General features: G+C 50.2%; 2 protein-coding genes across 4 annotated transcripts; both read left to right on the forward strand.

Moving 5' to 3' along the window:
* The first annotated feature begins 4,378 nt into the window (after positions 1-4,378).
* On the forward strand, positions 4,379-30,991 carry BAHD1 (bromo adjacent homology domain containing 1). 3 transcript variants are annotated; one of them, XM_079767629.1, is made up of 7 exons: positions 4,379-4,511; positions 20,595-22,031; positions 23,804-24,186; positions 25,362-25,521; positions 25,932-26,008; positions 26,911-27,011; positions 27,476-30,991. In XM_079767629.1, exons 2-7 carry the CDS (start codon positions 20,609-20,611, stop codon positions 27,663-27,665), a joined length of 2,334 nt encoding a protein of 777 aa, XP_079623755.1. In that variant the 5' UTR covers positions 4,379-4,511; positions 20,595-20,608; the 3' UTR covers positions 27,666-30,991. The 3 variants fall into 3 exon arrangements, with proteins under 3 accessions (XP_079623755.1, XP_079623757.1, XP_079623756.1); XM_079767631.1 differs by having other exon boundaries at positions 26,920-27,011; XM_079767630.1 differs by having other exon boundaries at positions 23,807-24,186.
* A 1,597-nt stretch (positions 30,992-32,588) lies between these two features.
* On the forward strand, positions 32,589-34,711 carry CHST14 (carbohydrate sulfotransferase 14). The gene has a single exon (XM_079769286.1). It carries the CDS (start codon positions 32,837-32,839, stop codon positions 33,965-33,967), a length of 1,131 nt encoding a protein of 376 aa, XP_079625412.1. The 5' UTR covers positions 32,589-32,836; the 3' UTR covers positions 33,968-34,711.
* The last annotated feature ends 35,815 nt before the right edge of the window (positions 34,712-70,526 follow it).

Raw genomic sequence — 70,526 nt, forward strand, 5'->3', positions numbered from 1 at the left:
CAGCCTCACGGGCCGGGTGGGACTAGGAGCCCAGTAAACCGGAGGGAGAGGATGCAGCTCAGTGGGGCAACGGGGAGCCAGGGTGTGCCCATCCCCCACCCCCTTGGCTGGGAGGGGGGGAGGGCGCAGGGTGGTGAGACAGACCTCAGGGACACGGCCCACTGAGGCCTAAAAGGGCGCGAAATGGGGTGTAGTCTGTAGTTGTTAGGGCTGTGGTGGAGGCAACCTGGATAAGGGGGGAGAGGGCACCCCTAGGGTCCCAAAGAGGGTAAGAGTCAGGAGTTGGGAGAGAAGGAGAATGCAGAAATAGCTTCTTGGGGAGCAGCATTCTGGAGGCTAGCAATGGACACATGGGGGTTTTGGACACAGCGCACTGGACATGTGTTCCCCAAAGTCTGAGTGCATGTAACACCCCCCTCCCTTGTTCCTTCTTATGAAGGTTGAAGGGCCTGGGCCCACACAGGCCCCGGCTTCCCTTTGACACCTGCCCACCTCCAAGGGCTTTGGCAGTGAGTGCCATTAGAGGAGGAAGAGGTCCTGTTCCTTGCTGAGATTTAACAGCTGGCTCCTTGGCAGGGCCTTGCCCCTCCAGTTCAGAGTCACAGAAAGAATACTTCTGCCTCCCCATCCCCTAGGCTAGGGGCCCCAGCAGGTGAAGACCCAGCAGGCGGCTGGCTGCACTTGCTTTTGCCTAGGGGCAAGTAATTTCTGGAGATCCTTTAAGGAGGAGGTTCCCCATCCCTTTAAGAGGGAGTGGGTCAGATACAAGGACAATAAAAACCCACCTTTCATTATTGGGGAGAGAGGGAGGGTTCCTGTGATGGAGGGGGCAGGCACTGCAGCCGAATTTAACTGGTGCCCTGGTATCTTTCTCTCAAGGAGCTATGCCCTTCAGTTTGTCCAGTGGGACTGAGACCAAGTGGCTCAGTCAGTATTCCTGGGACCTAGAGTTCAGCTGCCCCGCACCCTGGAAAGCTGTGACCAGTACATGGAATGGAGGAAGGGGAGGGTGGTTACTGCCACCACTATAAGGACTGTGTTGCCCCGCTGGGGTGTCCTGCCTGGTGCCAGGTGGCTGGAACCTCGGGCAAGCGGTCTGCAGGGACTGCGCGGGCAGTGGGGAGGTGCCTGGAGGCTGGACTGGAGATGACAGAGCAGCCAGTCTGTCCTGGCTGTCAGTCTGGCCGTAGGTGGTGGGGGAGGGGTGTGTTGTGTGTTTTCTGGAAGCCCTGTTTTTTTCCTCTCTGCATCTCCCTCTCTCGGCTCTGCTCTCCTGCTCTGAGGCAGTTAATCCTTCCTGATGGGTCTGGAAGCGCCTGGGTAGAGAAGAGTCCCTGTCTGGAGGCAGGAAGGGGGTGGCCCTGGAGACCTGATGGATCCATTCCTCTCTCCAGACCCAGCCGCAAACCCTTTTCAGTGGGGGACCTCTGGGCTGCTGGGTGTGCCACGGTGCCTTGGAATGGGGTGGGGGCAGCACTCATTCAGGAGAGGTTAGGGGAGATGAAGGGAGGAGGAAGCGGGGGAGTCCGTTCCAGGTGTAGAAGGGCTCTGGATTGGGAAGGAAGGAGGCCCAGTCACAGAGGTCCCTGGAAGTGAGGTGAAGGAGTACTGACCGAAAGGTCCCTTGGGGGATAGGCAGGGTGTGCTGCCCAGGGCCTCTTCTTCCCTGGCTTGTTGACCAGTTTTAACAAAGGGGGAGAGAAAAGGGGCAAATCAGTGCACTGGCACAGGAGGAACCACAAATGCTTTTAGCCAGCCTGTCTCTGAACCTAGCCCACTCAGTCAGAGCCTCCTGGGGTATGGAGCCACATGGGGGAGGCTCTGAAGGTAGAATTCCTCCAGCTGCCAGGCGGGACAAGCGGGGCAGGCTTGAATGGGTTCTCACGACCACTCTGCCTCCTTTCCAGTCAGTGATCCCTTTTTTCCCACCCAAGAGGGACCCATATAAAGACAACTCTCTCCCCTACCCCTTAACCCAGGGCCACTGCATCTTCACTCCTGGATGCCGAGGAAACGCCCAGACCTCCGACCTTATCCTACACCCACTTCCTAGCAGGGGCTTTCTGCTACTTGGGTCTCCTTCCCGGAGACAAGGACATTTCTCTTCTGACCCTTTTAGCCTCAATCCCTCTCCACCCATTCGTGGGCATGAAGCCAAGGTCAGCCCAGGTTGAGCTGCTGACAGGAGCCCTGTCCCCTCTTTTGTCTTGGCTCCAGGCTGCCAATGGGGGCATCAGCCCATGGGAGACTGGGGCAGGGAGAGGGTGCATTTTCTGAGGTGGGGATAGAGCTGGCCTGGTGATGGTGGGGGTACTGGTAGGAATCTTTGTCCTGGGAAGCTCAGGGAGGGGAGAATCATTAGCGTCCTACTTTTATAGCTTGGATGACTTAGCTTTCCCAAAGGGTGGGAGGTGGGAGAAGTAGAGGCAGTTGTCCTAGGAAAACTTGATTGAGTTTCCCTGACGCAGTTTTAGCTTCCATCCACACACTTCCCTTGCTGGGGGGCCCCCCTCCTTTAAACATCTCCCCCAACATACCCAGAACTGTCTGGGCCTCACGGACAGCTCTAGAGGCAGATGGGGAACCATCCCTTCAGGGTTCTGTTTTCCAGCCATGGAGGCAAATAGCCCTGATTGTCTTCAAGGCTGCCTGCCGGTGAGTGCTTAAGTTTCAAGGTCTAGGAAAGGCTAGGGAGTGTGTGAGGCGCCGGAAGAGCCCCCCAGTCACACTCCAAGGCTGGGTTTCTCCTCCAGCCTAGGCAGCCCCAGCATTTGTGGGTGCTTCTCTCAGCTGGAGGAGGTACCTCCCTGGGCTGTTCCCAGCCCTCTGATGACTTGACATTACCCTTTTTGTTGCTGCTCCTTTTAACTCCCAAAGCTCCCCTCCCCCTCCTGAATGGGGAATGAGGCTTTGTTCTGGGGTGGACTCAGTATGTCTCAAGAACCTACTATGTGCACATTCAATCTTGGTTGAGGTGAAGCCCTATGCCGGCTTTGGCGATCCTAGGTGCCCAAGACAGCCCCTTCCCGCACCTCAAAGGGACCTCCCACACCTCCATGTGACCTCAGCCTGCTGTGCCCACCCACCCCGCTGACCCCGCGAGCATGCTCGGGCTTGGAAAGGCACGTCTGTGGGTGTGAGACGGAGCCACAGCATTCGGTGAGTAGGGGGAAGCCAGGTAAGTGTCCATGCTGGGTCCTATCCTGGCTTGGGGACCAAAGGGAGGAAGTGCAGTGTGGGCTGTCAGGCTGCCGCTCCCCGCCCCACCCCCACCCCCCCAGCCCTCCACCGACCCGCTCCCGCGGAAAGCTCTGATGTTCCCCGCGATGGTGGGAGAGGGTATGTGGGTGTCAAGGACTCACAGACCAGACTCTGCTGTCGGCTGGAAATGGATGAGGGTTCCACACTCTGCTTCTGAGAAGGGTGAATCAGGAGGTGGAGTGGGGGGCGGTAGGTAAAGGGGAGAAAAGAGGAAAAAGAGATGCGGGTGAGGGGTTACGGAGCCAGGACCGACCTTGCTTGAAAGGAAAGGAGACGTGGCAGGCAGGGAAGTCGGAAAGATGAGGCAAGGGCGGGAGGGGCTTCTCAGCGGTCGGGGCCCTTTCGCTGGAGTCTGGGGCCCTTTCTGCAGGAAAGGGGGGGTTGTCCTCGATTGATTTTTGTCTGGTCTTCCCGAAGCTTTGCCCAGGGGGCAGCAGCCGCTGGCGAGGGTGGGGGTGTTCCTTGGCCCGCAGTTTTCTCCAGTGGGTGCTAGGGAGGAGAAGGGGGAAGAGGGATGCAGAGGGGTTACGGCCAGGGCGGGGACAAGATTTCTCGGGTGGGGGTAGCAGCTGGGGGATTGGGACTTCAGGGTCGGGTCACCATGGGATGCGGGCTCAGGCTATGCAGACGAAGAAAAAAATACAAGAAGCCCGGAAAGAAAACCACCACCCGCCACCACCCTTGGCACCGTACCCCTCCCCCCAGGCCCCACCACTCCCCGCACCGCCTCCCCCAGCCGCCTCGTGCTGCCCCCTGCGTTGGGACGACCGACCCACGGTTCTGATTGGCCGGAGACTGGGAGGGGGAGCCGAGGGCCGGATTGGCTGGCGGGGCCAGCGCAGGGCGGGGCGGCTGATTGGCGGAGCTGGCCGAGGGGCGCTCCGCTGATTGGCTGGGGACGAGGAAGCAGGAAGGAGGGTGGCGGAGGCTCCGCTCTTGGGGAGTTTGTGGAGGAGCCGCGAGCGGCGTAACGGATCCCGGAGCCCGGCCCCCGCCGCCCGCCCGTCCGGCTGCCTGCCCCGCCCGTCCGGCCCTCACCGTCCGCCCGCCTCGGCGCGCCCGCCCCCCCGACGGCCCCGCCCGGCCTCGGCCCCCGCTCCGCCCGCCCGGCCCCGGCCCCCAGGAGGAGGCGCTGACGCAGCAGCGTGGAGCCCGGGAATTGAGCGCCCCCGGGGGGTTCCAGCCGCCGGATTCCAGCCCGGCTGGGGCCTGCGGGCGCCCAGAGCCGCGCCGTCCGCGCCACCGTCCCGGTGAGCTAAGGGCTGGGGTCGAGTAGGGGGGAAGGGGCGAGTGGGCAGGAGAGAACGAGCAAGGGAGGCGGACGAGTGAAGGGGAGATGACCGGCCGCCCGTCAGCGCGCCCCACCGAGAGCGCCGCGCCGCCGCCCCCGCCAGCCCGGGAAGGGACGGACGGACGGACGACGCGAAGCAGGTGCGGCCGCCCGCTCACTCGCGCCGCCTCCCTCCCCGGGGTCCGGCGCCACAGTCCCGCCATCGGGGAGCGCGGCACGCTTCGAGGTGACAGCCCCGGGGGCCTCTCGCTTCGATGGTCGGGGGCGGAGTGGGTGGCGGCCGCAGGGTGGCAGCTCGGCCGTGCGGCGGCGGCGCGGGCGTCCCGGGCCGCGGAGGGCGGGAGGACGCCGGTTGTTTCCTCGCCGCTGCGTAGCCGGCTCGCCTCCGAGTGCGCGGGCGGCGAGGCCCCGGCCCCCCCGCGCCGCGCCCCCTTCCCCCGCCGCACCCCCTCCCCCATCGCGGTCCCCGAGGCTAGGGGCCGAGGCCGGGGGCGGCGCCGCGGGATTGCCCGCTCTGGGTGGGGGGCGCTCTCCCGCGCTGGGAGCTGACCGGTTATTGCTGGATGGGGGGCAGGGGATGGGGGCCGCGCCGGGGCGGGCGTTAGTATAGACCCGACCGGATCGGACTGAGAGGAAGGGAGGCGCCGAAGACGGAAGGGAACCGGTTCGAGAAGCGAGTGTGGGCCGCGGGAGGCCCGGCGGGGACCGTGCAGAGCGGCGGCCGAGTCCGAGGTGGGGCGGAGGGATCGAAGTTGTCAGACCGCCTCTAAGTGACAGCAGGACCCCGTGCTCGCGGCCCGGCCTGGTCCTGCCCTGCCCGCCTCGCCGCCGCTCCTCTGGGGCCGGGTCAGGTCGGGCCCAAGGGGCCCGCTCGGCGTTGAAGCGCCGGACAAAGGCGGCGCCGGAGCGGGCGCAGGTGGTGGCGTCGGGGAGGGGAGCGGGTCCGAACGACCCACCCCGAGGGGCGGGCGGCAGGCCCGTACTCTGCCCCGAGGACTGCGGGGGGCCGGGGTGCCCGCCGGGAGGAGCTGTGGCACTGGTTCACCGCCCAAGCCGCGGATCGCCTTGAGGTTCTAGAAAGAGTGGGGGTCGACCCGGTCAGGGTGGAGGGGCACCGGAGCAGAGGTGAGGGAGCGAATCCGGGGTGGGGGCCTGGCAGGTAATGACGAGGTTGCTGAACTCACCTAGGCAACAGTCCTGTGAACCACTCCAGCCTGCCAGGAATGAGGCTCTCAGCAAGCGGTCTGCCCCTGGGCAGAGGTTTAATCCCACCTGGGACATCTCCCAGTCACCCACTGTCGACAGTTTTAAGAGGACAGACATCAGTTGCATTGAGGACTAGGAGACACCCTCCAGATGTACTCCAGCAATCCATCTACAACTGCTTTCAGCACTTTTTTTTTTTTTTTTGCCGAAGAAGGTACCCACATAGGGAAATGAAAAGCTGTTTATAAATCTAGGCAGAAATTTAATGATTAAATAAAAAAGGCTTCCAATCCCTTTTCTTTGTGCCACCTGAGGGACTTTACTTCCTACTTTTCTCCATCTCTTGTCTTCTCCAAAAGGGCCCCAGAGGGACAACATGTCCTGGAGGGACAGCCCTGTACTTGGCCAGCTGGAGGACACTTCGGAACCAGTGGCTTAAGCTATGAGTTCCTCTGACCCCACCAGTGACCATCTCTAAACTAGATGCTGTTTTCCCATTTGTAAAAACCCACTCAGAGCTCCCCTCACGTGATCCCAAAATGGAAGAGTTGGGAACGCAAAGACAGAGACTCGGGGTGTTTAGAATGCAGACTTTTGCTGAGAATCCGGGTTTGAGTCCCACCTCAGATAGGTGTTGGTTAAGAGCTGCTCCCAGCTGTGGTTGGCTGTAATCTCACTCTGGGAAAGCTGCCTGTCAGCCTTGCTTAGTATGGGCATGGAGTCAATTTATGCCCACTCTCCATCTTCCCCAGGAGGGTCTACACCCCAGCCTGAGTGAAGTTGAGGCTTGTGGGATGAGATGCGTCACCTCATGTGAGAGATTAAAGTTTGTTCTGAGATAATTTAATTGTATGTCTAAGATTCAGAAATGATGAAGGCCCTCGTGCCTGGTCTGGAGCTATACAGTATGTGATTTCTTCTGGTGGCAGTAAGAAGAGGGTAACCTGGTCTGGCCACTGGATGTAAAGGGTAATTAATTGCCACAACAGTGGTTTTCCTCTTTGGCAGCCTCTTACCTGACAGGAGTCTCTTGTCAGTCAGCTCAAGTGTTTAGGAGGGTTTACTCTGGAGAGGTTAGCCAGTGAAGAGTTTCTGTCTTTTATATCTCCCTCCTTTTCTTCCTTTCTGTTGTCCTGCTGTTCCCATGTCAGACCTGTGTTGTCATGGCCTCCCCTTTCCTCTGGCTTCCTCTGGTCCATCTGACCCAGTCTCTCCACAGCTGCTAGGTCATTCTTCCTAACGCACTTCTTCCCCCGTCACTCCCCTGTCCAAGGACTTGCAATGGCTCCCATTTCCCTGCAGCCTGATCCCTGACAGTTCCCCTGTGACTCTCCTCTAGCCATGTCACCCACATTGATCTTCCTTTGCTCCTGCTGCTTTCCACAGTTGTCCCCAGTGAAGAGCCCTTTGCCTTCCTCTCCGCCAGCCTAAACCCTACGCCTCCATCCTCTCCCTGTCCCTCAGACCACTCCAGGCCAATCTTGAGTGTTAAACGTGTGTGTGTGTGTGTGTGTGTGTGTGTGTGTGTGTGTGTTTTGTGCCCCCGTAGAGTGCTATTGCTTTTATTGAATGAGTAAAAGCAGTTGACTGCTTAGTTGGGTGGGAACAGACGGAAGCCTTCCCTTCTGCTTTCCCAGCCATGCTCAGTGTGGAGCCCTTCGTGTGGTTTCCAACCTTTTCTGTCAAAGGTTTATAGAGGGGCATCTTCGGATGCTTCAGCATGGGGAACAAATGAAATTTAGCTGTTTCTGATATTCTGGCTGGTGAAGAATCTGTCATGGATTGCTCACATGACACCATATAGCTATGAATTAGAAAAAGACTATAATCCTGTTTTTCTCCTACCTCACCAGGCCATTCCCTTCACCCGGCTTTGCTGCTCTTATGCAATCTTCCTGTTGTCCATGCTAAATGAATCCATATGTTTTATCTCTTCTCAATCCTGGGTGTAAATAGGGAGAAAACAGGGTTCTGACAACAAAAAAGAAAAGGATTCCTGGGTTTGACCCATGGATGGGACTTTGGGCACTGGTGTTGGAAGAGGTGTTTATAGGGGCATTGCTGACATGGGAGGTAGTGTTAGCCCCATACTGGACCCCTCAGAAAGGAGAGCTATGATCCCAGCTGTCTCAGAACTTCAGTTTTTGTTTACCGTCAACCCTGGACCATGGGGGAAATGGGAATGAGGACTGGTGACTGGTTTGAGTCTAGACATTGAAAAAATAAATTCTGCATCCATCCCCTTTCCCCAAAACCTCCCTTTTGTGCCCCAGTTTGATGATTAATGGACCAGCATTTCCCTTCCAAGCTGGAAGGCTACCCCTCACAGTTGCCATGGCAATGTAGACCGCTCCCCGTCAATTAAAAAAAAAAAAATTCCTACTTCTCTCCTTGCTTCTATAGCAGGAGACAAGCTACCTCAGAATGTAGTTCCTGGGCTCTCGCCTCAGCTACTCAGGCTGTTTTTGCTGTGTGTTCTAGAACATAGCCCTTCCTCTATTTCTGGGGTTTTCCTTAGTTTCTTCACCCTGGGCAAATTGTGCCCCTCTTAGATCCAACAAACCCTGAAATAATTCTATGAAGAAGCAGAGAAAATTAATATTTTTTTATTCATCTGCCATGCAAATGAAAAAACCAGAAAGAGCCCTCTTCTAACTTTTTCTTTGGGGTTAAAAAAAAACCCTCCACACCTTCTCTGGTGTATAGGGGCATAAGTTGGGGAACATTTTGACATCCATAAAGGAAGTTTCAGTAAACCTGAAAGGAATTCAGCTTCCCAATATACTTACTTTACATTGGCATTCCTTAGGGATTTTTCAATTTATGTATTTTCATTCATCTCTACCTCTCTGTCCCAATATTCAGGAGGACTTGTGTGTTTTTATTTTATCTGTTCTTATTCCTCTTGGCCTTGCTTGGGCAACATCTGGCCTCAGTGCCCTGTTGCAAGGTGAGTCATTAAAGAGAAAAAAATCTTAAGGGAAAAATGTCTCTGGAATTGAGAAGTAGCCTGTGTTGAACTAAGGCTGCCAGCCGAAGCTGCCAGGTTTATAGAGCATTATACAGACAGCCCCAACATTAAAGGGCCTCCTTTTTATGAATGGGTTGGGAAGAATGTAAATAAAGCAGCATCTCTCAATGGGGAAGCATTTTACATAAGCAGCACTACCCCAGTCTAAGTATTTATGGGCATTGCTAGCACAATCTGGCAGGACTCACTTGTTTTGTGAACTTGCTGATGTGCTTTGGAGGGACCAGGAGAGTATGCTTTGATACTCAGGGCAGACCCAGCACTCCTGCTCTGCAGGTCCCTGGCCTTGACTTGATGGGCCAGCTCAAGGCTAGAAGTGCCTGCTCACTCTGAGAAGATGGGAAATACAGAGTTTAATCAAAAGTTCATGATGAATGAAAGCACTGGCTCTGATGCCTGGGTTCCTGAGATTCTGCAGTTCCTGACGCTTTGTGCTGCTTCAGTCTCCCCCGAACAGGGGACAGAGAGGACCTGGATGATGAAATGTGGGCTGGTTTTATGGGAGGCACCTAACTGGAGTAAAATGGACTGGTTTGAATTTCAGTTTCTTTATGTTTCCCCTGCCCACCTCCTGGTACTGCCACTAATGAGCAGTAAACTGGCTAACAGGGAGGAAGAGGAGTGGCAGCTGGCCTACTCAAGACCAGATGAAGAGCTGCTGAGCACCAGCGGGGCCCTGGGGTTTCACTGAGGGGAATTGGTACCCTGCCTTAGGCAACTTGGTCTAGAAACTTGGGGATGGGAGAACTGTAGGTTTGGTGAGCAGGCCTCAGGGCAGTCCTGTCCGGGACTTCGTGTTGTGTCCTGTGAAGGATTTTCATCCAGATTCCATCTTTCCCAGTGTGATACACCTACAAGGGTGGTTGGTTATTCACCTGATTCAGTGTCCCCCCCCCCCCCCCAAAAAAAAAGATAAAAAAATAACTGTCCTTGAGGTCCTCTGCAAGCCTGATCCACCAGGAATAAAAGAATGGGTTTGTCTCTTAGCCTCTCTGAGATGTAAAATGGGAACTTTTTTCCACGGCACCATGACCAAGTTATCTGAATGAAAAAAATGACGAGTGACCTTTCTTAATTAACAGGATGGATGCAGGCTGGAACTTGGGTTCTACATCTTCTTTCTCACATCAGTTTTTCTAAGGGATTTGGGAGGAGGTGCTTCCTTGTCATCAGTTAAGGCAAAGTGACCTGTTGCATTTCTGCTGTTTGTGACCTGGAGTGGTGTTGACAGCTCCTACTTCCAGACCATCTCCACATATATAGTTTAAATATATATTTAAACTATAAACAAGTGGGCCCTCCACCCTCCCTCGATGCAGCTTTCAGTTTCCTGCCTGCAGAGAAGGGTGGACCACACTTAGGCCCTTCTCCAACTGCAGCTGAAATGTTTGGGGGGATTTCAGTTTATTAATCATATTCTTATTTGGACAAGTAGGGTAAAGGTGAATTATCCGTTTTTAGAGGACCTTTACAGAAATCATGCGAAAGGTGTTAGGGTGCTGCTTGATCCAGGATATCCTGACAAGTATGCCAGAAGGGAAGATTCATATTTCTATTATAGACCCTCCTCAGAAGTGACGGGTGTCCCCTGTTGTGTGCCTGGAGGGGTTCACACAGTTTGGACATAATGTAAAAAATAATTATAAAATTGATGAAATGACTGTTAGACATGATCTTCAGAGAAAATTGAAAGGACTTGGATTTATTCAGTCCCAAGGGAGGTGGCCAAGGGGCAGTTACTATGTCTTCTCACATTAAGGTGGCTGTTGGGAGCATGACCAAATGTCAGTCTTCATTGCAGTTCACACTGGAGGAAGGATATCGTACCTGATTAAAGGTGTCGTTAGATGTGGGAGGGAACCCTGTAGATTTTTTTGGATTTACCATAAAATCAAGACAAGATGCTTTTGAAGCCTTTGCAAAACCCTTTCTAGGATATGAAATGGCTTTGTTTTCAAAAAGTGCGTGTAAGCCCTAGCTGATTTGGCTCAGTGGATAGAGCATCGGTCTGTGGACTGAAGGGTCCCAGGTTTGAGTCCAGTCAAGGGCACATGCCTGGGTTGTGGGCTCATTCCCCAGTGTGGTGTGTGCAGGAAGCAGCCGAGATCAATGATTCTCTCTCCTCATTGATGTTTCTATCTCTCCCTCTCCCTTCCTCTCTGAAATCAATAAAAAATATATATTTAAAAAAAGGGGGCATGTAAGAATTTATTGGAATCTTTGAGCAGACTTTTCTGTAGAAAGTTTGTAAAATTAAGTTTATGTTTGTAGCTCCCCGATGCAATTTAATTGGAATACACCTTCAATTCTTTTATGATGAAAAATTAGGAAAAAACTATTAATGTGTTGATGCCAATAATTAAAACAGCACAGAAAAACAAAATTGAATTTGCAAGTTGAACTTGAATGTTGGTCTGTGACCCAGCAGCTGTCCTCTGTTGCAGGGGTGGTGTACAGAAGGTAAAAGAATTTGCCTCTTTGTACCACTGTTTTCTCCTTTTTCAGATGGGGTAATAACTATCCTGTGAGGACAAATGAGACTGAATGTAATGTGCTTAGCTGGCGGCAGGCGCATAGTGAGTGCTTGACAAACATGAGCCATCCTGTTATACCTGAAGCCTCTGGTGGATCAAGAATTCCCTACCTTGCACACTTAGGGGATTCAGGGACTGAGAATGCTAACTCTGGTTCTTTGCTACTGAGTTCACCTTAATATTCATGACATTCTTTGTCTTGATAGAATTGTGCCTCTAGCACCAACCTTGCTCTTTTAATGGTTTGGGGTAAGAAGTGAATGAGGTCCCTGGCCTTGACTCGATGGGACAGCTCATGGCTAGAAGTGCCTGTTAACCCTGAAAAGATAGCTGGGCAGGTTGGGAGAGAGAAGAAAGAGGATGGTAGTGAAAGAGGGTTGTGCAGTGTAAATATAAGAGATTTCCTGAAGTAGTCCTATTGAACATTGGCTTACACTGAAGAGGCTCCCGGGGACGGGGGAAAGTTTGAGGGTCAGAGTTTCATGTCCTGGGCTCCAAGTGATGCCATTAGTCTAGAGTAGAAATATTATATGGGACTAGAGGCCCAGTGCACGAAATTCGTGTGCGGGTATAGTCCCTAGGCCTGGCCTATGATCAGGGCCATCTTCCCAGCTGCCCACAGCCGGCCCTGCCCCCTGCCAAAACCCCGGTTCCCCTTTTGCCATAGGGTGATCAGGGCCTGATGGCCGGGGGAAGGGACTGAGAGGTCAGCTGTTACTGCCCGCTCGCCAGCCCTGCCCCCGCTGCAGGTTGCCCTCTGTGTGTGGGGCTACCGGAGCCTGCCTGATCACCCTAACTGCTCTCCCCTGCCAGCCTGATCACCCCTAACTGCCTCTGCCTCGACCCCACCACCATGGCTTTGTCCGGAAGGACGTCTGGAAGATGTCTGATCTAATTAGCATATTATCCTTTTATTAGTATAGATGGGACACGTGGGCAGCCAGATCTTCATTCATTAAGTTCTTATTAAGTCCTGTGGATGGGATTTAGTGGTAAGGAAAACAGAGCCTGCCTGTCCCCATAGAGCTTACATCCTAATGGTGGTGGCACTAATAACTTAGTTAATTAGTTAGGTGTAAGATACTCAGTTGGGTGTCCATAACTCTGGTAGGTTCTGCTTTGTGGTTCTGCTGGTGCTGGTGGAGCATTGGGAAGGCCTGTCTTGGGTCTTGTGCCTCATGGCTGGTTGATTCAGGAGGTTAGCACACCTGCTGGAGATGCTGAGGGCAGAGCTCCCATCTCTGCCTGGCTGGACAGTTTCTTCTGTCCAGGACAAGGGAGCACTTCCAGTCTTGGCAAGCCTTCTTAGAAATCTAAATTGTTAGTTCTTGGAGTCTCCTGGTGGTTAAACCAACACATATCCTTTGCCACTCCTGGGTATGGGCCTGGAGCAGGCTGGTGAGCTATTGTGTTTTTTGAAGAATGGTGCATTAGTAACATGAGGTTTCCACCTGATTCTGCTGAGAACTGTTGCTGAGCTTTGGGGAACCCAGCCCTATTTCTGTTTTATTTATCCCACATTGTTAACTGCCCAGAACAAATGGGTCTTGCTTCAGGAGGAGATTTGCTTCTGGCTCAGCCTGGGCACTGCTGGGTCTGGGTGGGAGGGGCTGAGGAAGCTTAGCCTGGGCCCCGTGTCCCCCTCCTGAAATGTCTCATGGAACCAGTAGGACAGACAGAGTCTGAGGAAAGGGGCATTTGTCTCCTGCCTCAAAAAGACTTCAGCTTTTGTCTGTTGCCCCTTCCTGCATCCAAATGTTTGTGAAGCCAATTTCTCAGTGCTGCCCACTCCCTACTGGGCTTTTGTTCCGCCAGTACACCTGGCATGAAGGAGGCCCTCTTGTCTGAATGAAGTTCTGGCTCAAGTGTGCCCTCCGTGAAGCTGCAGTGGAACGAGAGCTCTCTCCACTGAGTTCCAAGCACTTCATCACAGTCCCTGTCACACTCTCTTGCCCTCTGTCTTCCTACCAGCCCAAAGTTCCCAATTCCTTAGGCTTTTTTTTTTTTTTTTGCATGTTTCTTTCAGCACTTAACCTAATACTTGAAATATAGGGAGAAAGAATGAGCTTGTATTGAGCACCTTTTGTATACCAGGCACTCTGCTAGGCACTTGACACATTCTTATTTAACTTGATCCTCATAACAACCTCGTTGTGTAGACAAGGAAACCAAGGCTCAGAGAAGTTCAGTTCATTGGCCAAGCCCACTAGGATTAGCAGCAGCACCAAGAGGATTCCAGCAACATGTGAGCTTTGCCTCCACTGTGTTGAGCCATGGCAAGTGGTCAGCGAATGTTGGCTGACTGAGCAAGGGTCACAGGTGCCATGGGCCTGGGAATGAGCCGCGGTGCTCTGGCTTAGTTGGACCCACACCTGCAGGTATAGGTTTACCTCGCCATATAGGAGCTGTGCACTGGGAAGAAGCTAGGGGAAGGCAGATTGCTTCAAGTAGGGGTATGCACCTTTAGAGAAAGCCATAAAGGCTAGCTTTGTACTGTCCCTGATTACTTTCTAATTTGTCAGGTTAGAGTTTCTTAAAGCAGAGCACTGTTGTATGACTAAAATACAATGCTCTCTGCCCACTGTCCTAGCTCAGGGGTCTGTGTGTATACATCAACTTCTAGATCTGAGGGTACACTGTCTCTCTCTCAGCCCACTATGTGTAGGAAGGACCTTGCCCTACGAGTAGGGCACTGGCAGTTTCCAGTGAGGAGGAGATTCCACCAACTCTACTGTTAATATACAGGGGTGGGCAAAAGTAGGTTTATAGTTGTTCATATGGAAAATACAAAAAATAATAAATAAGATTAAACTGTTTTGAATACTCACAACTGTAAACCTAATTTTGCCCACCCCTATAGGTTTATACTTAATTACTATTCTAACATAAAATGGGGGAGTCCCACTTTATTATAATCTGAGTTAAGACTCCCTTCCTTCCCCATTAAGATTTGTGTTCCTTTACAGCAGGGGTGGGGAACATCTGCCCTGTGGGCTGTATAAGGCCCGAGAAATCATTTGGTCTGGCCCTGCCATGGCATTAGAGGTGAGTTAATTAAATGTTTGACCAGCCCATAGAACATCGGCCTGTGGACCGAAGGGTCCTGGGTTCGATTCCGGTCAAGGGCACATACCTTGGTTGCCGGCTCCTCCCTGGCCCAGGCCCTGGTTGGGGCTCATGCAGGAGGCAATCAATTGATGTAGTTTCTCAATGTCGATGTTTCTCTCTGTCTTTTTCTCTTCCACTATCCCTAAAAATCAATGGAAGAATATCCTCGGGTGAGGATTAACAAAACAAACAAAAATATTTGACCAAATATAGCAGGCTAATTTTTAAATTGATAATTTGTATGGCCTGCAAATGATGTTATAAATATCCAAATGGCCCTTGGCAGAAAAAAGGTTCCCCACCCCTGCTTTAAGTTACAAGAAATGGGATGTCTGGTTTTGCATTTGGAGCCAGAATTAGTGGAGGTTCTGAATACTTGGGTGCAGTTCTGGGCCTGTGTGTCTGGGCTGTCCTACTGGGATGGCCAGAGTGGACACAGGAGTAGGCAAAGACAGGGCCAGCTGCACCCCAGACCCCACGTGGTGTGGGTATGGATCTTCCAAACCAGGCTGCTCCTGTGTCACTGTGCTCCAGGGAGCCCCCAGTGTGAAGGGTGAGGAGCAGGTGGTCTGACAGCCTGTAGATAGGCTTGGTGCCTCTAGGAGACAGGCTCAGCTCTTCAAATGGCTGCCAGACCTAAGGGCATCTATAACACAAGCTGAGTCCAGGGGGTTCAGGCCAGTTCTCTTTGGGTGGGAGCCCCTTGCTTCCTGCCCAGGTGTTTGTAGGATCCTAACCTGATTTCATGGTGAATTGAGACCCTGAAGTGGTGAGTAAGGCAGAATGGGCACGAGGGAGCTGGGGCCCTGGGGCAGGCAGATGGCGGGAACCGGCAGGATGCAAGCCCTCTGACCCCATTCCTGGGCCTTTAGCATCTGAGGAGCTCCTCTTTCACTGTAGTTGTTTCCCAGTGTGGAGCTGTAGTTCAGGGTCTCTTGGGATACAGTTTTTGCCCCTGTGCTCTTGCTGTATTATAAACCGAACCTCCCCACAATTCACCCCACAGTGGATCCCGCATGGGAAAGAAGCAGTGTCTCCATCAACCTCTAAGGTTGACACTTGGGTGTTTTTAGTGGACTAGTAGCAAAGCAGAGTTGAGGTGCAGCCTGGGTTTTCAGATTTCCCACAGAGGAAGCTTGATTCCTGTGGGGAACCACTGAGGCCCAGGGCAGGCCTACCTCTGTCTGTGGGTTTGGAAGCGGGGAAGGATGTTGGTTCCTACCCTTGTAGGTTTGTGCACAGTGACTCTATCATCCTTACCATCACTCTTAAGTAAGGTTCATTTTGGTGTATCCTTTTTAGATGAGGAATGTGGAATTCAGAGAAGAAAGTTGCTCTGAGGGCCAGAGCTGGCCTTTAAATCCAGGTCTGCCTGACTAAAAGGTTTGGTTCTTTTTACTCTACCCGCTCTTGGGGATACCAGCCACATCTCTGTTCCTCACATGATCATAAGAATTTCAGCAGCTTCACCTCTCTGTTTTTTCATGAAATAGCATCAACTAAATTAAAATGAACAGGAACCTGCCTTTGTGCTCTTGCTCTTCTCTGATAGAAGATTGAAGAAACTCGGTGCTCATGAGAAAGTGTTATTCCTTCAGTAGGGGCGGGGGGGGGGGGTGATTCCAAGAGAGATTGCAGAGGAAGGCAATAGTTAACTCAGTGCCAGCTCTGTGGCTTTAGGTATAATTGGGAGGTGGCTTGAGTCAGGGCTCTTCTTAGACCTTTCTCTGGTGACCAAGTGGGTCCTTATCTAACACCCTCTTGAATACACCCCTCCCATTAAAAATAAATAAAAAAGCCTGAAGGGCAAAATTTTTAAAAATTGAATTGAGAAAGAGGGAGAGAAAGACACATCAATTTGTTATTCCTCTTATGCATTCATCGGTTGATTCTTGTATGTGTCCTGACCAGGGATTGAACCCACACCTTGGCATGTCAGGATGACCCTCTAACCAACTGAGCTACTTGGCCTGGGCCTGAAAAGCAAAATGTAAAATGCAGTGGATAAGAAAGGTTTCAGAAAGTGCAGTAGGGCAGAGCCCCAAGTCTGGGGGTGGGAGGTGTGGCCTAGAGCTGGGTAAGTAAAGAGAGAACCTTGGCCAAGGCTCAGGACCTTTTCCTGCTATAGACCAACCTCTGTTCTCTGGACCTGCCTATTCAGGTTTTCCCCTCAGTCGTGTCCTACAGGCCACACTTCTCCAAGCCTCTGGCCCTCCTTTGCTCACACCTTGGGTGTGCTCCACCTGGCTGGTGAGGAGTGGGTGCACAGTGCTGCTGAGGCTTGAGGGCAAAAGACCAGTCCTCCTCCCCTTTCTATTTCTGTGGAGATGACTTCCCCTAGCAGACCCTTCTTTGACACTCCAGCTGGGCCTGATCTCCCCCTTGATTTCGAGACCTGAAGTGCCTGGGGCTGAGATGGCTCCTTGGCTATCTGTAGAGAACACTTGTGATTTTGCCCCTGGCTGGGGTGGCTCAGTTGGTTGGGCATCTTCTCATGCAATGAAAGGTTGCTGGTTCAATTCTTGATCAGGGCACATACTTGGGTTGTGGGCTCCATCCTCAGTAGGGGTCATGCAAAAGCCAGCTGATTGATGTTTCACTCTCACATCAATATTTCTCTTTCTCTCTCTCTAAAAATCAATGAAGTAATTGACCAAAGACCTTGTATGCATATATGTATAACCCATGGACACAGACAATAGGATGTTGAAGACCTGGGGGGGGGGGGGCAGTGTCAGAGGGGGCTGGAGAGGGTCAATGGGGGAAAAGGGGGAACATATGTAATACTTTGAGCAATAAAGAATAATGTTTTAAAAATCAATGAAAATATTTTTAAAAAATAGAGTACACTTGGGATTTTGGACTGAACATGTGGCTTGCTGGCCATCCTTCATGGTAGTTAGCTATTTGCTCTTCAGAGCTGGGAACAGTCAGACTGGTTTTCTTCAGTGAGAGCTTGCTTGACATGATCTAAGTGAGTAGTAATATGCTCTGGGAAATCCCTCCTAGGAACCTTCCCCCAAGGGGACCTGGACTGCCTGTGCCTGGGAGGACAGGGCTTCCCAGAGAGGAAGAGGGTAATGCTGAGAGAACCCAGGCACCCTGTCTCTTGCAGTTATAGAAGTTCCTGGTTGAGCTGGTGTATAAGTGGGAGGGGCAGGAGAGCAGAAGGATTGGCAGAGCTGGAATGAGAACCAAGCCTACTGCTTTCCAGGGTCGTCTTTCTCCAAGGAGTTGGGTTACCCCCTGCAGGCCAGGAGCCCCCTCCACCCAGTTCCACCTGGGAAAGGGGGAAGCTGTAGCCCCAGCTTCAAAGCATGACTCACACTTGCTCTCCTCAGTTTGGAGTGCAATGAAGCAGGCAGCAGAGACCCCAGCCTCTTCTCAGGGTGATGAGTGACATTGCAGCCTTAGGCACCACATGAAAGTTAAGAGTTGTTTTGCAATGTGCCTTTGATGGCCTGGGGTGTTTTTAGTGGATGACAGGATTTGGCAGAATCAAGGGAGGCTAGCAAGAGGCTCTTATGCTTGATTTGGAAATGTGACATGTCCTCTATGATTTAGAGGCTTCCCTGGATAGTCAGCCAGAGAATCAGGGCATCAGTATGGAGGGATTGGAGACAGGAGTGGGGCAGGGGGTGTCCCTGAGGGACTGGAGGTAAAGAGAGGGATACTCTACAGGGCAGGGGAAAAGCAGGGACAGACCAGTCACCCTCAGTTAAGAGCTCTTTTGCTCTTCCATTTTCCAGGCTTGAAAGCACCTCCCTGTGCTCCCTCTCCTTCCCATCTACCCCCTCCTTGCTCTGTATTTGTCCGTGTCCTTAAAGGCCACGAGCCCAGGTGACCTCAGCCTTGGCTCCCTGCCATTGTCAGGCCTGACTCCTCTGGTAACTTGGGGCCTGTTTAGGGGCTTTGGCCCCTGCTCCGCTGTCCTCCATCTCCAGGCCCTCTGGGGGTGGGAGAGGGCTGGGTCTAGGCTTTCCTAGGAAATACAGATGTGTTTCTCCTTGTTGCTGCTCCTCCACCTCTGGCACAGGGGTATCCTGCATTTGAGAAAAGGGCTCATGAGTTATAAGTAACTAGGGTGCTTTTAAGCATGAAAGGATACATTGCTAATCAGCATGCTGAGCAAACAGGGATGAGTGGTCACCATGATTAGAAGCAGGAGTCTAAAGGAGCCTAGCAGATGCCTGGGATGTTTTAGGACCTCTCCTGTCTGTGCTTCAGGAATGAATGGATTTACCTTCTGTGACTCTGAGTCACGCCTGGGGTCTGGTCTCTGGGCAGTGGCAGGTTCCCCGCATTGTGGCCAGAGCAACCCTGGGCATGCTGCTTCTCTTTTCCAGTTTCCACGTTCTTTCTCAGGCATGAGGGACACCCATGCTGCCCTGGTTTTCTGAGCATTCTGTCTCAACTAGTACAGTATGTCTCAGGAGAGTAGGTACTCGGTGACCCCAGCCATTGACCCAAGGACACTGGAGCTAGCTGGGAAGGGCTCTGGAATCCCCGGGAGCCCTCAGGCCTGGGACTTTCAGGGTTAAATCTTGGCCCAGCAGTTCTCCCAGCTCCTGAGTTAGAGTGAGTGTGAATAACAATTACAGTGGGAAAATAAAGCTGGAAAGCCTAGGTCTACTGGATGGGGAGGGGGTTGCAGGGTGCCAGGGCGGGCAGAGCCTAATTTGGCACCTTACTTGGCAGCACCTTGCTTTGGGTTGGGGAGTAGGTGAGGAGTAAGCCACTCAGTAGTCTATGACCACCGACAACTCCCCTCCCCACTACTCTATTGCCTTGGCCATAACAGCTTCTAGCACACACCTAGCTCTGGCCTCCCTCATTCAGAATGGGGTCCAGGCTGCCCCAGGTATGGTGGGGATGGGGGGAAGTGTTTGACAAGCAAAGTTAGGGGATGGTGCCTGAGCATGGGCATTTTTTTTTGTTAGGGGCTCTGGGCTTCCTGGTACTCGCGCCATCCTGCCTCTTGCCTGGAGTCTTGCCTATCAGGTAGAAGACCTGCAGGATAGGGCAGGATTAACAAGACGATTCCATCAGCCTCCTGAGTTAGTTCTTCTCCATGATACTTTCTTTTCCCAGCTCTTAGTGGCTGTTGGGGGAGTCTTTAAAGATGTACCACACTAGTGTGTGGTCTCTGTGTTTTCCCCCAAAAAATGCTGGCCGTGGCTTTACTGACATTCCTTCCCTAGGCACTGGCACTATTTAGGCTGCCCTTCCCTGGAATCCCCTGAGTCAAGGTGGGTCTGGCTCCTAGGGCTGACTGAGACCTCCCCTGACCACCGACTCCTCAAAGCCAAACCTTCACCCTTCCTTGACTTTTTCAGCAAGACCGGATTATAGCTGTCAGTCCTACGTGCTCAGCAGGGCGTCCTCACAAGCTGACTCTGCCTCCTCCATGGCCCAGCAGGCAGCTTCCTCATCTCAACTCCTCACGGTCCATCTCCTTATCATCCTGTGGCCAATCTCAAAAGCCCCATCAAGGGGGAGGGGGTTGGTAATATTTTTGAAGAAATAGATGGACTCCCACCACCCAAGCCCCCATCCTTGGCTCAGTGTCTTCAGAGCCTCTTCCTGGCTAGAGAAGAGTAGCTAGCCGGAGAAAAACAGTCAGAATTAAGAGCTTTGCCCCTAGTTGCTCCTGTCTTCTGACCCTGGGGCCTGCATTGCTCTGTAGGCTCTTAGTTCAAAGAAGGGCCTTAGGCTAAAAGAAGAATGGGACAGCCCTAGCTGGTTTGGCTCAGTGGATAGAGCGTCGGCCTGCGGACTGAAGGGTCCCAGGTTCGATTATGGTCAAGGGCACATGCCCAGGTTGTGGGCTCAATCCCCAGTAGGAGGGTGTGCAGGAGGCAGCCAATCAATGATTCTCATCATTGATGTTTCTATCTCTTCCTCTCCCTTTCTCTCTGAAATCAATAAAAATATATTTTAAAAATAATAAAAAATAAAAGAACGGGGCAGCCATTCCTTGCACAGCTTCTAGTACCCTGACCTCGTTGAACTTTTGCACTCTGGAAGAGGATCCCATGAAAATCCAGGCTGGAGATGGCGTGAGGGTAGGCCAGAGTTACTGTAGGTGGGGCTGGATAGGCTGCAGTGGGGGGAAAAGCAGGGCAGGGCAGGCTTTTCTCATTGCCTTCCTTCTGTCCTGCAGATTGGAGGTACTTCATGACACACACTCGGAGGAAGTCCCTTCCCATGCTGAGTTCGGGCCCCATTGGCCGCCGGGAGCCCCTGCAAATGGAAGGCAGCAATATGGAGCAGGGGGCAGAGGGAATGGACCCAGGCATGCCTGAGAGCCCAGGGCACCCCACAGGGCGCCGCAAGAACTACCCACTGCGTAAGCGTCCCTTGGTTCCTGAGAAGCCCAAGGCCTGCAAAGTGCTGCTGACCCGCCTGGAAAATGTGGCCGATCCACGGAGTGCAGATGAGGCTGATGAGCTGCCCCCTGACCTTCCCAAGCCCCCCAGCCCGGATCCATCCAGTGAAGACACTGGCCTCACCCAGCCCCGCAAGCGGCGCCTGGCCTCCCTCAATGCCGAGGCCCTGAATAACCTGCTGCTGGAGCGAGAGGACACCAGCAGCTTGGCGGGCAGCCGCCGCAGTCGAGGGGGAGACCACCACCACAGTCGGGACCGTGACAGGGCCACTGGAGGCTGGTCTTCCAAGAAGCGGCCACGGCTGGAGGACCGCGGAGGAGAAAGTCGGGATCTGTCCCCAGAGCCAGCGCCGGATGAAGGTGCCCGCCGAGATGGTGACCTAGCTCCCAAGAGACTGGCCAGCCTGAATGCAGCTGCCTTCCTAAAGCTGAGCCAGGAACGGGAGCTACCCCTGCGGCCACCTCGTGCCCACCCAGAAGCAGACAGGCGCTCCACTGAGCCACCAGCACTGAAGGTTCTGAGGCCAAAGTGGGCCAAAGTCAATGGCAAGAACTATCCCAAGGCCCAGCAGGGGGTTGGCTCTGGGGAGGCTGCAAGCCCACCCAGCTGGCAAGGGTGCCCTGAGGAGCCATGGTTATCTGCAACCCCTCATGGACCATCCAGCCAGCTACCTTGCCAGCCCCTGAGCAAGGCTCTGGAGAGCCCCTTAGGGCTGCGCCCCCACTTGCCCCTGCTGATGGGTGGACAGGCAGCCCTGAAGCCAGAGCCTGGGCGCCCAGGAGAGGAGTCACCTGCCCCCAAGCAAGAACTGCACCAGCCCTCTTTTCCTACACCCCAGCTGTCCCTCCTGCCTATGCCTGGCAACCCCGCCGACTACAGTGGGCTGTGTGGTCGGCCTGAGCTCACTGCGCTAGGCAGCTTCTACCTGTACTGCAGCCAAGATGGGCTGCAGTGTGGGGGCTACTCCCCATGCCCCATGCTTCCCGAGGGCAAGCTGTCCCCAGTGGCTGCACCTACCGAGGGGCCCCTTGTGGCCCCGAGCTCAGTGCCTGCAGGCACCCCTTTCCTGCACCCTCCCTGGGGCTCTCACTACTGTTCCAGCGAGGATGCTGAAGTGAATGGCTATAGCATCTGTGAAATGTTGCCCCCTTCTCTTACCCACATTGGCACTACCTGTGGCGGCTGTTCCTACAAAATGCCTTTTGCAGCAGGTAAGCCTTCCTGAGGATGGGATGTACCAGAGTCTCTGAGACACAGTGTCCCAGGAGCGTGGGCTGTGGGCTCCTTGAGGTATTACTGCATGGGAGGCAGGGGACTTTGAAAGGGGAGGGCTTCCCTCGTTTTGTGCCCCAAGCCTAGGAGCAGTTCCAGGAAAGGGGCCAGTGTTTAGCTTTTAGCAGCCCTGCTCTGTGCCCACTGTCTATGGAGAGATTTCTTGGCCTGACAGCATTGGCTGCCATAGGTAGCATTGTCATGGTGGAGGGGACAGGAGGGCCTCTTCCCTCCCCATTGGGATTGCCAATCTTAGACTCTGAGTAGCAAGTTATTAAAATTAGTGCTTTTGCCAAATTGTTTCCATGTCCCTTCTGTCCTCCTTGAAGAAAGCTAGAATTCCTTACTTTCCAGGAGCCCAGACCATCTGTATGCCAGCCAAGTACAGCATTCATAGAAAGGGTAGGAGTTACAAGGTCCAGTAGGTGATGCCAGCTGCAGTAGAACAGCTTTACCCTGACTATACAGGCTTTGAAAGAGAAGAAGTGCCCAGACTTAGCATCACCTTGCTAGGGGTGGATAGGGTGGGCACACTCTAAGAACAGACAGAGTTCCCTGGCACTGACAGGGCGCTCTCAGGGCCTGTGGCTTTGGTGTCTGCCTTCCTGGCAAGACCCAGACACCTGAGAGGCTCGTGATGCAGCTGATGAGACACCCCCACAGTGATCTCTCTCCCCCCAAATTGGCAGGAGTGTCCTCACATACCTCTCCAGGCTCCCTTCCTGGCTCCTGAGTGGAAACAAGGTGATCAGAGCCATCCTGGCTGGCAAGTTGGCCCTGCTGCTGGTGAAGTGAGAGGCCAGGCCTTCCCAGGCTTCCCCTCCCCCACACCCCTCTTGTAGGGGGTCTATAAAACAACTTTATAGACCAGTTGACTCTGGCCAGACTGGTTGTTTCAGCTTCTGGTGTGAGTTGGAGTTCTAAGAAATGAGAACAGGCTTCTCGGGCTTTTTCTCTTTTTGACCACTTTCCAGGTCTAGACACCTAACCTGTGGGACCCAAGGTCCTTACTATCTTGTCCTAGGACTGTATGTAAGCACCATGTGCCAGGCACTGTTCCAAAGCACTTTACAGATGGGAGGCCACGTGGCATGTAATTGAGCATAGACTGTGGAGCCAGACTTGAAGTGAGATGTTGTCTCCCACTTCCTTAGTCACGTGACTGGGACCAGCCAATAACTATTCAATGTCCCAGTTTCTTTAATTGTAAAATAGGAATAATGGTACCTGCCTCATAAGGTTGTTGTAAGGATGAGGTGAGTTAATACATTGATGAGAAAAACACCTAGAACAGACTACATATTTGCAACTATTATTGCAAGGCACTGAGAGGTCAAGTGACTTGCCTGAGGTCACACAAGTAAGTGGCAGGTTTGGGATTCATATCCTGAGCTGTCTGATTCTAGCTCCTCTGCTCCTAAGCACTGTGGAAGCCTTAGAGAAGATTAAGTCACAGCTAGAAAAGCTATTCCCATTATCCACCGCCTTCCTTTCAGGTTAGAAGGGGAGATGGAGATGTCTGTGGCCCAGTCTCCAAGGTCAAGAAAACCCTTGGCTATCCACCTTGAAGGCCCCTGACCCAACTTGTCACCTCAGTAGCCTTTGAGTTCACACTTAGAATTAAAATAGAAGCAGGCTCTGAAAGCAGAGAGGCCAGGGTGGGGTTACTGCTTGTCCTTACTTGTCCTGACCTTCTTTCTCCTTTTCCCAGAAGGCTGCAGGTCCCTGGGCCAGCTGGAATTTCCTCTTCCAGAAGCTGGCCACCCAGCCTCACCTGCCCACCCCCTCCTGGGATGTCCTGTGCCCAGCGTGCCACCTGCAGCAGAGCCCGTCCCTCATCTTCAGACACCCACCTCAGAGCCTCAGACAGTAGCCCGTGCATGCCCTCAGAGCGCCAAGCCTCCTAGCGGCTCCAAGTCAGGTTTACGCACAGGCTCCAGCTGTAGGCACACTGTGAGGAGCAAGGCTGCCCGCAGGCCCAGCCACCCCAAGCAACCACGTGTCCAGCGCCCACGCCCACGCCGCCATCGCCGCCGCCGCACTAATGGCTGGGTACCTGTTGGGGCTGCCTGTGAGAAGGCTGTCTATGTCTTGGTGAGTACCAACTCTTAGCAGATGGAGGAAGAGAGGGTGACATTGGGGACATAGGACTTGAAGTGAGTTGCGTCTCAGGAATCCTGGCTCTAGCTACTCTGAAAGGTGACAAGGGGCTCCAGCTCACTTGTGTTCCAGGAACCAGTCATGTTGGCCCAGCCTCCTCCCCTGTCCTGTACTCTGCACCTCGGGGAGGTCAGAGGATGCACACAGACACAGCTGGTGGCTGCCATCTCTGTCTCTGACTCTCAGGGAAATTATCTGAAGTGTTTTAATCTCTCATCCCTGCTCATGTTGTCCCTTCTATTCTGGATTTTAAAATGGAGGACTTTCACTCATCCAGGTGGCTCAGTTGGTTGTAGCCTTGTCCTGTACACCGCAAAGGTTGCGGGTTCAATTTCCAGTCAGGGCACATTCCTAGGTTGTGGGTTCAATTCCCTGTATGGGAGGCAACCAATCAATGTTTCTCTCTCTCTCTCAAATCAATAAAACATATTTTCATTTTCAGCCCTAACCGGTTTGGCTCAGTGGATAGAGCGTCGGCCTGGGGACTCAAGGGTCCCAGGTTCAATTCCGATCAAGGGCATGTACCTTGGTTGCACGTACATCCCCAGTAGGGGGTGTGCAGGAGGCAGCTGATTGATGTTTCTCTCTCATCAATGTTTCTAACTCTCTCTCCCTCTCCCTTCCTCTCTGTAAAAAATCAATAAAATATATATTTTTAAAAAAACAAAACATATTTTCATAGAGCCTTTTTGGATAAGTATGTGTATGGAAAACTTGGATAGGCAGAGAAAATCGGTGATATAAGAACATCTGGGATGATGAAAAGAATGTCAACTAAAATTTATTAAGCACTTCTGAGGTGCCAGAACTGTGCTAATTACATGCATTATCCACTTTCATCCTTACCACTACCCTATGAGGTACATACCCCATGTTTCTATAATTATCCTCATTTCACAGATGAGGAAACTGAGGCTTAACAGTAGTAAGTAATTTATCTAAGGCTGCACCACCTACAGTGGTGGTTGAAGGCCAAACCTGGACTAGCCCATTAGGAAGCTTGAGGATCTACCCAGTGCTGGGGATTGGAGTGAGCAAGTCGGTTATTGGGTTATGGTAGTCAGGGTGCAGCCCCACAAGCCTATTTATTTCATTGCTTTATTGCACAGGATGAACCAGAACCAGCCATTCGAAAGAGCTACCAAGCGGTGGAGCGACATGGAGAGACCATTCGAGTCCGGGACACTGTCCTCCTCAAGTCAGGCCCACGAAAGACGTCTACACCTTATGTGGCCAAGATCTCTGCCCTCTGGGAGAACCCTGAATCAGGTACGTACCCCCCCCCCCCCCCCCCCCGCCCGCGCACGCCTGGAGTTTGACCTGGCACTGGTCTCCCCGTGTTTTTGGCACAGTCTGCCTTCCACTCATCCGGGGTCTGTCTGCTACCGAGGGCTACAGACTGATAGCCTTGTCGCTTAGGTTGGATCAGCTCATTAACCTTTCCAGCCACCAGAACCTGGGCACCTCTCCCCCTTCCTCACCTGTCATTGCCCCCCCCCCCCCCCCCCATACCTAATGGCATTCCAGGCTTCTGAATGCCAGGCTTGGCTTGAGGCAGAGGCTCAGCACTGGCCCAGCACTGAAGTTGGATGAGCCTCCAGGGCAAGTGGCCAGCCTGCCTGCTGAAGTAACTCTGGGGTTGCCAGCTCAAGCTATGACTGCTTCTCTTGTACCCCCAGGAGAGCTGATGATGAGCCTCCTGTGGTATTACAGACCAGAGCACTTACAGGGAGGCCGCAGTCCCAGCATGCATGAGGTGAGTTACCAGGCAAATGGAACGGGGAAGGCAGGGTTTGGCAGAAGGAGAGGTTGTAGCATAAGGAGTTGATACGGGGTAGACAGCCGTGGGTAGTCAAGTCCCTAGACTTCTTACCTTGGATATCAGAGAACTTGAGGAAGGGCCTGAGTTTCAGCCTCTTTTCCCCAATTCATGTTTCAAAGGGTTAGGGCAGTGGTCGGCAAACTCATTAGTCAGCAGAGCCAAATATCAACAGTACAACGATTGAAATTTCTTTTGAGAGCCGAAAACTGACTTCTGTGCATGGGCCACGAAGTTTCAATCGCACTGTACGTGCGCACCCGCACGTGTTATTTTGTGGAAGAGCCACACTCAAGGGGCCAAAGAGCCGGATGTGGCTTGCCAGCTGCAGTTTGCCGACCACTGGGTTAGGGGAAGTGGAGCGGCATACCTAGCCCCCTTTGATGCTGTCTGCAGCATGAGAGGAGGGGGAGAAGGACTTCCTAACATTCCTAGCTCCAGACCCAGTGGTGTGCTAGAAGTGGTAATACCCTCTGGGTGTGGTGCCTACCCCCCACTCCCCATCTGAGCCTGCTTTTACTCTTTCCCTCGGGGACTTTTTGGGAAGATGCTCACTGACTCCCCCTCCTCCCCTGGTTGGGGGTTAGGAAGCTTAATGACGGGCTGGAGGGGGCACCTGGCTTCTCCGGGTCCCCCCTCAGAATCTGGGAGGAATGCCTTGGGGTTCCAGGTGAGGAGCAGTTAGGCTCACATTCCAGGGAAGCTCCCCGGCTTTCTGGGCACTAGCTGGAGTGATCTCAGGTCAGGAGTCTCAGCAGAGGGGTTGGGGTTAACGTCCACTTTTTCCCTGGAATTAGGTGCTTCTAACCCCGGTAACTGATCTCCTCTCTCCCCTTGAGCCTTTGCAGAATGAAGTCTTTGCATCGAGACATCAGGACCAGAACAGTGTGGCCTGCATCGAGGAAAAGTGCTATGTGCTGACCTTTGCAGAGTACTGCAGGTGGGTGGTGCCCTGTGTCTCTGGCTAGCCTCTCCCCTCAGACTCTTCAGGGCTATTTGGGGGCTGCCTGTGATTCCCCAAGGGGATCTCACTGGGCCTGACCTCCCAGAACGTTCTTTCTTACAGCCTGCTTCTGCCATCTAATATTTTTAGAAGAAAAAAAATAGTTGCTTGTCTGAGGCAGAGTGGTTGGACAGAATTGGGGGTGTTACAGTACAGCTCTCAGAAAACACCAAGGAGAATTGGCAGGTGGTCATGAGGGAGGCCCTGGCAGGTGTGTTTCCCCAGTGACAGACTGGCAGTTGGCAGAGCGGGTGTAGCCTAGGACAGGTGAGAAGGCAGCACCAGCCCAAGTGGGGGTCAAAAGCTACTTTCCAGCTCTCTGAGCAGGGTAGGGTAGGGAAGGGAAGGGGTGGTCTTTCTGCAAAGGTGGCTTTGTAAAGGTGAATGGTATGTCACTGCAGATTCTGTGCCATGGCCAAGCGCAGAGGCGAGGGCCTTCCCAGCCGAAAGACAGCACTGGTGCCCCCCTCTGCAGACTACTCCACTCCGCCACACCGCACAGTGCCCGAGGACACGGACCCTGAGCTGGTGTTTCTTTGCCGCCACGTCTATGACTTCCGCCATGGCCGCATCCTCAAAAACCCCCAGTAGCCTCCTCCTGCCCACGGGCAAGTGGGGCTCGGGGCAGGGGGCATTGCTTGAAGCACAGCACTTGGTTAAGGGGCCACAGGAACCCGAGGTTGCTAGCCTGTGGTTCTCTTGGGGGGAGGGCAAGGGCCCCTGTGGGTTCCGGGTCTTATGGGAGGGAAAGGGTATAAGAAAAGCATCAGAGCCCACAGCTTGGTCCAGGGTACCTCTCTGTGGTCCCTGGGCAGAGACTCCTGAAGAAGGCAGTCTTTCCTGAGGCTGGGCCAGGCTTGAGGGGCATGGGGCTCTGTGGGGAGGAGGAGGTCCTTCAGGAACCAGGCCCAACAGGCCATTCTTTGTCCTCCTCTGGGCCCTTCAAGGGATAGTGGGAGCCAGCTTTACCTCACCCACTGTGACCTGCTGCTTCCCCATCAGCCTGGGACCAGCCTCTTTCAGATTCTAGCACTGCTCCCAGCTCATTCCTTTGAGGCATAAAGAGCCAGAGTCTGGCTTCCAGAGCATTGACTTCCTCTTCCTGGATTCAGGGCCTTTCCCTGGCTTTCCTCCTTTGCCCCTGCAGTAGCCCCTGGTGCTGGGACAAGTTACCTGGCCCTCAGAGTCATGGGTGTCAGCTTCCTGTTCGCCACCCAGCAGGTCTGGCTTCCCTGAAGTTAACTGATCAACATGGGGTTTGTCATGTTGGAGAGGGCAAAAGGGAGCTAGGAGGGGGTGGGGGACAGGGGGCAAGGAAAATTGCTACCTGATTTATTGAAGATTTTTTCTCTTGCCTTACACTTGGAGGTTCTAGGAAACCTCTTGCAGAACTTCACACATGACTCTTCAAGCTACACCCACCTGAAATCAAACCTGCCTTTATTACAATATGTTGTCATGAGTCCATTTGTATTGTCCCACAGCATAGCAGATCCAGCCCCAGGGACAGCCCCATAAGGCAGCAAGCTGGGCTGGGACCCCAGAATCTGATAAGGCATGAGGTACAACTGGGCTGAAAGGTGGTTTTGGGCCTGGGGAAGGCTGTTCTCTCTGGCCCAGCTGCAGCCCACAGTTTAGGTGAAGGCTCAGGATGGCCTGGAGCTCCTGAGCCTTATCGCCAGGCAGTGAGCCCAGTGCTGAATGGAAGCTGTCAGTGTGCTGTTTGGCCAAGAATGTCAGGAGCAGCAGCATTGCGGACTTGGTGTCTGGTGGGATCTTGTCATCAACCTCAATGAGACTACAGATGTGCAGGAGCCCAGCAGCCACATCTACAAACTGGTCAGGGCTGCTCTGGTATAGGAAACTGAAGCGGTGCCCTATGGTGACCCACTCCTCCAAGTCCTCCTTCAGTGGCAGGGTATGCGGCAGGACAGCCAGCACCTGGGGCTCTGGCTTCCTTGTGGGACTGGCCATCAGTAGGTGGGTGAGTGCCCCACAGATACCATGGACACAATCATGATGCTCCCATGCCAGGAGGGTCAACAGGAGGCCCACCAGCTTGGGGAAGTATTCCTGGGCAGGCCCCTGTGATCAGCCAGCACACCCAGCCCGAAGATGGCATTGCTCCACACTTTGGAGTCTGCCTCCCAGGCAGCGCTCAGCAGGATGGGGAACAGGCGGGAAACAAACTGGTCTGACTGAGGCAGCACCCAGGCCCAGAATAGACTCCCCACTGCAAAGGACTTCTCTGCCACTGTGCAGCCCCGTTTCGTCTTGCAGAGCAATAATGGCAAGGACCCAGCAAAGAAGGGGGCAAAAGCGTCTTCCCCAGCCGCAGCTGCCAGGGCAGGAATGGCCTCACCAGCGTCCTCTATAGCGACGTGGCGTCGTTTCAGCCTGGTCCTCGTCCTCCTCATCAGTGCCCTGACAGGCTGTCTTCCTCTGCAGCATGGCCTTGACCATGTTGCAGAGCTCATCGAAGCACCCAGGGGGCTGCAATGTGAGGGTTCCACAGCTGCGCAGCACCCGTCAGGGCCTCCAGCACGGCCATCAGCGCTGTCACCATTGGGCACTCCCACTCCCCGTATACTGCCTGCATGTAGGACAGTACCACCTTGGCCAAGGTGGCCTGCAGAGCAGCAGCGTTGGGTTCTAAGGGGCAGCTCTGACAGGCCTTGTGCAGTGCACAGCAGAACTGACCCAGAGCCTCATGGGCTGCCTTGCACACACTCAGGTGAGGGCACTTCAGAGCTTTGAGTACTTCTTCAAAGATACTCTCCATGTAGGGAAGGGAGGCCACACTGGTGTTCCCCTTGCCCTGCCACCCCTCACCCGTCTTTTGTAGATTGCACTAATTTACATCCCAGTGAAAAAACAACACTGAATCAGTCCACAGACCTGCTGAGCTGCAGCCACTCACTCTAGGAACTAAAGACCCCATTTTGTTCTTGTTGCCCAGGGGCCCTGTTCTCACGCTGCTCCCCAGAGTAGATTAGGAGACTCAGCCCCCTGTTGTCATTTCCAGAACTAGGCCCTACTGTGAAGTTCTCTGTGGGAGGGCTGGAGCAGCCTGGTTCTTTCCTGCTTGTACCAAAGAGGAGCATGTGGGGAGAGGGAGAAGAGCCCTGTGTGGCTTGGGCCTGGTGCTGGGAGCCTGCTTGTGAGCACATCCCTGGGGGCAGGAGCCAAGGAGGGCAGCACTGGATCCTTCACCCCCACGCAGGGGCAGACACGGACCCCGCAGGCTGAGGAGGTAGCACTGGGTGAGGTCAGGCCAGGTTTGGAGGAGATGGAAATGAATCCTGAGGGCACTCCCAGCAGTCCTGGCCCAATGCTCTTCCTGAGAAAACTGGGCTGCTTCTGCTTGGTCACTGAGGTGGGGGAGACCTGGATGTCTGAGGTGAATTTACACAGGGAAAGCCCAATCCCAAGCCTGAAGAGAAGGGGCTCGGGTTCCCTTGAATAGAATAAGCTGTTTGGAGGAAGGCATTGGTCCAGGAGGGCTGTGCAGTGGGAGAGGTTGGCAGAGTAGGGGCTCTGAGGAGCCGGTCATGGAGCCTGCTGATTCCCAGGGTGCTGGGCCCTTGCCACCTAGGAGCCTAGCCCCATCCAGCAGAAGTCAGGCCCTTCCGCCCAGGTCTGCTACCCAGAACTTAAATGCTTTTGAAATCTCTTAGATGTGGAAATATTTTTTCGAACCTGAAAATGCAGCTGGTAGAATTTCGATGGAGCATAATTCATGTAAAATATATTTTAGTTGATAATTTTGTAAAATGCACTTTTTGTGTGTGTCGACCCTGGTTTCTCAGATCTGTATTTCAGTGTTTACAAGGGAGGGAGGATCTTTCCTCACCTCCCTTTTGACAGAGATTAGAAGTACTTCTTTAAGAAAAATAAATTTGAGAAATTGTATTGATTTAGAAAAGGATCGTTTTCTGTGTGTCCTGTCATCTTTTTGCGTGTGGGTGCAGGGGGCTCATTATTTTGGGGGTCCCTTTTAACCCTTGCAGTGCAGGGGCTTACTAAAGCCAGTAGCAGAGAACGGGAAAGTAGGGGGAGGAGAGGAGACGGGGGATGAGAGTTGACTTGTTAGCACCGTGGTGGCCAGAGCCACCTCCCTGGACTGAAATCTTTGGGTTGCCAGCCCTCACCTCATCAGGCTGGTGACCGGGGAACTGGTCAGTGAAGATAGCACCTCATCACCTTAGGCCATACCCTTGGGAAGCTGGCCAGCAGGAATTGGCCTAGAGCCCCAATATCTAGGTACTGGCACTCTGCTGAGGGAATGATGGCTCATCCTATGTGCTCATATTGTTAGGATTGGGGGGCATCCAGGAGCTTTCTAGCTTCATTTCATCCCTCAATCCCTCATCCTGAATTCATCTGATCAATGGTAATACCATTCTCCCACTAAACTCAAAGCCTCTGGCCTCGACTGTTCCATCACCTACCCCCTCAGTACAGTGTGTCCTGGGTCAGCTACTTCCTCCTTCCCAACCATTCTACTTTTGTACTCCATCTCTGAAGGATGGAATTCAGGTTTTAGAATCAGGCCGACCCATAGAGTCTCAGCCTCTAGGAGCCTGTGTTTCTCCAGCTGTACCGTGGGAAATGCCCATGGCATCTCACTCCCAGGGTGACTGACAAGGAGAGAATACAAAGCACTGAACAGGCACCTGCCTCAGGAAGTGTGGACTCGCATCAGTACTATGTGCTTCAGAGCCTCCCTGGCTCTCCACACCTGACAGGGTGAAGTCTGGGTACTTAGTAGAATCCAGTTCAGGTGGGGAAAGGCTGGCCACTGACATCCAAGGCACCCCCATATCTGCCTCCAGCCCAGGTGGCCAACCTGGTACCTTTGAGCATGTGTTTGGCTCCAGGCACGGAAGCTCTGTCCCCGCAGCTGCTCACCCTTCAAAATGTGTGCTGGCCACATCGCTGGTCAGGAGGCACCAACTCTGGCTCCTCACTAGTTATCCCACCTCTTCATGCCTGGGGGAGGGATATTCAGCATTACAGTGGATACACACTGTAATCGGCCAGGTAGTTAAGTTTAAGGGTCTCCATGGAGAGGAGCCCCTGGTCAGTGGAGTGGCCAGGACAGGGGGAGTATACTGGGGACTCTGCCTCCAAGCTAGAAACGGGCCTCAAAAGTTTGGACTCAGTGCTGGCAGGAGGGTGGGGGTGGGGGTGGGGCTCCTCCAGCTGTTAGAAGGGAAGGACTCGGCCAGGCCAGAGTGTGTGGCAGGGTGTAGAGTGCAGGTCCTCTCCGTCCAGCTCCCTGAAGGCACTCGCCGGGGCCTGGATCTTTTTTGCCTTCGGGACCTCGTCAGCTTTTGTCCCCGAAACCTGGAGGACCCGGGTGGCCCTGCATTAGGCGCCCTCTCTCGGGTAGGGGTCCTCTCCCGCCCTCCCAGCCCGCTCCCAGCAGGGGTGTCCGCCCCTCTCTCCGCCTCCGGCTGGGCCCGCCCCCGCGCCTGTGTCACCGCGGGGCTGGGGGCGGAGAGCTGTCGGGCGGGACATCCGGCCCCGTTCTCTCCCTGCGCCCTCCCGCCGCCCGCCGCCCGCCGCCGCCTTCGGCGCCTCCACCGGGGAGCCGGCCGCCCCCGCGCGCGCCTTGGTCTCGGGTCAGCGCTCCCCTCCCCGACCCCAGCCCGCGCTGCGGCCCCAAACCCTCGGCGCCGGCTCTCAGCCGCAGCCCGTTTCCCAGACAGGCAGCCCGGGATCGGCCGGCCCGCGCAGGCCCCCGGCCCCGCAGCACCATGTTCCCCCGCCCGCTGACCCCGCTGGCGGCCCCAAATGGCGGCGAGCCCCTGGGCCGGACGCTGAGGCGGGCCCCCCTGGGCCGGGCCCGGGCCGGGCTGGGGGCGCCGCCCCTGCTGCTGCCGTCCATGCTGATGTTCGCGGTGATTGTGGCCTCCAGCGGGCTGCTGCTCATGATCGAGCGGGGTATCCTGGCCGAGATGAAGCCCCTTCCCCTGCACCCTGCCAACCGCGAGGGCGCAGCCTGGCGCGGGGCGGTCCGCCGGCCCGGGGCGCTGACCCTGGATGCCGGGGACTCGGACTTGCAGGTGAGGCAGGACATCCGAAACCGGACCTTGCGGGCCGTGTGCGGGCAGCCAGGCATGCCCCGGGACCCCTGGGACTTGCCGGTGGGACAGCGGCGCACCCTGCTGCGCCACATCCTCGTGAGTGACCGCTACCGCTTCCTCTACTGCTACGTCCCCAAAGTGGCCTGCTCCAACTGGAAGCGGGTGCTGAAGGTGCTGGCGGGCGCCCTGGACAGCGTGGACGTCCGCCTCAAGATGGACCACCGCAGCGACCTGGTGTTCCTGGCCGACCTGCGGCCCGAGGAGATCCGCTACCGCCTGCAGCACTACTTCAAGTTCCTGTTTGTGCGGGACCCCTTGGAACGCCTTCTGTCTGCCTACCGCAATAAGTTTGGCGAGATCCGCGAGTACCAGCAGCGCTACGGGGCTGAGATCGTGAGAAGGTACAGGGCCGGAGCTGGGCCCAGCCCCGCAGGGGACGACGTCACCTTCCCTGAATTCCTGAGGTACCTCGTAGACGAGGACCCTGAGCGCATGAATGAGCACTGGATGCCTGTGTACCACCTGTGCCAGCCTTGTGCTGTACGCTATGACTTTGTAGGCTCCTATGAGAGGCTGGAGGCTGATGCCAACCAGGTCCTGGAGTGGGTGCGGGCACCACCCCAGGTCCGATTCCCAGCTCGCCAGGCCTGGTACCGGCCTGCCAGCCGCGAAAGCCTGCACTACCACCTGTGCAGTGCCCCGCGGTCCCTGCTGCAGGATTTGCTGCCTAAGTATATCCTGGACTTCTCCCTCTTTGCCTACCCACTGCCCAATGTCACTCGGGAGGCCTGTCACCAGTGACCATGGGTGTGGGCCAGCAGCTGTTGGAGACTGGTTTTGACAATGCCAGCTTCTTGTGCCCGCCACTCAGAGAAATCCTGGCTCTGAGCCTGGAGCTTCTCCAGATATCTGGATGACAGGGACTGCCCTTGGAGGTTTTTTGTCCAGGGTGGGTGCCCAACGTGGCTCAGAGGACAGGGCTGGACTGGAGGCCTGGTGCTCTCCCATTGGGAAGATTTCTTGGGGCCAGTATGATCATTCTTGTCCTGGCAGAGCCAGATACCAGTTTGCCAGTGAAGTAACACATCTGTTCTGTAGACTGACTGCACGGGTTGGGCACTTGGCCCACCTTACCCTGTGGCCAGACCCAGAGGTGACACCCATCAGGAGCACAACCAGAGCCAGGGGCCCTGTGGCTCTGGTCACCCGTTCATCCACGAGTTAGCAGTCATGCCTTACAGATAACTTCGGTGCCTTTCTGCTTCAGACTCCGTTTCCTACACTTGCCATGACCTTTCTATTTTTTCCAAGGAAAGTAACACGGAGTTAGGGCTCTTGCCTGGTAGCTCCAGGACGCGGCCCTGCAGGCATCCAAAGAACTCTGTGCCCAGCCTCTTCTTGGGGCTCTGGGCACCTCCTCTCTTCCCCCAAGTCTATGACTGGTGTATCTGGCTGCCACTTTTCTGACTCATTTATTTAAAATTTGTACTTTTTGATAGAAGCCTCGTGAAGGCTTTGTTTTTCTAATAGCTGCATTTTTATTAAAGATGTTTTGTATACAAAGTCCGCATCTCTGATTCTCCTTCTGAGCTCCTGTGCATCGAGCAAATCTCCCAAATGTCCATCTCCCCAGGTCAGGAGAGGGAGCTTGCAGGTACAGAAAGGAAGACAAAATGTAACTTGTTTGGGACAGACTAGTGGGCCACTGCCATACCATGGAGAATTTGGCCCATAGGCCATAACTCAACTTCTGGGATGCCACTGCTGGGCAAACCCCATTAGGAATGACACACCCCCATGACTTATTCCCTGAAGGAGAGGTAGGTGTCTTAGGCAGGAATAGTTCTTGACTAAGGATGCCCCCAGATGAAAAGGGGGATTGTTTTGTGAGCAAGGGGAGGTTACTATATTCCTGGCCTTGAGAATTACAAGGAAGGCAAGGAGGTTGAGTGAGGAGCAGGCTCTTGCTGACTTAGGTCCAGAGGAAGTGGTGGGCGATGTGGGAGGTTGTATAGCTAGCCTTGCTATTGGCCTGGCTTTGGAGGAGAAGTTGGGGAAGGGGGCTTCTATGGACACTCATGGTTCTCTGCCATGACTCACCAGGAGGCCTTACCTGCCTTATCTGATCTCTTGTCTGGGTCAGGTGCTGCTCTTCAGGGCCCCCTTGACTCAGGGGACTTCACCTCAGATAGCATTTACCGTGCTCTATTGTAATGGCCCAGTTACTTGTCAGTCTCCCCACTGAGACTGAATTGTGTGAAGCTGAGACCCTGTCTGTCTCGTTCCCAGAACCTAGCCAAGGGGCTGGCCTACGATACGCACATATGTGGCTCAGCAGAACCAAGGTGTATATCTTGCTACAGGACAGAGAGCACTGCACTTGGAGCCACCCAGACCGATCAAGTCCCACCTCTGCTCACCAGCTGCCTAACCACCTCTCTGAGCCTCCACATACTCCACTGTCTCGTGGGAATAATAACACCCATGTTATGTCCATTGCTGTGAGGATTAATGAAAACAAAATGAGTAAAAGGGCCCCTCCCAGCACAGGGTCAGTGATTGCTCTTTGAGATGCTGGTTGAATATCGGATCCCTCTGTGGCCTGTGGGGAGAGGGGAGAAGCCAGGACACTGTGTCCACCCGGCACTGGAGACCAGAGCTGCCTCTGGGTAGAGCCCCTTTGACCTATGGGTTCACTTCCTGTGCTTACCCGTCAGTCCTCTGAGCTCTCTGCCCTCACGGGCCCCACCCGCACTCTGCCCCAGCTTCTTCCTCTTCGGCTGGGAACGGCCGCTTCAGACCCATAGCAGCCACTCTGAACCCAGAGGATGCTGGGCTCAGCTGCTGTGTTTACTTCATCTCCATCTTCACAACAGCCCAGTGCCTTAGAGACATGGAAACTGGCACAGAGAGGGTAAGTATCCTGCCCAAAGTCCAACCCAGGTCTGTGAGCTCCCAGATTGGGAGCCAGAAGAGAGAGAGAGAGAGAGAGAGAGAGAGAGAGAGAGAGAGGTGGAGATTGTGAAAGGTGGGGGTTGAGGGAAGAAGGAATGAATACAGAGGTTAAGAAGATGAAGGGCAGCTAGGGAGGCCATATTTACGGGCAAGTGCACACATTCTCCCTCAGTTCTTTCATTCCTTCATTTGCAAAGAATCCAGTTTAGCCCAACTGACATTTACCAGTCCCCTCCCTGAAGGAGTAGGAGACAAATGAAGTCCTTGTTGTGGTTAGCTTATTGAATACTCTTCTCAGGCACTAAAGGGTGGCCGGCTGCAGAGCATCCTGACAGCCAGTATTGGACACCTGTGGTGTGGGAGGAGAGATTGAGGTAAGAAGATGAGGGGGACTGCTGAGACAAATGGCCACCTATTGTTATTTTTCCCTCTAGAGTCGGCCCCTGAGGAAATCAATTTGTCATCTACCTCTCCTTTTAGGAAAATACTGAGGAGCTGGCAGAGAGTTGTGGGATCCAGCTGGCCCGAGTGCAGCCTGCTTTATATTGGCACCTAGGCCAGAGCTGAGGGCATGAGGGCTGGCAAGCTCTGGGTTGCCAGGGGTGGGGCAGGGGCATTCTCAGGACTGGACACCTGGACTGTGTCTTCTTGGGATTCTCCCTTTGCATTGAGTCAACTCTCATCCCCACAAGGAGTCAAGCTCTCCACCACTGACTATGAGAACGAGGGTCCCCTTCGTAACTTACTCCATTCCCAACCACCCAGTTCTCTGGACACAGGGGGACTGGCAATTATTTAACTTCTTTCACCGGTTGAGGGCGGTGAACAAAGGAAAGGGGAGGGGCTGGAAGGGGCCTGGCCTTCCAGGTCTGGGCCCTGACTCCACTTTCAGGCTCCAGTTCTGGTTCATTTTCCATCCTGGATGTTACTGCTGCCCAGAAACCATCTCACCTTAAATTCTGAGATCGTTTCCTCTCCCTTTTCTTCTCATACCTCTGCTCCCTCCCTCCAGGAGGTTCCCACCACATACACCCTGTACAGCAAGCATGTTATTTGGCCCGTGTTAGTCTTTGAGTTTGACATGCTTGCTGTACAGGAAGCAAGATCTGAGTGGAGCAGCTGACCCTCCCCCTGGGTGAACACAGAACCCTCACCTTTTCCAGGGGCTCATCACCAGAGGGGGCCAAGCCTCCTGGCCTTCTCCCAGGATGGATCCAATGCTTTTTTAAAAATATGTATTTTTACTGATTTCGGAGAGAAAGGGAGAGAGAGATAGAAACATCAATGATGAGAGAGAATCATTGATTGGCTGCCTCCTGCACGCCCCCCAGTGGGGATCGAGCCTACAACCCGGTCATGTGCCCTTGACCAGAATCGACCCTGGGACCCTTCAGTCCGCAAGCCGACGCTCTATCCACTGAGCCAAACCGGCTAGGGCAGATCCAGTGCTTTTAATATTGAACCAGCCCCTGCCTGGCTTCAAGGAAGAGGAAAGACATGCTTTCTCTGCCTGAAGTTAAATACTAATATTTAACAATAGCTACTCTGAAATCAGAGCACCTGTGCCAGGCATGCTGATAAGTACTTTACATGTATCCTCTTCACTCTAACAACAACCCAGCAAGGTAAGCAAAATGATTTCCACTTTATAGATGAGGAAATTAAGCCTAAGTGACTTGCCCAAAGACATGAAGGGGTTGGGATTAAAACCCAGCTCCATCTAATGTTTGCTCCTTTGCAAATGCATCATAAATTATCCAGCGCATTGCATTTGCTGACAGGCATTGTGCTCATTTTCTCTGATTTCTGCACCCGTTCCCAGCCCGTCTTTTCCATGCCCCACAAGCGGCTCTGTCCACAGAACTCTCCGGTTATTATAAAACTCTCTAGAGTTGCCCACCCCGAGTAGTGCTGGGCCCAGATCCTGAATATGCTAGACTTTCAGTTCAGGTCCTCTGAGAGGCAGATACTAAGGCAGAATTAGACGTGCAAGAGATTTATAGGAGAAACAGCTGTCAAGGATAAAGGGGAAGGGAGCATTAGGCTGGAAGAGGCTGGTACCTGTGAAAGGAGAGATGGAAGGAAAAATTGTGTGGGAAGCGTCTCAGATTACAGTGTAGCTCTGAGAAAGTGTCTGCAAGACCAATGGGGAATCCCAGGCAAAGGGCACCTATTGGAGGAATCCTCCCTCGAGCAGAAATGGGCAGGGGGACACAAATAGGAGGCAGATCAAAGAGAGATAGTTATAGCAGCAGCCGGGGGCTGTCAGCCAATTACACTTCTCACAGCAGGTTTTCTTGAAGGAAGATGTGAACTCAGCACCTCCATGGCCACTATACAGGCCCAACTTGGTTACTCTGACTTAGGGGCATTTGTCCCCCAAAGTTCTGTTGGCATATGACCTGGTCAACAACCAGAAAACAGCTGTTGCCCTAGTAAGAACCGCTAAGATGTCTGGGGGATCCTGAACTTAAGTCTTCCCACAGCCATCCCTTGGTTTTATAGTGGGACTACGGCCCCTGCCTTGGGCCTTGGAGGACGTGTGCCATCGCCATGCCCAAGGCCCGTACTGTCATGTTCAGGGTGTTTCCTCTGCAGTTTACCCAACTCTCTGCAGGTTTGGATTATCCTTGGTTTGTGCCTTTGTCATTCACTAGGTAGATATTGATGATCACCTTTGCCTAGCTTCCATCTTCCACAGGCTCAGCAGACTCACTCAGAGGCTGAGTCTGGGTGCTGGAACCCCAGACCTCCCAAGGGATATAGTCTAGGCTTCCTCCCAATCTGATCATTGACATAAACTCCAGGGCAGCCTGAGAGGGAAGCAAAGTCTCCCTAAAGGGAGCTACCAAGGACCCACATGCCCATAGCACCAGGTCTTCTGTAGCATCCCCCTACTGAGCTTTAAAAAAAAAAAAAAAAAGCCCTGGCTGGTTTGGCTCAGTGGATAGAGCGTTGGCCTGCAGACTGAAGGGTCCCGGGTTCGATTCTGGCCAGGGGCACATCCCCACTCAATCAATGATTCTCTCTTATCATTGATGTTTCTATCTCTCTCTCCCTCTCCCTTCCTCTCAGAAATCAATAAAGAAATATATTTTAAATATATATATATTTATATATATAAAAAGTATTTATATATATTTATTGATTTTCAGAGAGAAAGGGAGAGAGAGAGAAACACCAATGATGAGAGAGAATAGTTGATTGGCTGCCTCCTGCATGTCCCCCACTGGGGATCGAGCAGCAACCGTAATCGAACCTGTGACTTCCTGGTTCATAGGTTGACCCTCAACCCCTGAGCCATGTCAGCCGGGCCTCCTGGTGAGCTTTTGAGCTTATTACATCCCGGTTCTGGACCAGTCGGCAGAGGAGTCCCAAAGAGACAAAGAGAATCACAGCATCAGTCCTGATTGTGCCATTGTGAGGGGACCCAGGACCCAGGTCGGAAAGCTGTGCCAGCCTCAGCCTCAGGTGGTGCTTGGGGGACAGAAAGACTGAGGGCCTTCAAGAGCTTGGGGAGGAGAAGCCCGTCGTGTCACTGCTGCCACTGGCTCAGTGTCTTCCCCAGCCTGCTGGGTGTCCACTGTGTGCAGCTGGACAGAACCAAACATCTGCCTCACAGCAGCCCAGGGGTATCCACGGGATCAGTTCTCTGTCCTCTGCCCTGGGGAGACGGAGCTGCCCTGGGGCCCCTGCCAGTGCCCCAGGGCAGCAGAGTCCCAAGAGTCTGAGCACTGTGTCCAGAGAGGCCACCAGAGCAGAGGAATTCATGGCAACGACATCAGGCTGCCCCTGAGGGAAGGGCCACAGGCTGTCTGGAGGCCGGACAAGAACAGTGGAACTGGCTGGGAGGGGGAGGGGAGATGGGCCAAGCTTCCTGGCTGAGAAGCTACACATATTGGGGGTTAGCTGACAACTGACAACCCGACACCCCCCAGTGAGAAGCGCTTCCGCAGAAGCTGTTGGATGCAATGGCAGGCCAGTCCCCTGGTAGGAGGGGTCTCCTGTTGTCTGGGTACAAGTGTCTAGTAATAAAGAGAGCTGTTCTGATAGAAGAGAGAGCTGGTTTAACTAAAGCAGGAAACCCGGGAGGAAAAAGCCAACAACTTTTGGGGAGGACTCTTCATTTTTGTTCACTGACACTAAGCCCAAGCACCCACATATAACAACACAAATAGAGGACTGGGGGAGCAACGGGCACAAAGGAGGAATAGAACAAGAAAGGGGACTCAGTTGGTTGGAGTGTTGTCCCCCACACCAAAAGGTTGCAGGTCCCATCCCCAGTGGGGTGCGTATAGGAGGCAATTGATCGATGTTTCTCTCTCTCTCTCTCTTTCTCTCTCAAAAATCAATAAAAAATAAATACCCGCAGGTTATGATTTAAAGAAAGAAAGTGGCCTCAGTCGCAGCTCAGGTGCCTGGCCTCCTGAGGCTTTTCCCAGCTGCCGCCCAGTTAGCCTCTCCTCCTTCGGAGCCCCATGGTCCTAGCGCTGCACACGCCAGGAGAGCTTTAACCCAGAGGGTTCCTTCCCTGCCCCTGCCTGTAGGCTGGGCGTTTCCCAAAGGCAAGGGCCAGGCCTTGTTTATCTTCACTGTTGGTACATAGATGATGCTCAATAAAGGCTGAGTAAGTGGAAGGTGTGATGACTGGATGATGGGGCTGTGGATGGGTGGAAGAGGGAGTACATGGCGGGGGGGGGGGGTGGATGAGTAAATGGCAGCAAGGGGACTAAAGGAGGAGGAACTTCTGCAGGAAGAGAAATCAGGAATCACAGTGGACATCTGGTCGTTAGCATCTTGCTTTTTAAAGGAGGAGATTGGAAGGAACGGAGGTGTTCCCCTCGGGAGGCAATAGCGGAGGTTTGGCAGGTGGAAGTGGCCCAGCAGGCTGGGCCCTGGGCTTGCTGAGATCCAGGAGGGAAGGACTTGAATGGGCAGGACTGTAGCTGGGTGAGAGGCAGAGGTCATGAAAAGTGGGAGTTGAGGAGTGACCATGGGAATTAGCAAAAGGGAGAACTTCCAGCAATCACATGGCTCCCCTGACTAAAGCAGAGGTAAAAGGGGGCCAAATTCATTTGTTCCTAATGCACCAGGCTTCCTACAGGGTGGGTCTCAGTCACCAATGGTTATTAGGAAGGGAACTCCCTGGGGTATTAAGGACACAGAGTGACCCGATTCCTGCATTCCAGTTCAGACTCTGCCAACACCAGCCTCTGATGATCTTGAGCAATTCCCTTCTCTAAGTTTCAGTTTCCTCACCTCTACTACCTTTAAGGTTATGGGGACTTGCAGGCCACACGAGGAAAGCACTTTATACAGCATAAAACTGAACAAGGAGGAGTCCAGAGAGCGGCATTGGCTGAGTGTTTAGGAGTCAGAAGTTCTGGATTCAGATACGTGCTGTCCTGCTCAGACACTCACTAGCTGGGCCTCTAAGCCTTTCTGAGCCCGTTTCCCCACAAGTGAAATGAGCAAAATAGCATCTTGAAGAGTTATTGTGAGGTTTCAGAATGACTCACAAAATATGCCTGGCACTCAGTAAAGGGAAGTTAATATTACATAGAAGGGATTCATCAGGGCTGCTGTGTGCGATGGGCAGCAGGTGCCTGGACACAGGCTGGGTCTCCCAGAGGAGTGGGGGCTGCCTCCACCATGCCTGGGATTAAAAGTGTCATTTCCTTGTCTGGCCAGTGTGGCTCAGTGGTCGAGTGTTGACCTATGAACTAGTAGGTCACGGTTTGATTCCCAGTCAGGGCACATGCCCAGGTTGTGGACTTGATAATGATTCTCTGTCATCATTGATGTTTTTATCTCTCTCTCCCTCTCCCTTCCTCTCTGAAATAAAATATATATACACACTAGAGGCCCGGTGTGCACGGGGGTGGGGGGGGGGGCGGGGTGCCCTCAGCCCAGCCTGCACCCTCTCCAATCCAGGAACCCTTGGGGGATGTCCGACTGCCAGTTTAGGCCCAATTCCCCTCTCATACTCCTGGACCACTGGCTCCTAATTGCTCACCTGCCTGCCTGCCTGCCTGCCTGGTCACCCCTTACTGCCCCCGCTGCTGGCCTGGTTGCCCCTAACTGCCCTTCCCCCCCTCCGCCAGCCTAATCGCCCCCAACTGCCCCCCCTGCCAGCCTGGTCACGCCCAACTGCACCCCCCCCCGCCCCCTGCTGGCCTGGTCGCCCCATGCAGCCTGCTGTTCAGTCATTTGGTCGTCCCTCACTAACCCCCCTGCCAGCCTGGTCACCCCACACAGCCTGCTTGTCCAGTCATTTGGTCATCCCTCACTAACCCCCCTGCTGGCCTGGTCGTAGGCAGCCATCTTGTGAGGGCGTGAGGGTCAATTTGTATATTACCTCTTTATTATATAGGCTCTATATTTAAAAGAGTCAACAAGTTTTCAAAAAGTGTCATTTCCAGCTCTAATATCTCTTACCTTCCACAGTGGAGAAGTCTGAAGACCAGGCTCTGAACATGGCCCATACCCTGGGCTGGGTAGGTCCAGACATCCTCCTCCCAGAGTGTGAGAGGAGCTCCCTCTCAGTGTCAGGGAACACGGTCACCACCCCTTAAGGGGCCAGGCAGAGGGGGGAGGCCCCAGCAAGGCTCCAGCAGCCTGTTCTTGCCACCACCCATGGCAGAGCCATTCCAGCGTCCCACAGTCACTCCTTTGGTTTAAGCAATCACCCCACATAGATGCAAAAGTCAGACCATCATAGTAAGGAGCTGTCATTTATTAACGGCCCCTTTGTGGGAGATGTCTGGACACCTTTTCTCCTATTTTTTATTTTGAGAATGTGCAAACCTACATAAAAGCTGTAAAAATAGTACAGCGAACACCCGTAGACCTAGATTCACCAGCTCACATTTTGCCACATTTGTTTGATCTCTCTGTATATGTATTTTTCTAATCCATTTCAGAATAGATTGCAGACCTCGTCATGTTTCACCCCCAAAATATTTCAGCATATATCTCCTAAGGAAAAAACATTCTGCTATGTAACCCAATACTATAGTCAAACCTAAGACATTTTACAGTAGCATAACAGTATTACGTAAATTCACTTTTAAATTTCCCCAATTGTCCAGATAATGTTTTTTTTTAACTTTTTATTTTAAAATCCAATAAAAGATCATGCTTATTTAGTTTTCATGACTTCTTAGTCTTCTTTCATCTAAAACAGTCTCCCACCCCTGACTTTGGTCTTTCGTGCCATTAATGTGGGTTTTTTTAAATATATATATATATATATATATATATATATATATATATATATATATATTATTGATTTTTTACAGAAGGAAGGGAGAAGGATAGAGAGTTAAAAACATCAATCAGCTGCCTCCGGCACACCCCTACTGGGGATGTGCTCGCAACCAAGGTACATGCCTTTGACTGGAATCAAACCTGGGACCTTTCAGTACGCAGGCCGACGCTCTATCCACTGAGCCAAACCGGTTAGGGCTAACGTGGGTTTTTGTGGTTGTTTATCCTCACCTGAGGATATTTATTTCCATTGATTTTTAGAGAGAGTGGAAGGGAGGGAAAGAGACAGAAAGAGAAACATCGATGTGAGAGAGATATCAATTGGTTGCCTCCTGCATGTGCCCTGACCAGGACCAGGGATCCAGCCTGCAATTGAGGCATGTACCCTTGACTGGAATTGAGCCCGGGACCCTTCAGTCCACAGGCTGATGTTCTATCCACTGAGCAAAACCAGCGAGGCTCATTAACGTTTTGAAGCTGAAATTCAAATTAGTTATTTGCAAAATGTCCCTCAATTTGGATTTTCTGGTGGTTTCCTCATGCTTAGATTCAGGTTGACTTGCATATTTGATTCTCCTTGTGACTTTCTGATGGATTTTACTGCTTCATTCTGCAGAAATGGAGGCCGAGGTGCAGAAAGGGCCGTCTCACAGCCGCTGAGGGGCTGCCCGGAGCGCGGCTGCAGAGCCTGGTCCCCGGCCTCCCATGCTCCACGCCGCCTGGAGCAGCTGTGGGTACAGGACGGGTTTGTTTATCAGCCCCTTCCGGAACCTTGACCATGAATGGAGAGCAGATTTTGACAGGACCTGGCATGGGAAGAAGAGTGATATCTCAGGAGAGGGGCACCTCCAACATACTCTGCAGTGAGCCCCGTCTCCATAGTCAGCCCGGCTGGAACCCCAAATACTCCTTTAGGCTGTTTTAGAAATTTGACTTTTTCCACCCCTTTCTAGACTTCCAGGGGAAGTGATGCGTCACATCACACACACACACACACACACACTGCTAGGGTATAACACTTTTTCTGGCTACCATCATAGGTGAATTCTGTCCCGTTGCCTAGCAACCCCAGGGTATTTCTGCCCTTCCCAGCCAGAGGGCACCGGCGGGACTGGCTGGGGGTCTCTGGCTGTGCAGTCTGCTGGCCTGCTTCCTCCTGCCCAGTTGCCTAACAGCCAGGTGCCCTGGGGAGTTACCTTCCTCCTCATGGGGAGTGAGCAGAGCCTTTTAGGGTCTTTCCCCCACACAAAGGCACCATAGAGTGCAGGCTCCTCCCAGGGAGGGGTGCCTGACTACTAAAGGGAGGACGCGCCCCTCAGCTGGCAGCGCATCTTTGAAGAGAAACGGGGAAAGGAGGTGCTGGATGAGAGCCTCGTTGTGCCAGGGCAGCCTCTGGCTGTGTGTGGCCACAGAGGTTCAGAGACCTGCCGGCCAAGAGTGTGGGTGTGGGGCAGCCACGCTCCCTGTGAAAGGAGAGCCGGTGGATGGTCCATGCACCGGCAGCTCCTGCATTATCCAAACCTGCCGTTAAACGTGAATGTGTATGTGTAAGTTTAACCACTTTATTTGGGTAAGATGTGGGCCAAGGGTCCTTGTATGGATCCTCAGGACCCCTTAGGGGTGGGTCCGTGGACAGAATTCAGGGTGTTGGTAAACTTGGGGGAAAGTTACTCTTTATTATCACTAACCTCTCCTGAAATGTGTGAAATGTTGTAAGTTCATAGTTTTATGAAATAGTAAAATTGGTGACTTTGTCATCTATAGAGATACTTTTATATCATTTTACAGTTGTTGACGATATCACAAACTATTGATTATGCCAATAGCTCCTTAGAAATTATGACAATTATTAGACCTGCCACTAGATCCTTAATGTGTTCATAAAGAAGCACATGTCAATATCACATTTTTGCTTTTTAATATTTTGATAACTAAATTATAATGTAATTGGTTTCCTTTGCAGTCCTATGCATTTTTTAATGCAAAAAATTATCCTGAGGCTTCACCAAGCTGCCAAAGGTTAAGAGGCTCAGGGTTAGACTATGGGAGTTTTTGTTAAACTAAGACTCAAGTATATATTTGGGGGAGTCTTCCAATTTGAATGTTCAGTGTTGATGCTAACCTAAACAAATCACTATATAAACTTCTGGATTTTTTTTTATCCTCACCGAGCATATTTCCCATTACTTTTATTTTATTTATTTTTAAAAAATATATTTTATTGATTTTTTTTACAGAGAGGAAGGGAGAGGGATAGAGAGTTAGAAACATTGATGAGAGAGAAACATCGATCAGCTGCCTCCTGCACACTTCCCACTGGGGATGTGCCTGCAACCAAGGTACATGCCCTTGACCGGAATCGAACCTGGGACCCTTCAGTCCCAAGGCCGACGCTCTATCCATTGAGCCAAACCGGCCAGGGCCCATTACTTTTATTTTATTTTTTATCATACATTCTGTGGATTTATTCATTTTATTCCACATCAAGCACAATTCTCAGACCGGCACAACTGCCTCCTGAACTTCTCTGGTCCTTTGAGATGAAGTTAGCACAAGTGCACTGTGTTTATTTTCCCCCATTGCTTTTAGATAGAGTGGAAGGGAAGGGGAGAGAGAGAGAAAAAAAAAACAACAACATTGATGTGAGAGAGACACATCGATTGGTTGCCTCCCACATGCACCCCTACTGTGCTGGGGTTCGAGCTGCAACTGAGGCGCATGCCCTTGACTGGAAATCGAACTCGCAACCTTTCTGTGTGCAGGCTGAAGCTCTAGCGGCTGAGAAAACGGGCCAGGGCTGATGTGGGTTTTTTTAAACATATGTTTTCACTAATTTGAGAGAGAGAGGGAGAGAGAAATAGAAACATTGATGAGAGAGAAACATCAACAATGGTCCGCTGCCTCCTGCACGCCCCCCACTGGGGATTGAGCTGGCAAGCCTAGCACGTGCCCTGACAGGGAATCCAAATGGTGACCCTCTGGTGCATAGGTGGACACTCAACCATTGAGCCACACTGGCTGGGCTTCCTGATGGTTTGAACGACTACCTTACAAACGAGTACTGTCCTGCTGTCTCAGCTCCCAGGTTTGCATTTACAACAGAGGTGGTGCCAAGCAGCTTCACCTGAATTGTTCCATTCTGATTAGAAAAGAGACAGATTAGATATGTAAACGATGCTGGTACAAAAAACAGCCACATGGTGAGGAAGTAGCTGGAGGAAGTGTACTGAACTCAAAGAACCTGCAGACTAGGGCCCCACCACTGTCAGGTGAGCAGAATTCAGTTGCGGCAACACAGTATCATTTATCACATAAAATTAATTATTTTAACATGGATTGTTTTTCGTAGTAAATTTGCTTTGGTTTCCACAGTAGTATGATAACTATTAGCGTAAACACATTTAGCTTCATTTTTTTGTACTTGCTCGGATAACAAGTCGACTGAGCACGTCCTCTTTTCCTTTAAAGGGGGGTGTTGCTCCAAGGTGAGAAATGCTGGACTCAGGGACGTGCTGACGCTCTTTGTGTTTCCTTCTCTAGCTTACCCCTTTTCCACTGAAGAATGACTGAGTTAAGGCCTCAAGCTTGATTTCAAAGGTTTGATTTCAAAGGTTTCCCAGATACACGATTAAATCGCAAATTACTTAGTAATCTCTGGAGATGTGAAGGGTATGATTGCTTGATTTGTCCAGTCACTCTCACATCGTGAGGACTGAAATAAGGGTGTTTTTATAACAGTGAGCTTTCTACACCGCTTAACTTTCTCAAGACATGGCTTCCTTGTGATGTCAGCACCAATAATGAGGTTGGGGGAGCATCTGACAGGCCACGCTGAACATACGGTGTATATGAAATTTCCCTTTTTTCCTACTCTCCTCTAGAAAGCATTTAAGTCACATTTTCTAGAGTTCTATCATTTGTTATATATTTGCTGTATATGTGGTATATGTGTGTTTTTTCTTTTTTGTAGCAAGGCCTGAAATGAGAAAACCTACAGTGTCAGAGGGTTCAACTTTGATTAACGTTTACCCTCTTAAGGATCAAATATCAAGCAGTTTACCAATGTTAGTGTTTTATTTTTTTAAGTTCTTATTTTAAAAAAATATTTAAATACGTTTTTATTGATTTGAGAGAGAGAGGAAGGAAGAGAGAGAGAGAAACATCGATGTGGGGGAGAAACATTGATCGGTTGCCTCTCCTACATCCCCAACCAGGGATCTATCCGCAGCCTAGGTATGTGCCCTGACCGGGAATTGAACCCACAACCTCTTGGTGCTCGGGACGAAGTTCCAACCAAATGAGCCATGTGGCCAGGGCAAGAGCGCGTTTACTACAGCTGGGCACAGTGCAGCAAAGGAAGGGTTTAGGGAAGGAAAAGCAGCAGGAAAGAGCCCACGAGGTGCTCTGCTTCGGCTCTCCAGATACATTAGAAGAAAGAAGGGAGCCAAGATGGGGCTGCTGGCAGCTCCCTGAAGAGTCGGAGAAAAGGGGCCTTGGAGACAGGTTCAGGGGGTGAAGCCAGACTAGCGGCCGCTGCTCATTCCTCCCCTGGCTGCAAGTCTTGTGGGAACCCTGGGAGTTTAGGCGAGAAAAGTGAAGATGCACCCTGCAAGGGAAGGAAGGCGTGGGAGTGCTGCAGGGAGACCCCTGTGTTAGTAAAACTGTGGGTGTGTAGCGCTTGTTGGACTTTGAGCCCGATTCGGTATGGCAATGTCCTTCTCAGGACTCAGGCTGCCTCTGGAGAGTCCCAGCGGCTCACGTTGCCCCTCCCCACCGCCGGGGCCTTTCCGGTCGTCCTGGTGACCTCACTCTGCGTTTCCAGGCTACGCAACAGCCGTCGGAGGCCTGATGGCCAGCCTTGGGCAGTGTGCGTGCTTCCTCAGGGCAGCTTCCTCTTGGCACTGCCTTCTCCCCACCCAGCTGGGGTGTACTCTGTGCTGTCCTGTCCCCGCTTAGTTCAGCTCCCCATGTCGCCGTGTCTGACTCTGAGGTCGGGATGGTTTCTTGTCCATGGGTCTGGCTCTTGAAGTGCCCAGGAAGCTCAGTTTTAATTTCCTTTTCTAGAAGGAACTTGGACAGTAAGTCTCCCTGGACGTGGCTGGGGGACTCTGCTGGGAGACTATCACTCAGAGCACATCAGATGAGGCCCCAGGACAAGGAGTACCTTTGTGTATGTGTGTGGTAAAAAAACAAAACAAAACAAATAAAACCCATAAGTTTACCCTCTTGACAATTTTAAAGATCACAGTACAATATTGTTAACTATATGCACACTGTTGTACAGTAAATCTCCAGAACTTGTTCATCTTTCGTGACTGAAACTATACCCATTAAACAACTCCTACTTCCCTTCCCCCCAGTGCCTGGCAACCACTATTCTACTCTCTGACGCCACGAGTTGAACTTCTTTAAATAGATACGTCATATAAGTGGAATCATGTAGTACTTGTCTTTTTGTGGCTGGATTACCTACTTAGCATAATGTCCTCAAGGTTCATCCATGTTGTAGCGTGTGACAAAATTCCTGTAGTAAGGCTAAATAATATTCCACCACGTTTTGTTTATCCATCCACCTGTTGATGGACATGTAGGTGGTTTCCACATTTTGGCTCTTGTGACTAGTGCTACAACAGACATGGGGGTACAAATATCTCTTCAAGAGCCTGTTTTAAATTCTTTTTTTAAAAAATATGCTTTTATTGATTTTTAAAGAGAGAAGAAGAGAGAGGGGAGAGGGAGAGAGAAATGTTGATGTGAGAAACATCAGTCGCCTCCCACACCCACCAGGAATCAAATCAGCAACCTTTCAGTGCACTGGACGATGCACAATCAACTGAGCCACACCAGCCAGGGCTAACTTCTTTTGATGTATAACTATAAGTGAGGTTACTGAATCATATGGTAGTTCTATTTTCCTTTTTGAGGAAACTTCACACTGTTTCCTATTGCAGCTACACCATTTTACAATCCCATCAACAGTGTATAAGGCTTCCAATATCTCCACATCCTCACCAACACTTCTTTTCTTTTTTGATAGTGGTCATCCTAATGGGTATATCTCATTGTGATTTTGATTTGCATTTCTCTGATGGTTAGTAATGTTGAGCATCTTTTCATGTGCTTGCTGTCCATTTGTATGTCTTCTTTGGAAAAATGTCTATTCAAGTCCTTTGCCCATTAAAAAAAATTTTTTTTTTTTTGCTGAATTGTACAAGCTCTTTATATATGCTGGCTATTAACCGCTTATCAGATATGTGCTTTGTAAATATTTTCTCCCATTCCATATGTTGCCTTTCTACTATTTTGGTTGTTTCTGTAGTTGCACAGAAGTTTTTAAGTTTGATGTAGTCCCATTTGTCTGTTTTTGTTTTTTCTTTTGCTTTATGTTTTATTTGGTGTTGTATCTAAGAAATCATTGTCTATTCCAATATTAGGGAGTTTTCCCCTTAGGTTTTCTTCTAATAGTTTCAAGTCTTAGATTTAGATCTTTAATCCATTTTTTAGTTAATTTTTGAAGCTGGCATAAGATAAGGGTCTATCTTTATTCTTTTGCACCCTTATTGAAAATTACTTATCATATACACAAGGGCTTATTTTTGGGCTTTCTATTCTGTTGCATTGATCGCTATAGCTGTCTTTATGCCTGTACCATACTGTTTTGATTATTATAACTTTATAAGTTTTAAAATCAGGAAGTATGAGGCCTCCAGCTTTCTTCTTCTTTCTCAAGATTGTTGTGGCTATTCAGGATCCTTTGTGATTCCATATGAATTTTAGTATAGTTTATTTCTATTTCTGCAAAAAATGATGTCACTCGTAGACCAGTGGTCCCAGAATCCCTGGATGGCATTTGGGGTGCTGAGAGTCCCATGGAATTATGTGTGTCTGCCTCCAATCATTTTTACTTGGTGTCTGCTCAGACATCTGAGGATTCCCAGGAGCCTGCAGATTGGGTTCCTGATCACACATTCCACAAAGGTCAAAATGATGGCCATGGGCAATGGATTTGGCATGCTACAGGGGAAGTCACACATAGGCATCAAATCCAAAGGAGAGCATGGAATACAAATGTAGCCTGATTATTAATTAGTATTGTTGCTGTTGGATTTTTTCAGTTACCACTATTGACACTTTGGGGGAAATATTGCTGTCTTAATCTGTACCCTTGCAGGCTTTATCAGTTAGAAAGCAATATTCCATCAAATGATTATCACTTTAGTGTGTTTTGTCCTAAAATAGATACCTGTTTTTCTCAAAACCTGTCTTTCTTTTCTGTTTGGGTCTCTGGTGGTCTATCATCTCAGACTGTAAGCCCCACAGGGACAGGACCAGTGTCACTTTTAATTGTTCATTTCTTGTCATGTTAGTGTGGGAGTTTGGTGATGACGCTGTTTCTGTGCATGTTCCCTGGTGATGTCTAAGCAGGTTGGGGGACAGCTTTACATGTGTGGACACATTCTGTTCAGCAGCTTGCATTCTTTTTTCTTTTTTTTATCCTCACTCGAGGATATTTTTTTCCAATGATTTTTTTAGAGAGAGTAGAGAGGAGGGAGAAGGGGAAGAAGGAGAGAGAGAGAGAGAAACATTGATGTGAGAGACACATTGATTGGTTGCCTCCCGCATGCACCCCAACCACGGCTGGGTATCAAACCTTTGAACAGGAATCAAACCCAAGACCTTTCATCCATGGTCCAGTGCTCTAACCACTGAGAAACGCGGCCAGGGCAGCATGTGTACTCTTAAGCACAATGGAACAAAAATCTTTTACAATAATTGTTAATGCAATCATTGTTAGAGACCTCTATGGACTGAATGTGTCCCCTCAAAATTCAAATGTTGAAGCCCTAATCCCCAATGTAATAGTATTAGGAAGTGGGCCTTTGGGAATCAATCAAGTTTAGATGAGGTCATGAAGGAGGAGACCCTGTGATGGGATTAGTGTCATATATATATATGTGTGTGTGTGTGTGTGTGTGTGTGTGTGTGTGTGTGTGTGTATTATGATTTCAGAGAGGAAGAGAGGAGAGATAGAAACATCAATGATGAGAGAGAATCATTGATTGGCTGCCTCCTGCACGCCCCCCACTGGGGATTGGGCTGCAACCCGGGCATGTGCCCTTGACCAGAATCAAACCCAGGACTCTTCAGTCCGCAGGCCCACGCTCTATCCACTGAGCCAAACCAACTAGGGCGGATTAGTGTCTTTATAAGAAGAGGAGGAGACCAGAGCTCTTTCTCTCCACCATGGGAGCACACAGTGAGAAGGCTGCTGTCTGAAACCCAGGAAAAGGGCTCTTAGTCGACACTGAATCTACCAGCACCTTGACCTTGGACTTCCCAGCCTCCAGGACTGTGAGGACTGAGAGTGTTGTTTAAGCTGCCAGTCTATGGCTTTCTGTGATAGCGGCCTGAACTGACTAAGAGACTCTTCCTGATTAAAACACAAGTCAATTAACAGGATCTTACACTTTACTTTTCATAATTCAAGGAGCCTTTTCCTCCTGAAAACCGCCACCTGAATTGCAAACCTGAAGGCAATGTTTCCTTGGACCAGCAAAACAAATTTGCCCATTTGTGTTGGCTCCCTCCCTTCCTCTCTCTTTGATGAGAGTGGCTGTAACTTGGACCCTCTTTCCCCCTCCCTCTTGAGCCTCTACTTTACTCAAGAGTCGAGAGGTATTTTACTATTCAGACTGTGCTGTCACTAGCATCACTGGTCAGGAGAGCATCCAACTGGGCTGCAGTCTTTAGAGGGAGCTTACCTCAGGCCAGGCCCACACTGGCATGTCCCCGGGGGAACACAAGTTGCGTTCAGGAGGTAACAGGCCTCATGAAAAGTTTGATGGTCAGATGTGTTGGGGGAATCCAGAATTACACAGAATTTTAAAAGATCACTTTTTTTCCTGAAATGTTACTATGTCTTGTAGACCTGAGTGGAAGGTGGAGATAGTAGAACCTGTATTGTTCTTCCAAACTTATTTGACTACATAATCCCTTTTTTCATGGATCTGAGTTGCCTCTAAATTCACTAGTATCTAGGAGGCACAAACCAGCTCCTATATCAGCTTTGCGGTTTTGAGTCTCTCCTATAAATAAATACATGTAATAAATGTTTCCATCCACTTCTAATTTCTAGAAGAAGTACAAATTAATAGGTATGATTCAGGTACAAAGATGGGTGGTGGGTATATGAGTGTTTATTTTATTACTCTTTGAGCTGTACATATATTTTATGTGTACTCTCTTGTATGTACATTCTGTCAAAAATTATTTTTCTCTTGCTCTAATTCTAACTATAATAGCTCTTATAATTCACATACCATTATTTGTTGACTCTAGAAATGGAGAAATGAGCTTCCTGAAGTTTTCAATAGTAATGAGCGCCAGCTGGAGTGGCTCAGTTGGTTGAGTGTCATCCTGTGCACCAAGAGGTTGCTGGTTCAATCCCCGGTCAGGACGCAGGCCTGGGTTGCAGGTTCAATCCCCAACTGGGGCGCATACAGATTGATGTTTCTCTCTCTCTTTCTCCTTTCTTCTCTCTAAGCATATCCTTGGGTGATGATTTAAAAAAAAAGATTAATTAATGAATAATAAGCAAGACTAAAAGTTGTTCAGAACAGGGTGTTTTTTTAAAAAAAACAAACTTATGTACTATTTTAGATCTACTTTTTTCAAAGTATATATAGAGAGATTATAAATATCACTCATTTGAACTGTGTGCCACAGAGTAGAAAACTTCACCTTGTATCTTTGTAAGCTCGTGTTCTTTCCAGGATATCTAGAATAGTGGTTAGGAGCTCACAGTTGGAAATCAAGATCTGTATTCAAATCCCCACTTCATTTCTTACCTGTATAATCCTGGGTAAATTCTTTCACCTCTCAAAGCTTCAGTTTCTGGACCTATGGAACAGAGTTTGTTTGAAGGTTTAGATGGGATAACGCATGTAATGCTCTATAAACTATAGCCAATCATATAAATATGATTTATAGCCAATCATATAAAGTACTACCAACACCATTACTGAGTCTGGCCTTGTGAACTAGCAGGCAGAATGAATCAATATTGATTTCCTGGGCAGCAAAAAGTCTTCCCACCCTCTACTTAAAATTTTTAAAATATGTTTATATTGATTTTAGAGAGAGAAGAAGGAAGAGGGATAGAGAGATAGAAACATCAATGAGAAAGAATCAACGGGCTGCCTCCTGCACGCCCCCTACTTGTGATCAAGCCTGCAATCCCGGGCATGTGCCCTGACTGGGAATCTAACTTGTGACCTCTTGGTTCCTGGGTTGATGCTCAACCACGAAGCCACACTAGCTGCCACCCTCTACTTTTTGATAGTTAATTTTATGTGTCAACTTGCCTGAGCCACGGGGCACCCAGATATTTGGCCAAGCATTATTCTGGGTCTTTAAAAATGAGATTAACTGTTGAATCAATAGATTGAGTAAAGCAGATTGTGGGAGGGCCTCATCCAACTAGTTGAAGGGCTGAATAGAAAAGAAAGGCTGACACCCGCACTCCTGAGACTAGGGGAACTCCTCCTGCCTGGCTACCTGAGCTGGGACACTGGGCTTTTCCTGCCTTCAAACTCAAAGTGAAACATCTGCTCTTCTTCTTGAGTCTTGAGCCTGCTAGATTTGAACTAGAACTACACCATCAACTCTCCTGTGTCTCCAGCTTGCCAACTGCAGATCTTGGAACTTCTCAGCATCCATAATGGTCTGAGCTAATTCCTTATAATAAATACACACACACACACACACACACACACACACACACACACACACCCTGTTGATTCTGTTTCTCTGAAGAACCCTCAACAACTTTTGATAGATATTTTTAAGTTACAATTAAGATAGTCAAAATGACTAGAAAACCAACCTAAGGACTGGTATGAGCGTGAAACGTACAGTTACTCATAGGACTAAGATGGAGTGAGGGTTAAAACTGAGAAAATATAACGCGTAAAGGCCATAAGCTCATATAATGTAGCTATAGGACAACAAAAAAATTGGGGGGGGGGGCGGCAAGGAATGGGGAGAGCATATTCAAAAAAGCAGTTTTTTAGCAGTGGTGGTAGTATTCATGTTATTCTGAGACTATTGCGTATGTGATGTGGGATAGAGTAGATTATTAATAATGTGATATTCTAATTTTATCCTGCCCGGTGTTCTGGAGAAGTAGGCTTCTTGGACAGAAGAAAAGATACACCGATATAACGCACAGACGGTTAGGTGAAAACCCTGTGATCCTGCATTCTTAGCACAAGCCAGGCGTGCCTTCCCTTGTGCCCACGTCCTTTGTGTTCTCGCACCCAGCTTGACACGACTCCAGCTTATTGAGATTCCCTCTTGCCTGAGAATTGCCCTTCCCTTTGCCTCCCCAGTCTCCACTCCCAATGTCATGCTTATAACACATGAAAAGGCCTGCCAGCTGGAGTGTTTAAACACCTTTCACTAACCACGTGCATGATGAAGTGGAGGAAGTAGATCTGGAGAAAGAAAAACAAGAAGCTGCCCCATACAGAAGGGCTGTTTTGATCCCTGACAACTTTCTTATCCCAGGTTCCACTCCTTCCTTCCTGGGGCCCGGCTGCATTTCTGCTCTTGGGCTCTGTTTGGGTTTTTGTTAATCCTCACCCAAGGATATTTTTGCCTTTGATTTTTAGAGAGAGTGGAAGGGAGGTGGGGAGAGAGAGAGAAAAACATGGATATGAGAGAGACACATCGATTGGTTGCCTCCCGCACATGCCCCACTAGATGGGAAATCAAACCTGCAACCCAGGGACATGCCCTTGACTGGCAATCAATCCGTGACCCTTTGGTGCAAGGGCCAACACTCTAACCACTGAGCCATACCCACCAGAGCAAGGGCTTTGTGTGTTCTTATACTAAGCCTCCCTTTTCTGCTTAAGCTTTCTTGGGAATTTGTTTTCACCTGTCAATTTGGAAAAGACCTAGCTAATTCTTACTAAAGTATACATGACTAATAAAATGCCCTAAGATTTCTAACCAAAAACAAAAACCTTAGTCCTGATTTTGAATTGAAAGTATCTGTAGGAACTCATGAGATATTATATTTTTACTTATTGACTATCGATCTATCAGTCAATCTCTCTATCCTAGCTATATCATCAGAAGAGGCCTAGAAACAATGACCAACCCAGTAGCAATGAGAACCTATACTATTCAGATGGTAGTCTTGAAATACCATTTTCTACTCAAAGAAACCAGAGCTTCTTGGAGAAATGGTTGATTCTAGGTCTGGGGTAGGAAGTAAACAAGATCAGCCTGAACATCTTGTTTTACTGGATAGCAAGGAAGTGATCAAAGACTGCTGTGATCATGTCAAAAGACTCAGGATCCAACTTTAAAAGGCTCCCACCAGACAAAAATAAGACAATTTCAACTTCAAACGGATAATAATTGTAACTGATTGAGACCATTGACTGCATTCAAATTTGTGATTTCATACTATTATTTTCATCTGCAGCCCTGCCGATGTGGCTCAGTGATTGAGCATCGACCTACGAACCAGGAGGTCACGGTTCCATTCCTGGTCAGGGTACATGCCCGAGTAGTGGGCTCAATCCCCAGTAGGGGGCATGCAGGAGGCAACTGATCAATGATTCTCTCTCATCATTGATGTTTCTACCTTTCTGTTCCTCTTCCTCCTCTCCGAAATCAATAAAAATATATTTTTAAAAATTATAAGATAGCCCTAACCGGTTTGGCTCAGTGGATAGAGCGTCAGCCTGCGGACTGAAAGGTCCCAGGTTCGATTCCGGTCAAAGGCATGTACCTTGGTTGCGGGCACATCCCCAGTAGGAGGTGTGCAGGAGGCAGCTGATTGATGTTTCTCTCTCATCGATGTTTCTAACTCTCTATCCCTCTCTCTTCCTCTCTGTAAAAAATCAATAAAATATTTTTTAAAATTATAAGATAACTAGAGGCCCAATGCACGAAATTCATGCATGGATAGGGTCCCTAGGCCTGGCTGGCGATCAGGGCCAATCTGTGGGGTGACCGGCGGGGCGATCAGGGGGTCCCCCCGCTGGCACCCACCTTGGCCGGCCTGGGGCCTGTGGGCTGGGGCAGCTCCTGCATTGAGCATCTGCCCCCTGGTGGTCAGTGTACTTCATAGCGACTGGTCGTTCCCCCAGTCCTCTGCTGTTTGGTCCATTTGCATATTAGGCTTTTATTATATAGGATAATAATGGCAAGTCCATGCATACACAGACACATACAAACTCTTAAGATTCTAAATGTTATTTAAGAAGATACATGCAAATGCTAAAATCTTAATTTTAAACTAGGGGTAGAAGAGTTCAGTAGGGTCCTCCCCCTAAATCTGGTTTGGTCCCCACCAACTATCACCTTGATTCTCTTAGAAAATGAAGGCAGTGGACAGGATTGATTCCTCTCAGCATATGTTCCAAAAAAGGTGTCTTGCAACAAGGTAGTTGTCAAAACTGATTTTAAGGTAGTTGTCAGAACTGATGAAAAGATGTTGGAGGCAGCCTTGTGCCCAAAAGCAAGTGCCCGAGGCTCGCAGAGAGAGCAGCCAAAGTGTGGCGTCTTTTTTACACGCCCACTATTCCGCTTGGGCTCCCAAGAGTAGGAGGAACCCACTCTATCTCACAGTTTCTCTCTCCCCTCCCTTCCTGTCAGACCCAGCGCTGAGCTAAAGCCAACATGTGAATTCTGTCTGCCTTGCCTCGACCCTGCCTTGCAGCTCCTGCATGGATCTTGCTCCCACTCTCCTTCAGGCCCAACCAGTTTTTCTGGAAGCAGCATTTACACTTGAGGGTGAATTTAAATCTCTGAGTTACCTTCTGCAGGGTCATAAGCATTTACACTTTATCTCTACTGTGATTCCAGACGTGCAAGAATTTTTGTGTGATTGTAATTTGTCACCATTCCCACCCTCCTCCCAGAGGGTCCTTTCCATTGGAAATTCACCCCAGGCAGGACGTTTGCCTTCTTCCCCCAGCTTATGAGTGGCTCCAACCGGAGACCCTGGCTTCCTCGGACCAGTCCACTTAGCATCCTGCCTCCACCCACCCGCCTCATTCTCCTCCTCCAAGACATGGAAACATCGGTATTTATTAAAGTGAATTGTGGCATAAAGGAGATATTTTGGCAGTTCTGGAGTTCTTCTTAAACCCAACAAGGAACTCAGGCACTAGGAAAAACAAGCACCAGATGTCTGAACATATATAACTGTCACTGTCAAATAACTATCTCCGAAAACCCTTCTGGTACTATTGGCATGTTCTATGAATAAATATGGGTAAATTGTGCCTAAAGCCATTTCTAAGTAAGTAGCAGTGCTCTTGGTGTAGAGCAAGCATGTCAAACTCAAAGCTAGCACATGCCAAATAAACGGCATGCAGCCTGCGGGCTGTGAGTTTGACATGCTTGGTGTAGAGGATCTGCTGTCAATATGATTGTGCCGAGGGGATACAAACACCAGTTTGAAATTGCAAACATTCTCTATTCTCCTGATATGTATTTCAACTTTCTGGGGTTCTCTTCTTTCAAGGTAAAAAGGATAAAATAGAAGGAGGGGTACACACCTCTAAAATGAGGCTTTTGGGTGTCAGAAATCGAGTTAGGAGATTTGGGCCATATGCATACAGATATTAAAAATGTCGATTGTATAGGAAATATAGTCAATAATCCTATATAATAAAGATGTAATATGCAAATTAACCCTCACACCCTCACAAGATGGCTGCCTACGACTAGGCCGGCAGGGGGGTTAGTGAGGGATGACCAAACAACTGAATAAGCAGGCTGCATGGGGCGACCAGGCCAGCAGGGGAGCAGTTCAGGTCAACCAGGCCAGCAGGGGGACAGTTAGGGGCAACCAGGCTGCCGGGGGGGGGGGGGTGTAATTGGGGGCAACCAGACCGGCAGGGGGGGCAGTAAGAGGTGACCAGGCTGGTGGCGGGGGGGCAGTTAGGGGCAATCAGGCCAGTGAGGGGGGTGTAGTTGGGGGTGACCAGGCTGGCAGGGGGGGGGAGTATGGGGTTATTAGGCTGGCAGGGGGGCCAGTGTGGGGTGACTAGGCTGGCGGGGGGCAGTTGGGGGCAACCAGGCCTGCACGGAGGGCAGTAAGGGGTGACCAGGCAGGCAGTGGGGGGAAGTTATGGGCGATCAGGCTGGCACACAGAGGCAGTGAGGTGCTATCAGGCCAGAAGTGGGGACAGTGAGGGGTGATCAGGCTGGTAGGCAGGTGAGCGGTTAGGAGCCAGCAGTCCAGGATTGTGAGAGGGATGTCCAACTGCTGGTAAACCAGCAGTTGGACATCCCCCGAGGGGTCCCAGATTGGAGAGGGTGCAGGCTGGGCTGAGGGCACCCCCATGCTCAAATTCCATGCACCGGGCCTCTAGTATTGTAATAACTGTATATGGTGTCAAATGGGTACTAGATTTATCTGGGTGATCAATCACTTTGTAAGTTATATAATTGTCTAATCACTATGTTGTATACTTGAAACTAAATGCTATATGTCAATTGAAATTGAAAAAAAAAACTTTTTTTAAATGCTAATTTCTATTTAGTACCAAGTGAATGTTGTTAATGTCTTCAACTGAGTCAAAATGACTGAAGTATTGAGATCCAAAATGATTGAAATAACCCTCTGTCTTTGTTTGGGTATCAAAGTTGTGGGTATTTTTGTATATTTCAGTATCTAAGTCCCTTGTCCCTCCAGGTTCTCATTTATCTCTTGACTGAATGCCCTGTGCCCGTGTTTCTATAGCAGAGCCTTCCTGTTGGTTTTTAGGTGGCCTCAGTGCTGTCTGAAGCATCACAGGCTGAGACCTGGGTGCTGATGCATGTTGTGAGTCAGGAATTCTGATGCCCACATCCATCATGGTGATTAGTCTCTTTTCCTGTCACTTCCTGTACTTAGTAGATCAACGGGCTAAAAATGCCCCCACATCAGTAATTGTTTACCAAACCATCTGCACATCGAGACCACACTGCTTAGGTTTACAAGTGAATACCCAAAATGAACATTTGTCTTGTTGCTGCCATGATATATGTAGCAATCCCACCAGCATCAATGCTCCAAAGATTCATTAAGGCGGGCACCGATTCTGATAGTACGTGGATCCTATTGACAAACGATGGCTCTCTTTCCATTGAAATATGGTACTTGCTTCAGTGAATCCTAATGTACAGGCTTCAACATCATAATTGCATACTCTAAATAGAATAATCAAGCTTCTACAAATTGTTTATACCCATTGTCTCCATTTCATAACTTCTTATTTATTCCTCAACTCTGGCCCCCATCAATCTATAGAAACATCTTTCCCCAAGGTGAAGATCTAGGGTCCTCTGACTCACTAGATCCAGTGGGTATCTTCAGGCTTCATTCCTTTTTTAAAACATATTTTTATTTATTTCAGAGAGGGAGAGAGAGATAGAAACATCAATGATGAGAGAGAATCATTGATTGGCTGCCTTCTGCACGCCCCACACTGGGGATTAAGCCCACAACCTGGGCATGTGTCCTGACCAGGAATCAAACCGTGACCTCCACACTCAACTACTAAGCCATGCCGGCCTGGCGAGGCTTCATTCTTGACTTCCCAGCAGCATTCAACCCAGTGGGCCACTCTCTCTTTCCTAAAACACCCTCGTTTTTTAAATTTTTGAAAATCCCCTCTACTAATATTCCTCCTCACTTTCTGACCTAACTGCTCTGACTGCTTTGTGGGCTCATCTCCATTCAGTCATTGAGTTTGAGGTACATCATGATCTTTCCTGGGCCCGTTTCTCTCTTACTGTATGCTTTATCCACCAGCCATCCACTCACACTCAATGTTTCAAGTATCACAAATGTCAATAATCTCACACACAAATCTCTGGCCCAGGCCTCGCCCTCTGAATTATAGACCTTTGTATTCAACTGCTAATTAACATCACCACTTGCATGTCTCAAGGATATGTCTAATTCAAGCATGTCCAAAACTCATGGTTATTCCCCAAGAAAAAGAAGGAGGTGGGAGGAAAAAGAAGGGAAAGGAAAGGAAGAGAAGGAGAAGGGAGGGAAGGAGAAGGGAAAGGAAGGAACAAACACGCAAGTATTGCTTTTTGTGCTCCAGCCCTGTCACAGTGCACATGACCGCCCTCCCTCCAGCTCCAAAGGCCACATACCTGGATTCTTGCTTAACACCTTTTTCTCCACAAGTTAGGATTCTAGTCAATCACCAGTCCTGTTCCTTTTACCTCCAAAATGCCTCTTCTTCTCTCTATTTCTACTCAGTCTCCTTAGTGCCCAAAGTGAGGTGATAACTAACATTATCTTGTGCCTGGACTATTGCAATAACCTCCTTTCTCTTTCCCCAAGCCACCATTGCCCTCCTTCCAACCCAACTCTTCTTACATCCTTCAGTAGCTTCCCTCTGCTCTTAGGATCAAGACTCACATCCTCAACACAGCCATAGGCCCTGCATGGTCCAGCCGTTGTCCTCCTCTCTGATCTCCATTTCCCGGAACACTCTCCCACCACATAGGTCTTCAGTTCCTTATCTACCCCTGCTTCCCTGCCTACCACAGGGCCTCTGCACATGCTGCTCCCTCTACCGAAATGCTCTGATGCTCTCCCTCCCCTGCCTCCACCCCACTTTGCCTATATAACATCTCATTCTTCAGATCTTCTCAATTGTCACTTCCTCAGGGGAGCAGCCTCCCTGATCCCTAGAGTCGGTCAGCTGGCCTGTCATCAGCTCTCACAATGAGATGTACCTCATCTCTATGGCACTCTATGTGTGATTATATATCTACTGGTGCAATTATTTAATTAATAGCTGTTTCTCCATTAGCCAGTGGGTGGGGGCTGCATCTAATCCTGCTTATCTTTGTACCCTCGCTTAGTGTGGGATCTTACCTGTTACAAATACTGAAAATGTTTAACAATAAAAGCAGCATTTCCATTTTGCTTTAAAGAAGCATTTAGTGGGTTTGTATTTACATTTCCTTAAATGACCGAAATGTAGAGGTTCCCTACTCTTACCTCTTTTCTTTTGGTACGTGTTTCAGGCATGGTAGGTGCCCAAAAAGTCAGAGTTTGCAGTAAGTGGTACTTTCGATGTCCAGGTCATATTTAAACTTTGAAAGTCCCAGGTGGTTGTGGCGCTTGTTTATCACTGCTGCTGCGAATGTCTCTCGAGAGACTGCCACTTGTTTCAAGGGTCAGTGAGCCATGCTACCCACACATACCTCCCAATTCTGGACATTTTATATGTATACTAGTGGCCCGGTGCACGAGATTCGTGCACGGGGGTGTGTGTTCCTCAGCCCGGCCTGCAACCTCTTCAATCTGGGACCCATCGGGGGATGTCCGACTGCCTGTTTAGGCCCGATCCCTGTGGACATCCCTCTCACAATCCAGGACCACTGGTTCCTAACCGCTCACCTGCCTACCTGCCTGATCACCCCTAACCACTCTGCTTGCCAGCTTGCTTGCCCCCAACTGCCCCCCACCGGCCTGCTCACCCCCAACTGTCCCCCCTTGCTGGCCTGATCACCCCCAACTGCCCCCCTTGCTGGCCTGATCACCCCAACTTCCTCCCTGCTGGTCTGATCACCTCCAACTGCCCCCCTCTGCTGGCCTGCTCACCCCAACTGACCCCCTGCCAGCCTGATCGCCTCCAACTGCCCCCCCTGCCAACCTGCTAGCCCCCAACTACCCTCCCCTCCTGGCCTGATCTCCCCTAACTGCCTCTGCCTCAGCCCCGCCACCATGGCTTTGTCTGGAAGGACATCCAGAAGGTCTCCTGGTCTAATTAGCATATTACCCTTTTATTAGATAGACTAGCAGCCCGTTTGCACGAAGATTCGTGCAATAGACCTTCATTCACCTGGCTGCCTGCACCAGTTTTCTGCCGGCACCGGGGACCCAGGCCTTGGCTGTGGCCACCGCCTTCTGCCTTCTTTCAGGGTTGGGGCTTGGCCCCTGGCGGCGGCCTTGGGCTCGGCTGCACCCCAGCCTCCCTGCTACGGATCGCAGGAGCCAACCCCCAGTGGTTGCCTGCGATCCGTGCAGGCTCCCTGCTGGTGCCCAAGGCTTTCCCGGCCTTGGGCTCGGCTGCACCCAGCGTCCCTGTGACGTTTTCCTGGTGGGCGTGGCTGGTGGGCGTGGCTGGTGGTGTAGCGAAGGTACGGTCAATTTGCATATTACTCTATTATTAGGTAGGATAGATGCCTGGTGCACAGCTGGGGGCTGGCTGGTCTGCCCTGAAGGGGGTCCTGGATCAGGGTGGGTGTCCCCTTGGGGGGTGGGGCTGGCCTGGGCAAGGGGCGTGGGGCAGTTTGCAGGCTGGCCACGCCCCCATCGGCGTGGGGTCCTCACTGGGCGCCATAGCCAGCCTGGATGAGGGGCTGAGGGCCGTTTTCAGGCTGGCCACATACCCTTTGGGGTGAGGGTCTCCGCTGGGGGCGGGGTGGGCCTGATGGCCATTTGCAGGCTGGCAAAGGGCTGATGGCCATTTGCAGGCTGGCAATGCCCCCTTCATGGTTGGGGTCCCCACTGGAAGGTGTGGCCAGCCTGGGTAAGGGTCTGAGGGCCATTTGGGGGTGGTTTGCAGGCCGGCCAAGCCCCCAGCTTTGTCCGGAAGGACATCCAGAAATTCTCCTGGTCTAATTAGCATATTACTGATTTCATAGAAAAAGAAAGAGGGAGAGAGAGACAGAAATACCAATGATGAGAGAACATTGATAGGCTGCTTCCTGCACGCCCCCCACTGGGAACTGAGCCCGAAACCTGGGCATGTGCCCTGACCAGGAATCAAACCATGACCTCCTGGTTCATAGGTCGGTACTCAACCACTGAGCCACGCCAGCCGGGCTGAACATTTTATCATCATGTTTTCACAACCTGACAACCTGGAGGTCAATCAAGGGCATTAAAAATGCAATGATCTCTAATGACAAGCACCTGGTACATTGAAGTCACGGGACCCAGCAACCCACGCCCACCCTCTCTACTGGGTCAGCTCCACGCGCTAATACCCAGCTGGCGCTGTCCTCGCTGTTCTTGCCTCTCCCACCTCCCCACTCTGTAGCTGCCACTTTCTTACTGCTCCAGCCACTGACTGCCAGGAAGAGACCAGGGCCTCTACCCTTTCAACTGACACTCAACTGCAGCTGCCATCCCCCTTCAATGCAGGGGAGGGTGATGGTTCCTCCACCGTCACTAAGCCCAGCTCTCTTGAGTCTGGGCCAAACCCTGAACAGTCTGGCTTGTGAGCAGAACACTAGCTAATTTCCCTGGATGCTGTCCCTGTAGCCCAGCCCTCTCCATCCTGCCCCCCAGCTTGCTTCTTTCTGGAGATTGCTTCTTTCTGGAGATCAGGCAGCATTTTTCTTTTCCTTTTTTTTTTTTTAATTAATCCTCACTCAAGGATATTTTCCCCCATTTATTTTTAGAGAGAGTGGAAGGGAGGGGGAGAGACAGAGAGAGAGAAACATCAATGTGAGAAAGACACATTGATTGGTTGCCTCCACAGGTGCCCCTTGACCAGAATTCGGGCCGGCGCTCTAACCACTGAGCAAACCAGCTAGGGCTGGGGCAGCATTTTCCTACCTTTCTTATTCAGGAGAGTCCATTTTGGAGCGCCCAGAGCCCAGCCTTGAATCCCCATAGGCTTCTGCCATTTCCCCAGGACACACAGCTGGGCCTTCAAGTGGGGAGGAATCTTGATACCAGCTCTGTTATCCTAGACCCTGCGGCGGCCCAGCACAATCCTCGCTACACTCTCCCCGCTGCCGAGTCCTCTCCTGTCCCCTCACCCTCACATGGTCTGTGCCACCTCAGCTCCGTGGTTACTTTCTCAGGGAGCCTCCTCTGACCCGCAGACCAGATCGGATCTCTCTGTGCTTTGCTCCCCTCGCCTCGGGAGCTCTTACTACAGTTTGTAATTCTATATTTGATTTCTATCTACGTCCCCCTCTAGAAGATAAGGTCATTGAAGGCAGCATTTCTGTCTTTTTTGCCCACCATTGTGTCCCCAGCAACCTGCACAGCATCTGGCCATGATAGGGGCTCAATAGGTATGTATTGGCTGAGTGAATAAACTATGATTCACTTCATTCTGTGTCAATCTTTTGAGTGCCTGTCTTCAATAAACCCATTTCTCGATGATGGCACACAAAACACTCTGGGGAGCAGTCATTAACCAGCATGCACTGCATGCGTTAGCACCACAATATTTCTGCGTGTGGGTTTGATACTTCCACCCCATATTTTATTAAAGTATTTCGTTCAGAGTGGTGAAAAACACTCTGGTACCGGCTTGCGGGAAGTTAAGCCTGGCTCTGGGGGAAGGGTCATGTTACCACACTGCAGATAAGTGAGGATACTGGTGCCAGGTGGGGAGGAGGCTGCACGAAGGCCCTCGCTCCCGCCTGGGGACATTCTACCTCCTTCCTTCGGTGGTGCAGGTTGCAGAGGACTTGAAGAAGGGGTGGACAGTTCCAGAACCAACTGGCAGCTATTCCTACGATCCCGACAGTCATGAGGTGGCTCTTTGGAGGGATCTCAGAAGGGAACTGTGGTTGGCTTCAAACATTTCCCTATGTGCCTTGTGGTGTGTCGAGTCATCACACCCTGTGTTGTTGGAAGATGACAACAATATGTTTGACTCAAAATGACAATGAAGCAGCTGTGATGTAGAGGGATGAGGCTGGCCTTAGAGTGAGAACCATTATCCAGTTCACTGGTTCTCAGTACAAGTCACACATCAAGAATGAACGCCCGGGGAATGGAAGGAGAAGCTCCTGGGAGGCACTGTGGGAAGGTGGAAAGAGCCCTGGGTTTGTGGTCAAGGTTATGGTCTGCCATAGGTGACTGCTGTGCTGAGCACTTTGCATGCATGATCTCATTTAATCCCACAATAGCCTATGAGGGTTCGTGCTGGTCATCACCATTTTTCAGATCATAAAACCAAGAGTCAGAGTAAAAACAAAGTGTGCCTGAGATAACACACTGAGCCAATGTCAGAGCCAGGATTTGAAGCCAGATCTGTTTGACCCCACATGGACCCACTTAACCCTGGGATACACTCACTGTCCATCAGGAAAGTTGGGTTTGAGCCCTTGTTCTTTCATCATGGTGGTGTGCCTCGGAATAATTACTTCAGTTCTATAAAAGTTTGCCCTGGCCAGTGTTTCTCAACGGTTAGAGCATCATCCCTCACATGAAAGGGTTGCAGGTTCCATTCCCAGTCAAGGGCATGTGCTTGGGTAGCAGGTTTCATCCCTGGCCATGGTCGGGCCCTGTGCAGGAGGCAATCAATTGATATACTTGATCTGTCTCTTTCAAATCGATGTCTCTCTCTCTCTCTCTCTCTCTCTCTCTCTCTCTCTCAATCTCTCCTTTCCAGTCTCTCTAAAAAATAATGGAAAAATATCCTAGTGAGAATTAACCCCAAAAAAGTTTTATTATCTGCAAAATGTAAATAATATCTATGGTGGAGGGTTTCTGTGAAGACTAAAAGAGACAATGTGGGTGAACTGTGCTAATACAGCAACCACCAGCCACATGTGGCTACTAAACACTTGGACCGTGACTAGTCTGAATTGAGATTTGCTGCAAGTGTAAAGTATACACTGGATCTTTGAAGACTTAGTATGAGAAAAAATGCAAAATATTTTATTAATTTTTCATATGGAATATATGTTGAAATGATAACATACTAACATTAATTTCACCTGTTTCTTTTTCCTTTGTTAAATGTGGCTGCTAGAAAGTTAAAACTACATATGTGGCCCTAGCTGGTTTGGCTCAGTGGATAGAGCATTGGCCCGTGAGCCGAACGGGTTGGATTCCGATTAAGGGCTCGTACCTCGGTTGCAGGCTCCTCCCCGGCCCAGGCTCTGGTCAGGGCTCATGCATCAGGCAACCAATCTGTGTTTCTCTCACATCGATATTTCTCTCTGTCTTTCCCTCTCTCTTTCACTCTCTCTAAAAATCAATGGAAAAATATCCTCGAGTGAGGATTGGAAAAAAAAAAAAAAAGACATGAGCACAAAAACTACATATGTGACTCATATTCCTATTGGATAGCATTGCTCTAGACCAGTGGTTGGCAAACCGCGGCTCGCGAGCAACATGCTGCTCTTTGGCCCCTTGAGTGTGGCTCTTCCACAAAATACCACGGCCTGGGCGAGTCTATTTTGAAGAAGTGGCATTAGAAGAAGTTTCAGTTTAAAAAATTTGGCTCGCAAAAGAAATTTCAATCGTTGTACTGTTGATATTTGGCTCTGTTGACTAATGAGTTTGCCAACCACTGATCTAGACCCCTATAAAAGTGAGTGATTATTGTTATGGTAATTTCACACAGAACTATATGCCAGTTCCCTGCTGAGGTCAGCACCTACACAGTCTGACATAGACCGAGTCCCCATTTTCCTAAACATGTTTTAATTAATTTATATTTGTTTATTTTTAATTTTGTATTTATTCATTGATTTTAGAGAGAGAAGAAGGGGGAGAGAGAGAGAGAGACCTTGTTCAAGTAAACAAGGTCTTCCAAGTGGAGGGAGGTCTCTGTGTCTGAGTACATAGACGAAAACTGAAAACATTCTGACCCAGAGTCTTTTTTTAAAATGTTTTTTATTAATTTCAGAAGAAGGAAGGGAGAGGAGAGGAGAAATATCAATGATGAGAGAGAATCATTGATCAGCTGCCTCCTGCACGCCCCCTACTGGGCATGGAGCCCTCAACCCCGGCATGTGCCCTGACTGGGAATCAAACCCTGACCTCCTGGTTCATGGGTAGGTAGATGCTCAACTCCCAGCCAGGCCTGACCCAGATTCTTTATTCAGGTAACTGGACAGTAAGCTGCATGTCATGGAGTACAAGAATCATGTTTCCCTTACACATAATAGAAATGATCCCCATTTTTCTTCCACTACTAATCAAATGTTGCTTGTCCCAAGTCATAATAATATCTGAATCATTGTTTCAAACCACTGCCTATCAAAGCGTAGCCTATTAGTGTATGCCTACATTTCATCTTGTTACTTTTGACCCATCCTTCTGGTCTACATCATTTTGGATGCTGATACTCTCCTTGAGCATCATGCTATCCCTCTCAGCTTTGTATGTGTCTGCAGATTTCTTTTCAACCTCCTGTTGTTCATTCAGGTCAATAAATGAGACCAGGACTCAAGACAGAACAGTCAACTAAATTATAAACCTCCATTAGGACAGAGGAACCACACTCACATAGTTAAAAAGAGGACTGATCTACATTCCATATTAGAGTGACATTACAGAAAACTGCAACTTATATTGAAATTATTTTTGCTTCAGTGAGGGCAACACTACCCACGTAACACAAAAGCCCCAACACTGCAGAGCTTGAGCACAACAGAAGGTTACCTCTCCCTCACAGAACGGCCCGTGCTGAAGTTCCTTCTGGTGACTCAGGCCCAGGGCGTTTCTTCCCTCGCCTGGCTCTGCCCTCTCCTAGGACTTTGTCCTCCTCTTCCGCCAATCGACAAAGAGGACGCTTGGGAAAAGCACCCACATTTCTTAAGCCTGGCCTGAAAGTGGTGTGCAATGGCTCTCGTTCATGTTCCATCAGTGCAAATTTAGCACACGGTCCCACCTCGACCTAAGGGGAGCGAGAAAGACAACTCCTGCATGGGAAGCCCCTTGCTAGAAGGCGTTATACTATGAAAGAGGATCATGAAGGCTGAGAGTCCGCTCTCCACTTCTACTGCCTAATAAATGGTAATTATTTCCATAAGAATTAATGCAAAAATGTCTAGATGTAGCTTCATACGTCACCATACATTACCCATTACCACTGCCCTCAAACACATTAAATAACACTTAAAATGCATTGCGTAAACTAACAGGAATAGTAAAAGACTGTAATCACTTATATTTTAGAGGGACACTACGCTATTGCACCAAAGGCAATGACCATAAAAGTGTATCCCCAGATGGAATGAGTTAGGCATTGGGGATAAAGGAGGGAGTGGCAAGATGACCAACATCCTCTATTCCCTGCATTAAAGGGGAAGATGCAGAGAGAGGAAAGATTAATCAATTCAAGGAAGGGTGTAGTCTCTGTCTTATAAACCTTCGAGTTGGTAAAGAAGTAGTCACCTATTTTCCTTTTTCAATGTCAGTAACAAAAATTATATGGTCATTCATATTTGCTCTCTCTTGGCCAAAGTTTCTGGATGACTTTCCAGCTAAATAACTTAGAAAGACCTAAATTGTCATATAAAAAAGTGCAAAATTATAGAAAATGTTAAAGGGTAAACATGAACAATGACCTCTCAATTTCTTTATATTACCCACAGTGCCTAACAGTGCCTCACCACAGCAGGCACCTACTAAATATCTATTTAAGATGTATCCAGCCCGGCCGGTGTGGCTCAATGGTTAAGCGTCAACCTATGAACCAGGAGGTCATGGTTCAATTCCTGGTCAGGACATGCCCGGGTTGTGGGCTCCATCCCCAGTAGAGGGTGTGCAGGAGGTAGCTGATCAATGATTCTCTCTCATCACTGAGTTTCTATCTCTCTCACTCTCCCTTCCTCTCTCTGAAATAAATAAAAACATATTTTTTTAAAAAGATGGATCCAGAGTTTGTTATGATTGTATCTTACCTGAGTATTCTCTTCTAAAGTATTTATTTTAATAGTTTTATGTATATTATAGACATCAATTCCCCCTCATGGATATTTCTTTCTTTGATGTGAAAAGGGTACGTTCTATAAAACTATGAGGTCTTCCTATGTCTTTAGTTCTGCATCTGCTACCCAGCTCTGAATCTGGCAACTGGTTAAGAAACTAAATTTCTGTTCTTTACATGATTGAAACATAATAAATAAAATGTCTAAAAATATGGACATTTTTCTATGTAAAAAAGCAGTCACTTAGATCATATCATGTTTATTTATCTATTTGCTAATGTGGGGAATGGAAGGGGATCAATATTATGCAATAAATGCTTTGTATTCTTATAAAATTTTAATATGTTCTGCTGGGGTTTTTGTGGGTTTTTTTGTTTTTATTTTGGTTTCACTTCCACAACACGTATTGCCCCCCTCTCATCATGATTTTTTAAATTAAGTGCATTGGGATAACATTGGTTAATAACATTACATACATTTCAGGTATACAACGTTATAATATGACATTTGTATACTCAATTCTGTGCTCACCACCCAGAGTCCGTCACCACACATTTGATCCCTTGTACCTTCTTCATCCTCTCCCAGCTCTCCTTCCCCCCTGATAACCACCTTCCTGTTGTCTGTAACTATGAGTTTGTTTTATGTTTGTTTTGCTTGTCGCTTTTTGATTTATATCCTACCTATAAGTAAAATCATACAGCTCTTGTCCTTTTCCATCTGACTTATTTCACTTAGCATACTCCCAAATCCATCCATATTGTTGCAAGGACAAAATTTCATCTTTTTTATGGCTGAGTAGTATTCCATTGTACATATGTGCCACATCTTCTTTATCCAATCATCTATGGAATGATACTTAGGTTGTTTACTTGTCTTGGCTATTGTAAGTAATACTATGTTCTGCTGTTTTAAGAAGCTGCTTCTTTAAAGTGGGAAGACCTTTTTTTTATCTATATCTAAATCCCAGAAGCCACACACACAAGTGATTGATATATTTAACCGCATTAAAAAGAAAACACTCCTGCATGACAAAAATACTACAAGCAAAGTCAAAAGACAATGTAAAATTTGGGAAATATTTGCAAATTGCATAACTAGAAGCTAATTTCCCTGTTATATAAAGAACTCTTAGAAATGAAACAAAAATGAATAGACAAATAGAAAGGTGAGCAAAGGATATAAAAGACCATACATAGTAAAGAAATACAATGAGTCTTAAATATATAAAAAGATGTTCAACCTCATTCTTAAGTGTAAATTAAAACTACACTGAAAAATGAAAAGAAAAAACAAACAAAGCTACACTTACTGAAAATATTTTTCACTAAAAGTGTACGCAGCAAAAATCAGAACCTTTGATAACACACTCTGTAGGTGAGCGTGGGGGGGAACTAGGAGGGTGTTGTGGAACAACCTCTGCAGAGCATAATTGGACAATATCTCTTAAAACCAA

This window comes from Cnephaeus nilssonii (assembly GCF_951640355.1).
Source record: "Cnephaeus nilssonii genome assembly, chromosome: 4".
In the NCBI taxonomy this organism is placed as follows: domain Eukaryota; kingdom Metazoa; phylum Chordata; class Mammalia; order Chiroptera; family Vespertilionidae; genus Cnephaeus; species Cnephaeus nilssonii.

Bases quoted from the DNA above. Each gene is read 5' to 3' on its own strand.
- CHST14 (XM_079769286.1), top strand. From the start codon at position 32,837: ATGTTCCCCCGCCCGCTGACCCCGCTGGCGGCCCCAAATGGCGGCGAG.
- BAHD1 (XM_079767629.1), top strand. From the start codon at position 20,609: ATGACACACACTCGGAGGAAGTCCCTTCCCATGCTGAGTTCGGGCCCC. The intron at 24,187-25,361 runs GTGAGTACCAAC...TTTATTGCACAG, and splicing joins AGAAGGCTGTCTATGTCTTG to GATGAACCAGAACCAGCCAT. The intron at 26,009-26,910 runs GTGAGTTACCAG...TCTCCCCTTGAG, and splicing joins GCAGTCCCAGCATGCATGAG to CCTTTGCAGAATGAAGTCTT.